Genomic DNA, 72089 nt, shown 5'->3' on the forward strand with positions numbered 1-72089 from the left:
GCACTTTGCTGCTGCCTTGTGCTGTATCTTCGTTTCTAGGTTTTTGTTTGTTTATTTGCTTGTTTGATTGTTTGTTTTCTGATGGTAGGCGGTTGGATACTGGAACCTGTGCTGTCACAAAGTACAGGTTGCATGTCATGATAGGATTCACAGTGCAGAGTGTTTTGAGCAGGTCTGTGAAACTAGGAGAGTAGGATATTAATTTTTCCTTGGTGGACATGAGCATGCCTGTGACTTCAGCTGTTATAGACACTGAATGAGACTAAACCTTCCCCTGACAATCTGAGAGGCTCTGTTTCTTCCATCCTCATCAAGGCTTTCACTAGTTGCTTGGACAATAGCAGTTTAAATTTACCCTGAGTGACTGAAGAACATTAAGGAGGTCAGCTTCTAGAATTATGAAGAAATATAATATTCTATGAGAATTTAGACACTTCTCATCTTTATATATCTTTATAGATCTTGTGTAACAAAAGCTAGAAAAGATACTAGAAGATAAAAGTTTTTTGTTTTTTTTTTGGACACATAAATAAATGGGGACATTATTTTGCAAAACATAGAAATAAGAAAGAAGATCAGGACTACATTTACTCAGCCTCAAATATAAAAAATGAATATGCTGGAACTAAGGAAATGTATCACTTATTTTATAAAGCTAATAATATAATTTGAATGTTATGTCACCTACAGATAGAAATGCACCTATTAACTTTGATAGCAGAGTTAATATAGTACATTCATTTTGATATATAAACATACCTAACAAGTTGTTTCCATAATTAAAGACAAGACAATTAAACAATTATGAGAAGCTTACAACCAAAAAGCAGTAGGATCTCATTTTTAATGAATACCCCAAAAGTGCACTTGGTGACATGTTCAAAAGGCACTCCTTTTCTCATCTATCACTGTGAAGGAGGGAGAGATTGTTGTTAGAAGACCTTTTGCATTCATTGAAATAGTGTTCCAGGCATGCTATGTTTTTGTAGTTTTGCAAGATGGCATCAGTCTGACCTTCCATGCTTTATTCAACAGGAAGTTATCTGGTAAACTGTTCTGCCTGCATCATTTTACATCATTTTCACAGATCAAAGGTTAATGAGCCTTTATGAGATTTTGATACAATCTTTTCTAGAAATCTGCCTTCTTTCTAGAGAATCTAGTGCAAACTCTTCCTTTCCTTGTCAGAAACAGGATTTCTAGAATTTGTGAATATTTTTACTTTAGATTGAGTTTGAAACTAGCTGTTTTATATGAAATATAACTTCTTAAAATTTAGAGCTTTGGAAAACCATGGCTAAGAATTTTAATTTTTTAAGGTTATCAGCTCCTGTGGGCCTTATATTTAATACAATTGTTCCAAGGCCAGAAATCATCAACTTTTAAGATCCCCAGCCGCATGGAAGACTTGCCAGTTCAGCTTAGCTTCCAACTATCCTTCAGCTTGCTGTCACTCCTCTTTTCCATCATCTCCATTAAGAATATCCTCCCCCCTCCAAAAGCAAGAGGTGCCCCTGAAGTGTAACCCAGAGTGCTGCCTGCAGTCTTAACACATTAGCAAAGCCGCAAGCCTGGCTGTTAAAGGGCAAGACAGTGTTTGACAAGGAAGGGTTTTGAATGAACTTATTCATGCCTTTTACTTTACAGAGCTTGCTACAACACTCTGTTGTTGCTTTGTTCCTCACAGCAACTACTTCTCCTGAGCTGGTAGGCATCAATGACAGGCAAAGAAGCCAGGGCATAAGGCTGCTGCAGCATTTTTGGAGTAGAGTGAGCAGAAAGTTTTATGAGACAAGTATGACTATGTAGCTGCACTGAGGCAAAAGTTTAAGGCCTGGAAGGCGTGATTTGTTTGTTTCTTCCTTTCTTTCTTCAGAGTTTTTGTTTGTTTCTTTGTTTCAGTGATGCTTAACAATGCTCCAGATGTAATTCTCAGTGGTATACTTTGTTTGTAGTGAGAAACATCAGTGAGAGTGTAGGAGTCTGAATTTTTACCTAAGAATTGTTACCAGCAAAACAATATCTTCTAATCTTTAAGCAGAAAAGTTTGAAAATATATGTATTTTTTAATTTGAATATCTGCTTATGCAATATTTCCTCTTCAGCACAGCCAGTATGTCATAATGTCACAACTGAGAAGAAAGATATCAGGATTCGAAGGGATCATTAACAAACTTCTTTTTGTCCTATGCATTTTGAATGTATAATTAATATTTCCTGGAGACGATTCCACTCACTCCCACCCCACACCAAGCATTATCCATCCTTTATAAAAGAGCATAACGCAGAATTCCCAAGCTAAGCCAGAATGGGCTGACTTTGAACTGTGCACTTCAGCACAGAAACAGAGGTAATAAGCCTGAATTGCCTTATAATGTGGCCACTACTTTGAGACCTCACCAAGGCTACACTGTACAAAGCACACATGCCAGCTTATTCTGGGATAATTTGAGGATCTCTAATACAGTGTCACTTGTGTCATCAAGACGTGGCCTTAGACACCTAAATGTACCTGACTTTCAGATATAATAACAGAAACATTTTACAGAGATTACTCCCTGAATCATACATGCCCATTCTCAGTTCTACTTTTTACAAGAAAAATACAGAAAATCACTGTGACTCCATTACTACTGCGGTCATGACTCCACATATGTCCACTGGAATCTGGGGCTTGAAGGAGGGGACAGCTATGCACCATGATTTATAAGGCTAAGTCCTATCGTAACTGTAATAAAATGCTTATGTTAACCAAAACTTGCTAATTAACTATATATCTCAAGCACAGAATCAGCATGGTACGTGAGGACTTCAATGCCTCGTGAAAGTCAGCTACTGCTTCATTCTGCATTGACTGAACTATTCTGCTCAAGTAACCCTAGAGCTCCTCCATGCCTGCATTTAGATCAGAATAACATCATCTCTTGTACACTTAGATTAGGATCCTCGATGTTGGTAAGTATGAAAGACAAGTGCAACTCATTGATCCGCCTGCATCCAATGCCAGAAGAAATTACTGAAACATGTCGTATGAAATGCACAATTGGTTTTCAGGAAATTTCCAGTTAAGCACAGATGACATTTTAAGGCGTGCTCAGAGTCACAATACCTACTAGAGCAATCTCCTTCCTAAAATTTATCATCAGAAGATAACCAGCTCCTCTAGCAGTTTAAAAGGATCAGTCCTTAGCACCTTAGTCACGTTTGTCCGCAGGGTACTTTCACGTCCTCCTTTACCTCTTCTGGGGCAGCAATTTTTAAATTCAGTGAGGACTCAACATTTTTCAGTTTCATTTTGCCCCCCCCATTACCAAACTGTCTTAACCATATAGAAAAGATTTATTATTCAGTGGTTAAGGGCAGACAATTGGCTATATAGTGAAACAGTAGGTCAGGTTTTTTGCTATGTAAGTGGAAACAACACAAGCAAAGAAAATATAAGCCAGAACCCTAATCTAGTTTCCCCATTGTATTCATTGCTAGCTGCCTAGCGTTTGCTGTCTTGTGCCTATGTATATCTCAACCAACACATTTCTCTGTGCAGTTATATCTGCTGAATACTTCTCTCAACATTCACTGAGTAATGCTGATTTTTAAAGCAGTCTCAGCACGAAGGGCTGGTGACACATCCCTTGGGCTCTCTTTCCTCACCTCTTCATCTGTAGCATGTAGCAGCTTTGAAGCCTGATGACCTCATTTTCAAGGCAATCATCCCATACAAAATCTCTGTTTTAAGTATAGTTCCCTCTCTGTCATTCTCTCCACTTTGGTTTCCCTCTTGTTAGCTAATGGAAATTCAGATGATTTTGTCAGACCATGAGTTTCTTAGAGACGTGGGCTATCACCCTTCTTATCTACTCCCACCCCAGGCAGAACATTTAGCACAAACCACGAGTCGCCGCTGATCTACCAGTACTGCAGAAGAATACAAAACATCAATTATTCATACCTTAAGCATGTTCATGATCCTTGTTATGTTACTTAACCTTCCCATATCTGTGATACGTTACCCAGACAGGTGACAGATTTTGTGACAAAAGAGTTCATCCAACCAGTTTATTCTCAACAGTTTGTATAACTGTATTAAGGACCCTAATGTTGCAGTATAACACCCAGGAAGTAGGATTGCAAGGCCCCAGAACATTGCATCATTTTGGAGAGAGGTTAGTTTCGCTCTCCTTCTTTTTTTTTTTTTTCCTTTTTCTTTTTTCTAGCTTAGCTTTTAGTGTAAGTAATAGAGATCTCTGTCTACAGCTCTCTTGTTCATTGTATTCCTAATCACTAACACAACACAGTAGGAAATCCCCTCTAAAGTCTACTAATGGCCTTGTAGCAATAAAGGATTAAGCTTAGGAAAGTGCTTCTTCCATCCCTCTTGCAAAAATGTTTTATATACATTTGCTCTCTCTCCTTTATGATGGTCGGCACAGTTACATCTGCTGGTGGGAGATGGGATCCCTCCAATAGGGATCTCCAATACACCTCTAGCCTTAGGAAACTGGAGAATGGATTGTTTAATTTTCCTTCAATTCAGCTATTTAGTCTGTGCTGGCACCAGAATTTTACTATGATAGATGGAAAACTATTTTTATTAAAATAAGCACAGTGAATAGCATTGATAGTAGCTGAATGTCTTTGCAGAAGTAGCTGGAAAAGAAATTTATAATAATAGCTAAGCCCAAAAGACCTCTTAGAAATTTACCGTCAATTAAACTGAAAAAGTTTTATCTTGTATTTTAAAGTTGTTAAACTTTCAATTGATTATCTTTAAACAGTTCCATTTTTTTATATATATAGTATTAAGATTGTATTCATAACTTTATATATTCATTACTTTTCTCTTTTAAGCAGCACATTTTTGAACTTTACAGTGTCAAGCAAGGTCATTAGAATGAATTTTATAATAACACCTTGTACATGAGAACAAAATAATAAGCTGATTTTTTTTTTCATTTATCTAACGATCTAAAGATTTTTTGAAAAATAACAACAAAAAAAAGCCTAGAAAGTTGCTCAGAGGACGTTTGTAACAAATACTCTTCAAAGTAATCTAAATCAATGTTCAAAACAGTTGAAAAAGTAGCACACAAAATTATCAGGAAAGCAACAGAAAATAAATGAAACAAATTACACCGTTTCACTCTAAGCCCACAATGTGCCAGCATTTTAAATACCATTATACAGTTATAATTCCGCTGTTCTCCAAGAAGATTTAACATACAGTGAAGGCACAAAAAGGCAGATAGGAGCGAGAAGGATACAAAATGGTTTACATTCAAGGACCAATTAATAGATGAGGTCTCTTTAGCCTGGAACAGAGAAAACTGACTGGAAATACCATCAAAGTTATAAAACCATATGTGGCCTGGAGTGGCTGGCTGAGGAAGGTTTACTCCCTGTTTTTTCCAGTGCAGGAATTAGAATGAGACTAGAGGTGCACAGTTCAAACAAATAAGAGGAGGCATTTCATTACACAGCAACACTGAGATTATGCATCAGCTTTCCATAGGATGCTTTGGGTATAAACATTTTGCATGAGTTCAAAAGGTTACTAGATGAAATCATATAGAAAAATGCAACCTCTGGCTTGGGCTGCTTCTGCGCTGCAGAAAGCAGTCCCAAGGCTGGGAAAATGCACTGATGTAGAAATCATTGGAAGCCTGTCTTAGTCTTACACTTCCTTCTTCCCACGTATCATTGTTGATCCTTGTCAGAAATGGGACATGGACCTAGAGATTTTAGTTTGATTTGGCAAAATCATTTTCATATTTGTATTCATGCGTTTAACAATACTGATAATTACTAGATATAAACTACTAAATACAGCAGAGATTTTTAATATATGCTTTCTTAAAGTATGGGTAAAGTATGCTAAGAACTTTGCATATAATATTTTCCCCATTCGCCCTGATGGCTAAGACTTTAGCAATTGGGTATTACTTTTTAAACGTCTTTTTTTTTTTTTTTTAAGTGCAATGTGAGGTGCACTTTTTTTCTCTCTCTTCTTTTACCTCAATAATTTCCACTGATTTTTGAATGATATATACTCTGCAAAGTAAAATTACATTGAAATGTTAAATATTCTACCCTTTAGTATTTCTCATTGAAACTGCATCATCTTATTTCCTGGAGTCAAACAAAATAATAAAAACAAATAGTTGAGAATCCAGTTTTCCAGGAAAGTCTACTTTGTTTTCTTTTCTTCATTGTCATAGTTTGTGAATAGCAGTTCAGTACCCAGATGGTTAGAGAATAAAAAATAATGAATACAATCTGTCTCTGAATATACTTAAATTACCACATGTCAAAATATTTACGAGGCAAAAAAGCAAAAAAATCCACTTATGTTCATGTTCATTTGCTTATGTGTGTAGTCTGAAGTATTTACACAAGAAAGAAAAAAAAAATCATTTAAGTCTTTACAGGACCATGCTGTGTATATCATAGTGCATACTATTCCAGAAACATTTTTGAAATAACATGCACACACACACACACACACACACACACACACACGCACACACAAAGACACATATAGACACATATATACATATATATACATACACACACATATATACATATGCACACACACACACACACACACACACACACACACACACGCGCACAGAGTAATACAGTTTCATCCAATAATATATGAACTTTGTAAGAAATTGATATGACGAAAGAAGAAAATAAGTATGGTATAGTTTAAAAAAAAATACACATAATCATTCACTTTTCAGATCCTATTTCTGCTTACCTGAATGTACAGATGCAAATTTGAAAAGGAAGCAAAATATTTGGTAAAGAAATCAGATAGAAATGGGAAAAACTAAAAGTATCTCTTCAGGCTGTCGTTTCAGGCTGTCGTGACAGAAAATAGAATGAAAAGAACAGAAAATTACATATTGGAATTTGAAAATCAAATGAATAATCAAGCTCAATCAGCTTTAGCTCCACTCCGACCACAGTGTTATTTATATATTTGTTTTTCCTGAAGGACCAAGCACTGGGCAGCTGTACAATATGAAAGCATAACAAGAATGTTCAACAATAACACATCTGAATCTGTCTGACAATATACAGTAGGATGCTAGCTAATGAATATTTTTTTTGTTAGTATGGTTAATTGATTTTATTTGGAGTTATCCACATATAATCCAGTAAGAAAGTATAACAAATGAAATAATTCCATTCAGATACTTAAAATCTCCATATATGGTAGACAGATATATCCATCCATACATATATATTTATGTGTATACACATATGCATGCATATACATGCATAATAGGTATCATAGTCTCATCAGAAAATTATAAATTTTAAATCTTCTAATACTCTTTTGGCAGAAATAAATGTCTCAGTGGACTCATCACTTCCATAGAAGTGTGTTCCTGGCTTCCTCAGAAGAAGACTCATTTTACTGTAAATTTTTTCTTGGGGATATGTTTTCAGTTCATTTTTCCTTTTTTCACAAAGAATATCACCAATCCATCACTGAATTTAACTATTTTAAATCACAAACATTGGCAGTGCTGAAAATAGTGTGGTGAAGTTAATTCATTAAAAACAGGAAAAAAGAGGGGGGAGGAAAGGCTGTGGAAGGAGAATTCTAGGCCTTAAAACCACATTTATAAACTTAAAATTCCCTTGATGGACTCTAATTGTTCCTTGGCTGACCCTCGCTTTCTTTTAACTCAGCATCCTTGTATTCTAGGTAGTTCTGCATGTTTACTGTTCTACAGGTGAAAAGGCATTTTTTAATGTTTTACCTACATTGTTTTTCTTTCATTTCCCGCTTACACTCACTGAGCCTGTCATCTGAAATTATCTGGAAATGGTTATTTTGCTGTTATTAACCACTCCATTTAACAATGTGAGCTTTTTAATATGATCTTCATCTTTTCAAGCCATCTTTTCTTTTTTAAGAGTGTGCAGGAAATGACTTAAAATCTTTACAATCACCATTTTACAATCACCATTTTCTGCAAGGCATGTTACTATGGAATTTTTCTCTTATCAGCACAGCACAAACAGTATAGAATAGCTCCTTGCACAATACACGAGAGTGTAAAAATACTGTGATGATAAATCAATCTATCTGGTTAATCAGGGATATAATTAACATGGTTTCAGATATTAAAGCACTCATCACTAACAGGAAGTCAATGAAACAAAGAGGTCTTCTGATTAGTTGGAATTCTTTTATCCTTATTGCTGTTATTTCAATTAATGATTCAACAAATAACAGATTTCAATCACTAACATAAATCATTATGAAGATAAAAACTTTTCTTCAAAAAAAAAAAAAAGGGAAAAGCAAAGCATTTTAAATCAGAGTAGGTTTTCTGTTTTTCTTTTTATGGTTAGAAGGCACCTGATACTATTTAGATGCCAAGAATAAAATGATTGTACAAATGGACTTCAGTTTGTAAAGATTAAGAGAAGAAAAAACAAAACCACAGGAGATTTGAAGAAAAAATAAAGAATAGTTGAAGCTCAGTTGCTTCAGCTGATTTTCTTTTCCTGATGAAGAATAATTATGAAATGAAGAGATGAAGACTCTCAGAAGTAGCTGGAGACTGAGAACAGCTAAGCTATTGCCAATGGGTTACTATGGATGGGCAGAAGCTGAGGGAGCGTGAAATGTCAGCTATTATCAGCAAAGAGTGTTTAAAAGATGGCAATTCATGTGGATTGGGACAGGTCAGGATTAAATAGAAAAGTCTGAAACTAGTGAAAGGGGAGGAATGACAAAATCAAAATTTATTGAAACCATGTTCAACAGAGCAGTAGTTTAAGTTATATTCCTCCCTGTAGGCCTGTATGGTGGAGGAATATGGAGCTTAACATAAGTGCTAGAAGGCAAAGGCAAACAGATTTTTGTCAGACTAGATACAATGTTTTCTGAATGTTCTTGTTTTTCATAGGGAGTTAAAACTGCACAGCCATGTAAATTTCTAGATGGTAGAAACTTCAGGATGCTTTTTTAGGAGGAAAAAAAAGAAGCCTGGGACTCACAAAGGCAAGGACTGCACTGTTACTTTCTTTTGAAGTGGGCAGTTGTTGTGAAAGAGCCACATGGGCATGCACAGCACAAGATCTACAGGAGTGCCTGGACTTCTTCAAAAGGAGCCATGGAGTGGGAAGGACACATCACCCTATTTCCAAAAGTTCGTCATGCCGACGTGTCAACAACCGACTCAAGCCCTAGCCAAGACAATCACACAAAATCTCTCTGTTCAATAGCCTTACAAATGCAGAAGTTCCTGTAACTCACTGGCTGACTATCTATTTCTCTTGATGTACTTCTAATTGCCTAGAGCTTTGTATGCAATCTGAATACAAAGTTAATTAAAGTGAAATTACTTCCATATCAGTTATAGAGGTGGGATCCAGATCTAGCTGGACATTAAAAAGTTATTCATTTGCATGCAGATGTTTACATGTGTGCTGGGTGTCTGAACTCCCACTGTAGCTAATCAGGTTAGCAACACTAATCTAAATTCAGTTGCCTTAACAGAACAAAAGGTCATTGAAGCACCATAGGGCATCCAGGAAGATAAATGATGCACATATTTACTTGAACTGTGGCCCTACCCTACACAGTCAGTGTCAGTGGGTCCTACAGAGCTATCTGTACTGTGGTGACTGATTCATACTTGAGCATCGTTGTCGGTTAAATTTTGGACAAATGAATTCCATTCTTCCATTTTTTACTGGGTGTAAGATCAATACATCTTATTATAGCCTTTAATAATTTACAGTCAGGTAGGGAAAGACATCTGATTTCAAACTTAACATATGCAGAATCATTACTACATTCAACTATTTTTGGTTGTATGCCTGGCTTTTTTAGTACAAAGAATAAAGCACTACAAGCCACGATCATAATGAAATTTTGAAGGGCATCAAGGGTAAGACTGGAAGGAAGCTCCTATGGGTAAGTCTAGTTTACTTTTATCATTTGTCAGCATATTACATTATGTCATTCATAAAATTGTCAAGATCCCTTCTCTTACTGAAGCATAAACCATCAGTACCAACTACCTCGTTCTTCTCTTTCTTCTTCTTTGTTTTCAGATAACATAAGCATGGTAGAATAGAGTATTATTCCCTCAGGATATGCATTGCCATATCACTACATACAAATATACAACAAACATGTTCTGATGCGACAGAATCATATGAAAGGTAGAAGGATTTTTGAAGGCTTTACCTTCTTTCATTCATACAGGTTTTAACTGCTGTTTACTATATTTAGCTATTACCATTATGGAAAAATGGTGAATAATATCATTAGGATAAGGAGATAAAATGTAGTTCTAAGTGACTCAAATAAGTAACTGCATACTAAGCTGTAGATGCCTGGCTTTGAGTGTTTTGAAATATGGTTTTGCTTTTGGAGGGCAAGATAATGATAAACCATTGACATTAAATCAAATGCATATAAATTATATTTTGTACATTTTGTACATTTTTTGTGCTTTATCATCCTCGCACTGCTTTCTGTTATTTACTTTTTCTGAATTTTCAAATTTCATTTTATAGTATCGGATGGTGGGCAATATGGTCGGAAAGCACAGGGCACAGTCGTCAGCATGTCTCTATTGTAGGTCTTTTCACCAAGAGAGAGTCAAGTAAGCATGTGTAGCACTGTTTAAAACTGTTGAGAATATTTTTAAATTAAAAATTAAGTTTTACTTTCTGGACACACTATACTCTATGATGTATGAAGCATCAATTTCCTCTGTACATTTTGCAAAATTATCATAATGAATTGTGAAATAATGTTAAATGCCATTGGAACTAGAAATACAGGTGCAATTCCTGTATTCATGATTTTAATCATGATAACTGTCAAATTCAAATGCAAATTAGGACTAATTTACAAAAATAACAACAACAGAAATCTCTAATGTGTTTCAAACTATGAAAGCAATCCATCCACAAAAATATTAAAGGGAGGGAAAGGATAGAAGGAAGGAAAAGAAGGGAAGGCAAGACAAAGCAAGGCAAGACAAAGTAAGGCAAGGCAAAGCAAGATAAGGGGAATGACCGTTTAATAAAACCTGCTGGCCACATAATTCCGATTTTATGAAATTCGTATGATATCTAAGCCCTAAACAGTTTCTTCAAGGGTCAGATTCTAAATATCTTTACAAGGAATCAAAGGGTAGTCTAATGGAGGGGGGGAACATCTTGTTTTAATGATTCAATTGTTCTCATGATTTAGTGTGTGCTGGTTTCTAGGTTACATAATGGTTATTGCCTGAATTGCCTCATTTGGCAAGGGACCCTGAAATGTTCAGTGGGAAAGTTTTGCAACTGATGAATTACTTAAATGATTAGATTTGTTAAATTTTTTTTAGATGCATAATTTTACTTTATCTCATCTAATTGGATTTGTAGTGATGTTACATTAATTTTGAACATAAAGCAAAATAAGACCTAATACGTACTCAATAACAATTTAAAAGTTGTTCAAAATAAATAACATCCTTAGTTTATTCCATATCTATTCATTGGCTACTTAATGTTTATTTGTTTATTCAGCCTCTAGATAGATTTAGAAGCTGAATGTCACTTCAGACAACAAACCTTACCGTTTGTTTAACTATGACGCTCTGTTGATTAAAAGTAAATATTGTTTTTATTAAATATTCTTATCAAAATGAAAAATAGTGAAGTTAAGGGGAAGGAGAAAATAAAGGTTGAAAAGAGTGGCAAAACTAAGAGGAATAAAAGGCCAAAATCTCTGGGAAAGTAATATAGGTATTATCACAGCAGTTGAGATCATAAAATTAAGTCACTTACATAGTTCAGTCCTTGACAATGACTAATATTAGATAGTGGAAAGAGACTGGCCCATGTACAATATTACATCATGGATAGTTTATTATACTTTTATATTTATAGTATATAGTCATAGAGGGAGTCTGCTGGTAAGAGTTGGTTTATTTGTCAGATTTGAATCTTAATTCTAAATATTCAGTGTCACAGAATCAAAGAATCACAGAATGGTTGAGGTTGGAAGGGACCTCTGGAGATCATCTAGTCCAACCTCCCTGCTCAAGCAGGGACCTCTAGAGCATATTGCCCAGGATCACATCCAGATGGGTTTTGAATATCTCCAGCAAAGGAGACTCCACGGCCTCTCCAGGCAACCTGGTCCAGGGCTCTGTCTCCCTCACAGCAAAGAAGTTTTTCCTCATGTTCAGGTGGAACTTCCTGTGGTTCCGTTTGTGCCCGTTGCCTCTTGTCCTGTCACTCGGCACCACGGAGAAGAGACTGGCCCCATCCTCTTGACACCCTCCCTTCAGATACTTGTACACGTTGATCAGATCACCTCTCAGCCTTCTCTTCTGCAGGCTGAACAGGCCCAGCTCTCAGCCTTTCCTCATATGACAGATGCTCCAGTCCCCTAAGCATCTTCGTAGCCCTCTGCTGGACTCTCTCCAGGAGTGCCATGTCTCTCTTGTCCTGGGGAGCCCAGAATTGGACCCAGCACTCCAGGTGTGGCCTCCCCAGGGCTGAGGCGAGGGGCAGGATCACCTCCCTCCACCTGCTGGCAACACTCTGCCTCATGCACCCCAGGATCCCATTGGCCTTCTTGGCCTCAAGGGCACACTGCTGCCTCATGCTGAACTTGTTGTCCACCAGCACTCCCAGGGCCTTCTCTGCAGAGCTGCTTTCCAGCAGGTCAACCCCCAGCCTGTCCTCGTGCAGGGGGTTATTCCTGCCTAGGTGCAGGACCTTGCACTTGCCTTTGTTGAACTTCAGGCGGTTCCTCTCCGCCCACCTCTCCAGCCTGTCCAGGTCCCTCTGAATGGCAGCACAGCCTTCTGGTGTGTCAGACACTCCCCCCAGTTTAGCAGCACCAGCAAACTTGCTGAGGGTGCACTCTGTCCCTTCATCCAGGTCACTGATGGATACACTGAACAAGACTGGACCCAGGATTGGCCCCTTGGGGACACCACTAGCTACAGGCCTCCAACTTGACTCTGCACCACTGACCACAACCCTCTCAGCTCGGCCATCCAGCTAGTTCTCAAGCCACCTCACCGTCCACTCATCTAGCCCACTCTTCCTGAGCTTACCTCGGAGGATGTGATGGGAGACAGTGTCCGAAGCCTTCCTGAAGACACTATGTTGTCCATAGACAACATCCACTGCTCTCCCCTCATCTACCCAGCTAGTCATTCCAACAGAGAAGGCTATCAGATTGGTCTTATAAGTGTATATATGTATTTCTCCCATAGTGTTGAATGTGGAAATTGAATATAGAAAAATTTCAGTTGGGGAAAGGGGTTGTGTATTTTGAATACTTCTACTGTTATACCTAAAAAGAAGAAGAAATGATGGACTTTTTACCAAACTCAGTACCAAATTTAGTACTCAATAACAAAATTACCATACAATTATTTGGATCTAGGACTTACCTATTAAGTACTTCCTTACTAAACAAAAAAAAAAGAGATCCATCTGAGCTAACTTTAGATAAAATCTGAGAGTGTCGATTACGATTTTTTATTTATTATATAAATATGACTGTTTTGTTTTGTTTTGTTTTGACCACATTACTTCTGCGGCCAGGCTTGGAACACTCCTCTTAAGCAAACGCATCATCACAGCTATGCACAGCTATTTTACACAGCTATGCTATCAACACAGTTAGGTGCTGACATATGTAGGAGCAGGCAGAGGCAAGCCAAGAAAGGACGGGACTCAGTTTTTCCAACAGAGAAAAATACTTATGGAATTATATCCTGCCATTGTGGAAATATGTAATCACCTTGTGACTTCAGTTATACCCTGGAGTAATTCAGGTGGATTGCAATGATATTGCATCTGAAATAGGTACTACTCAGCATGAACCCAAGAAAGGTAGACACAAAGCAACAAACGACAGCTGTTCTATCTTGTAGCTTTTTTCCTAATATTACTTTATTTTCAGGATATTATAAATGAAGAATTTTCATGGTTTTCTGCATGTATACAGCATGCACTAAGTTGCTGACTTAGCAAAAAAAAAAAAAAATCTGTACTCATCACTGAGGAGAAGAACTCTTAAACCATTTAGGGATATAGTGCCACTCTGATCTAAGTCAAAGGTAATAGAGTGAAAATTCAATACTGACCTCATTTGTTTAAAAGCTAGGTTAGTTTTCACTGAAAGGGCCTGAAATCTAGAGAATGTTTTCATTTTAATGTTATTGCAAAGTTGACAGTATAAGGAATTCTTTGTTTATTTAAATAGCTATATACTAATTGATAGGGTGTTTTAAAAATCCCTCCAGCTGAAAATTTTTTTATAGGAACGGTTCCATAAGAGCGAGATTATGTTTTACTGTGAAGCTTAAGAGGACTCCAACACATAAAATGTTAAAATACTGTGAAGAAATATGCAATCCTCTTCAGCTGAAAGGTGATATTACTTTTACTGTACACAAAGATCAGTTATAACTTGGAGTTTAACTGAGCATTATTTGTCATTTCCAGATGTTTGGCAGCTGTCTTTCAGGGAATTTATTACTGATTACCTGTTTATCACCCAACCTGAACTAATAATATCTAAACTGTTCCATAAACAGTGTCTGTAATATATCTTATGTGACAAGCAGGCTTGTACTGAGGAGAGAAAATAAAATTTATAAAGCGTTATCTGAATCACTTATTTGAGTGGATCAACGCAACAGCAAATTAATTGCTTCAGACAACAACAGGATGTTGACCTACCAGTAATATATTGTCTGAGGGCTGCTGTTCTCTGCGATGTAAAATATGGCAGTGTGCATTAGCACATTTTAAGGGGGATGATCAGTTCTTAGTTCTAGACCTCTGAACGCTCCTGAACATCTGCAACAGAATAATCAACTGCGTACATATTATATTTTCTACCAGCAAAAAAATGCTTAATGAAAGTAGAGAATTATACTTTAACAGGCTTTGGCATAAACGAGTTGGAAACAGCTGGGTCATAAAGAGGTTCAAGTTGCACGATGCCAATTAGTTAGAATTCAGACACTGAAGGTAGGTTGTATCTCACCTAACCTTGGACATCGACAATATGGATGTCTACATCTGAGACAGTCAGGTATCTTCATAGGTAATGGATGCATATAGGCATTTTTAGATTCAATATGTCTTGTCTATTTTAGGCAGTTATTTCAGGAAAGATAAGTTTTATCCTAAAAAATATTTTTGTCCATTAACTATAAAAAGAGATTACATGTATGTAGGAACTTACTTAAAGAGAGAGAGATGAGCCAGACAAATCCCAGCCAGGATTTTTTTTTTTTAATGACTTCCGTGTGTGCATTAGGTTGTGCCGCAAGGGCTCAGAAGCACTCCCTGCTCCTCCAGTAGCCTATAGAAATCCTCAGGTCTTGACTTTGTCAGTACCCCATAGGCACCTCCAGCACTCACATCAACATGAACGACACAGATGGCCAGATCCTGTTCCCCCTCTCCAGCACATCGAGATTGGAGTCTGCTAGTAGAAAATGCAGATGTGCACAATATGGGTCTCTCCTATAGCTGATTTTAGACACCCAGTATCTCTGGTAGCTAGCCCCAAGCCTCAGTCTCCTTGCTGTTGCTAGCACCCAGAAAAAAAAGCCCCTCAGGCCCGCAGTTCCTTTCTGCAGTGGCTGGAGAAGCCTCCTATAACCACCTCTTGGATAGTCTGACTTGAAGTTTGCTCGTGTTCACAGATACAGGTTCAGAATAACGAGCACACACATAGAAGATAGTTAGGAACAGATTAGACAAGTATATAACATAGACTACCATGACCAAGCACTGGTCTCAATCATATAAATACACCAAACAGCTCCTGTTTAAGTGTAGCCAGTCCCCTTTTAATTATTTTCATCTATTTTCCCTTGCTTGTTCCTCCCTGATCCACCTTGATCCCTCCCTTTCCCTGCCTTTGGTTTTTCTCATAAATTCTCATAGAAAATTTTGCATATTTCCACAATCTGGGCCCTTAAAAAACTCTGTAATGAGTTTGGTATAAACCCCAAATGCTATCTAGTGTATCCCAAAATTTTCTCCCTACATCTCACACCCTTTAGGCAATAACACTCCTTTAGACAATAACCCCCATAGTCTGCATGACATTCAGGGAAGAGATTTTCTTTCGCTAGGTCATCCTGGTGAGTTTTGCACCAAGGACCATGGTCTGGTCATTCTCCTTGGATGGGTTTGGGAGTAGCCAGGCCGGCATTGTTTTCTCACTGGGAAGGTTCATGGGGTTCCTCCACCTGTCCCTGGTCCTCTGACGCTTGCCAGGCCTTTGTTAAGTGTAATTAGGCTTTTATCAGACAATCTAACAGCGCTATGGAATACTTATTCATTTTAAGTGAGACACAGTTGTGCAAATAGTGACAAAATCGGTGATATTCATACTTAAGGAATTGGTATTAGAAAAATGCGTTAAGTAGAATTCAGAGCTTATAACTGTGACCTTTTGCCACTGCTGGGAAGGAGAGGAGAAGGGAGGGCATAGGAAGGGGAAAAGGATGAAGGGATGCAAAATACTTATATAAATAAATACACTAAAAAGTTAATATATGGACTGTTGTGCACGTGGAGGAGTCTTGGATTAGAAACATAGTAAGTCCTTTATCTCTTGAAAGATAGTAGGGACCAAAACAAAAAACACAGTATTTAAAGATTTTGCAGTACATTTTAAGGCCGAAATATCCTAAGGATCACAGGTTTATGCTTTTAGGGTAGTTTCTTTGTCCCTGTAGCAGGAGGTAAAGAGGTGCTAAATAATTTAATGTTCCACTGAATCACTGCATGAGCAGGAATATTCTCTGATTAATGAACAAGAAAGGGGAGAGAAACGTTCTTTTTTATTAAGTAGATCATCAGAAGAACTAAACAAATATATAAATATCTCGTAACACTGGAATATGACAAATTGCACAGAGATTCATCTTAAAGAAAAAGGGCATAATTTGGATGTTTATGTTATATGTGTATTATTTAATATTAAAACATTTCACGGTATAGGCTTTTGTTTCCTTTACTTTCTCCCCTCAAATGACAGGTTGCATTCTATTCTTCTCTCAAAGATGCTTAGATTATCTCAGTGATGATCATAGTAAAAGTAAAGTGAAATAAATGGTCTTGGACTAGAGTACACTAAAATAGGAGTGCTGCCTGGGGGTATAACAGCTTGTATTATTATCTTTTTTTTATTATTATTATTATTATTGTTTTCTTCCTTTCTTTCTGTTCTGTCACGCAAGTAGCACTTAAATGAAGTAATAAAGATTTGTAAAAACCTTATTAACTATCCATGCAACTATATTAGTGTTTATGACTTTTACTGAGGAAATTCCACCAAAATTAATTTACACTCTCTTTAAAAGAGGAAGGAGGTGCGTGTGAAAAGCAAAAATATTTTAACTCAGAAACAATAAATAGAATTTACAGACTGATAAATCTAATTCATAAACAATATTCCTACATTTTTCAAATTTTGCTGAAAACAAGTTAATGTGATACTATAACTCTCCCTTTATTTTTGGAAATGTTCATCTAATGAAAAATACACATGCGATAAAGGACACAGGCTGTTTGATGTGTAGGACATTCAGATGCAAGAATTAATAATCTGTGCTGTAAAAAAGGAAATTTTTTTATGAGTAATACAGAATGATTTGGAATAAAAAGAAGCATTTCTTTCTAGCAGTAAATTTCTTCTAATAGGCATCAAATGAAACAAAAGAAAAGAAAAAAGCATTTTCTTTTAGGAGTTCTGCCACTTAAAAGAAAATTTCAAAGATCATCTTGTATTTCAGAACAATGGCACAATATAGACCATAGGCAGGTTGAATTATTCTTATCTGTTCAGTATCATAGTTGTTGATAGCGGTTAATGCTACGTTATTAATACAGCATTACTTATGCTATTAATTATGCTATTATATATTAATATACATTAACAATAATGTATATTATTAATATACATTATGTATATACATACATAATGCTACAATATTTTAAGTAAAAAGTGGAAATTATGCACAAACATTATTGCTAGGTACAGGAAATCAATATTCGTTAAATGCTGAATTTTCAGAGTAATACCTTGTATATACTGTTGTAACTTTCTATAAGAAAGTCTACTAAAGTTATGAATGCTAAATTAAAAATAGTTTTGCTCAAGAAAGTTTGAAAATAATGTAACCCATCAAAATGCTTATTTCAAGGTCCCAAGTCAAAGGCTGAGATGAGAAGTACCTTATTTTCTTACTCATAATCTTAGTATGCCTATGTTTTCAGGTGTTAGCAAGTAAAAAGGTTGTCATATTGGGAAACCTAAAATTCTGTTGTATAACTCAAAGACACAATAATTTCAGCCCAGATCCTTGATTTTGATTTAGGCAGCTAGGGAAGTCAGAAGGCTAGAGATAATCTGAATCACAAAATAACACTGAAAAAATAAATGAAACCCGTACCTTGCAATATCCTATTCTCTTGATTTCACACTAGCACATCACATTTGTTGAGGTGGTGATTTTATAGGGACATTCCCATTCACCAGATTTCAGCATCACATGTGTTTTGAAAACTCATAAAGATTTGGATATAATTATTGTCCCAAAATACTAAAAACCCTCAGCCAGATGAGAATGGCTCACTTGTGCCACTACATCAGCCTTACAGAGTAGCAGTACTGAACTAATAACTTTACAGAAGCCTATGCCAAAGTATCAGCCCAGCACCTCTCCATATGTAGCTAGTAAAGTTGGATAAAGATACTCAGCAGTTACCCAGACCTAGAAATGGTGAACCTATATCACAGCTATGCAGAGGCAGAAAGTAACATTTTCTTCCTGTCAAGCAACAAGTAATCATTCATAATACAAAGACAAGTAGCCAATAAATGGCTGGTTAGCATATTTAATATTATCTAAATCAGAGAGTCAAAAAAAAGGGGGGGGGGGGTAGGGATTTAGCACTGACCAAGAGAAAAATATGAGAATGTAGTTTCTCTCGTTAGTTAAAAGATTAATTTTTTTCAAGAGTAAAAGAATCTCAGCTCCAGATAGTTCTTTTCTCTTTTACTCGTGTTGCTGTTGAAGGGAGAACACATCTTGCATAAGAGTGTGAAACCTGGAAAGTCTTTGGAAGGCATTCCCCATCCCTTCGTGAAGCAGCAGGAACCCCAAACTTTCCAAGAAGAGATTTTTTGCTTCTTTTCAAGCATTTTCATTCTTTTGTCGTTTAATAGAGGTGGGAAAGGTAATTTCTCTCCTTTGAGAGTGAAAAAAGAAGACATTATCTGCATAAAAAACTGCATATCTTCTGCATACAACATACCCAGCTTCACAGTCTGCAACATAATCCAATCTAGTTTCTACAACCTATTGCTCAGACTCCTGCCTTTATCTTACAGATAATGTTTTCCATTACTCAATCTTGGCTTCTTAATTGTCCTGTGTAGTTCTTTCCCTAAATACATTATCTGCCTTATTGCAATTCTTATAAGTATTTGCATATTTTTTCTTCTGATTGACCTCCTCTTCTCTCATATTCTTATTCAAACTTTGTGCTAATGAATTTCTTTCTCCTATAAGTAAGTAAAAGTAACTATAGATGTCATAAGACAAGTCTCTCTTATCTTTTCACCCTCAACTTCTCAACATTTCTGGTATTAATAGTGTTAGCCTTGATTCCAAAGGCTAGGACAGAACCAAACACCTATCCTGAAAGCCTCACTGAGGTCACACACCTGCAGATTCCCTCTCAGCATCAGTTCTTGAGTCACTTGCTGCACTTCACTGTATCATCTTATTTGTGTTCTTTTCCTCTCTTAGAAAATCCACAGAAGAATACCTAAATCTTCATTATTTTGAGCACTTTCACATATGTACTATCACTGTTCTTTATCCTTTCAGTTGAAAAATCTAACAATTTGTCCCCAAATGAAGGATTATTTTACTACTTCTATCACAATTCTTTTCAATTTCAGGTTCACATTCTCATGCTTGAGGTTTCTTGCCCATTCTTCTTTTCTTCCTAGCTAGCCAGTTAATTTTTCTTTATAGTAAATCTCCATTCTCATAGCCTTTTTCTGCTTTTGATATAACTCTTTAACACAGGGCATTTATTCTTTGTTTATTTGTTTTTGTTCTTCTCCCTTTCTCTTACTTGTCTATGGAACTTCTCACTCCCCCCCCCTTTTTTTCAAAATCTTCCATATATTATCCTCCTTTATTTAGCACCTACCATTTCCAAAAAACCCTCTTTACTTCATGCAAGGAAAGCTTTCACCTTCTTCCTTGTCATTCTTTTTGCTTCTCTCTCTCTCTCTCTCTCTCTTTTTTATTTTATTTTATTTATTTATTTATTTATTTATTTATTGTAGTTGTGCTTCTGGGAATTATCTTGCTTATTTAGAGCTCTATATTCCAGATCCTTCTAAGCAAAAGGAACCTTCAGATATTGATTTTCCTATAAAGACTTACCTCTTTTCACTTCCCTGATATCTTTGTTTTCCTATCTAAATCTTACCATTGTTTCCATTGTATTTCATAGTCTCAGATTTTCTCTTCTCTGTATTCTGCTGAAAAAATAAAGGTATATTCTATATTCTATATTCATCAAAGGAATATGTTTCTCCAGGACTCTTTGGATATTTATATGAATAGATATTTATATGAAAGAAAGGGGCTCCAAAAACTGTGCAGCTCTAAAGACGCTTGTCAATTGTGGGGCTTATGAGATCTTCACAAGAGGAAGCCTTGTGAGAGCCCTTTCCCACTTTGCAAATATGATTTAAATTTCTAACATTTTTGGTTTCTGTACTTTCACATTAACATAGTACATGATTCTACAAAAATATATTGATTTTTCTTTTCAGTTATAAAAGAAATATTGCTTTTGTAGACCTAGAGAGAGTGACAAAATAAAAAAGGGAAAGGAAAGAGGAGAGGAGAGGAGAGGAGAGGAGAGGAGAGGAGAGGAGAGGAGAGGAGAGGAGAGGAGAGGAGAGGAGAGGAGAGGAGAGGAGAGGAGAGGAGAGGAGAGGAGAGGAGAGGAGAGGAGAGGAGAGGAGAAAAAATGTGTAAGAAAGAAAAGTGTAAGCTGATGAGTTTCTCTGCTTTCATGTCTCTGCCTCTTCAGAGCCGTCACTAATCAAGTTCTTCAGCACATCATCATTTCTGCCTTTTATGTCCCTCTAGGCACACTAATTATCATCTGTTACAAATGTAAATCAAGATTATAGCACTGGAGTATACTTAACATGTTGCATATACATGAATTGCAACATTTTATCAAGGACGTTCTCTCCCAAAAATAATCTGTATGTAGCATTTCAGATCTGTTCTTGGCATTTTAAGGACTTATTTCAATAAATTCAGCAAACCCAATGGGGAAATGGAGCCAGTGGAGAAAAAAAGAAAGCCCCTTCACTCTTTTTTATCAGAATATGCAGAATATTATTGCCTCCCTCCGTAGCAAGATGCTGTGTTGAGAGCTGGAAGAGTCTGTGTAGCAACATTAAGCCCTTTTGCTTCTTCACATGAAGCTTAAAACAAACAATAAACAAAAAACCCTGTAAGCTTTCTCAGGCTTTTGATAAACAAGCAATTAACTTGTATTTTTATAATCCAAAGCACAAAGCCTTCCATGTCATAGATTCAACAGAATTCTCTCAGCTTTCAGGGGCATAAAATACATCTCTTGCCATTACTGCAGAGGTTCTACTATCTTGCCTACTGATTTCAAAGATTTGGAAAACAGTCAGGTATGTTTAGTTAGGGTTTAGTATTTTATTTCACTGCTATTCTAAAAGATATTTAATTATATCTTGAATAAATAAAAAAAATTGCCTAAGATTGCCTAATTTAATAATATTAGTTAAAAAACAACTTTGAAAAGTGTGACACATTCTGTTAAATAGCTTTGTAACACTATTTTGATATTTTGACATTAGTGGATCCAGTTTTATTCTGTTTTCTATTTTTAGTTTAACACAACTGTTTACTATGATTTACTGAGTGTCTGTCCTTTCACAGTCCAAAATCTTTGAAATATGTATGCTCAAATTATTAAAGGATCCCTCTATTTTGACAAACAAAGGAGAATGTATTTATGAGGATTCATATCTACTGAAAGGAAAGGTGATTCTAAGACCTGGTTTTGTTATATAGCCCAGATTTTCGGTATGACCTTCAACAAATCCGTTGTGGCTTGGAGAACTCCAGGGCAGTGCCAGTTAGAGTAACAAATACACGCAGTTCAGACTCGCTGTCATTTTAAAGACAGTTTTCATTTCTCAGGGTAGTCTTTCATGATTATACAGACTAAACTTTGGCTTTTTGACACCATCTAGTCAGTCACTCACATTGGCATCAGTGAAGTCGGCATTAGATTGTCTGCACGTGCAGTACAGACAAGCTCACGGTGTCTCTGATCAAAATTCAGCAGAATATAAAACCTTTTATAGTGCTAAATTAAAGATTAGCTGATCCAGTGGTTAGCAGACTAGTGCTTAGGCAGGAACTTAAGAAACATGGCTGATACAAGGAGTTTTCCTGGCATATTCTCAAATCTTCTGGTTACCTGAAGTTCCAGGATACTGTCTCCTCACTTTTTTAAACTATCATGGTGTTTGGAAGGTTAATTTACAAATCAGAAAATCTAGGAATTTGACCTTTCTTATCTAAGCAGATTTCAAAGCTGCAATACTTGCTTTCTGAAAGAAAATCATAAAATGCTGTCTGAAGGGAACTGGGATCAGTGGGGTGCCCTGGTTCTGCTGTGCAGGTGTCTGTGCAGAAGGCTCAGGTGGGGAGGCACAGCAAAAGCTTCACTCCACATAGCCTAGAAGCAGAAACGTGCTTCTTTGTGCAGTGGTGGGGGATAAGAGAGGTTTTTAGGTATCCATCCCTGGTACTGTTTATACATTTGGCCCAAGCATTCATAAAGTGAAACGCATAAAGAGACTATGGAGAAGAATAAGAGGAGTATTGTGCTCTTTGACTCAATATTTTGTCCATAAAAAATAAAAAACAATAAAACTTTCTTGTATGACACAACACTGATAAATCCTGATTTCATTAAAACTCTGCTTCTTTTTCAGTGCTGGGTTCTCAGTTGCTGACAGACTTTCCTCAAGTACTCACCATATATAATGTGGATGTAAACCTTGAGAAGAATAGACAGCTCTATTAATTAAAATTCTATACTGCAGAGACACTTACTTTTAAAACCCTTAGAAAATTATGCAGTTGTTTCATGCCCACAGATTTCTAAGAACTTTTTTGTTATATAGTTACGACAGTTTTTATTTCCATTCAGTGATTGCTTTCACAATAAACTCTAGCTTTTTAAGGCAGTTTGGTAAAAATGTAAGATGTAAAATGACTGTAGCCCTCATAAAAAGGCAGTAATAATAAAGAAAATTGCTGTGAATGATGTTCTGTCATGCAGGTGATAAAAAGGAATTAAAAACAAGTACCGAGTCGATTGTTAACACTATTCCAAATCACCACTACGCACTCTGGAAATAGGTAGAAGTAAATATTTGACAATCTCGTTGTATCTGCACCATTATACAATTAGTATTTTCGCATCTTTAAATATGAAGCAAACTAATAATCAGAACTTTAATTTAAGGAATTAAGAAGCAAAAACCTAATGATGGGGAAGGGTTATAGAACAAAACTTGACATACTGTATGATGAATGTATTTTCAATCTTACAGGGGTTTTACTTTACTGCATAGTGATGACCAGGACCCCTTTCCCTCCCCTTGAACATCTGTGAGCCTTGGAGTGTCTCGTGAAAGGAATTTGCTACATCTGTATTATCACATCTAGGGTAGCTTTGAGCTCCTAAGTTCAGATGAGTATCCATTTTTGATTTTTTATTAATGTGACAGTCAGCCGTAGAGTCACCGTGCCTCCCAGACCTGGTGCCAGAGAAAAACAGTCTAGGTGGGCAGGCCACATTAAAGTCCTGGCAGCTTACAGTCAAGGTCTGAGATTGGGCAAAACGCCTCAGCAAGCTCAGAACAGCACCTGCAGCTGACTTGCCAGGTGTGTTATATCAGCTTACTTGCCTCCTGGCTTATTTCCTCATGAGAGCAATATAATCCTCCAGGAAGCTGTGAAGCAACTAACTGAGAAAAATAGAAACATTTACATGTAATTTAAAGCTGGTCTAGCAAAATTACTGGGAAATATATCAAAATAATTCTGCATTTACAAAAGGTTGGTGAAGACTCTATAACCTCTAGGGTTCTGTGAAATGGGATTAAAATTGACAATATTATCCTCCCTAACCAGTAAAAATAACTATATTCTCCCATGTTGTGTACTAAAGATATACCTCAGTAAACAACATCACCCAGAGGGCATATTTTAAATTACATCTAAAATTTGATTTTTTTTTTTTTTTTCGTAAGGGAACATACTCAATTTTCTGTGTATGCTAAGAATTTTGCAAACCTTCCCTTCTGGAATATCCATGGTAATCTACTCAGTATCATAACTAAGAACATTATTGCACAATGTTTTCAGGTTTAAAGCATCTGAAAATGCAGTAGAATATTAAAAAAAAAAAAAAAAAGAGAGAGAGAAAGAGAGAGAGAGAAAGAGAGAGAGAGAGAGAGAGAGAGAGAGAGAGAGAGAGGGAGAGAGGGAGAGAGAGGAGAGAGAGAGAGAGAGAGAGAGAGAGAGAGAGAGAGAGAGAGAGAGAGAGAGAGAGAGAGAGAGAGAGAGAGAGAGAGAGAGAGAGAGAGAGAGAGAGAGAGAGAGAGAGAGAGAGGGAGGGGTTAGGTTTTCTTAATATAGTTTATTTTATAAATGAGCATCCACATAACCAATCAGTTATTATTGATATTTGTCTCATACCAGATAAATTACGATCAGTAAAACAGCTCTCATTATACTGAGATGAAACCACATCCATTGCTTATTTATCGACTGAAGTATGTATCTTACTGACAGGGCGTATGGAATGTAACAGTCAGAATCTCTCTAGCTATGTACTCACAAAAATGACTGTATTATATTTTACCCCTTTAAAAAATGAAATTTTTCTTACTATTATCAATTTTTCTGGTTGTTTAAACTAAGTTGTATTAAGAAAAAATCTAATTCCCTCTCCCTTTTCATTTGCCTTGTAAATGACATAACAAAGCATAAAGACTTATTTCAGGTGAAGTTAATGGTTACTGTTGGTACTAAGTTAAGCACTACCAGAAACATTGCTTTTTTTTTTTTTTTTTTCTTAAGGTATGTGATGCCCCTCTTGAGTAGCTGTGTTAGAAGGCCGAGAGCCAAAAGGTTAACCTTTCTTGAGGAAAATGGATTATTATTACTTTGTCAAACCTCAGGCATTTCTGTCTTTGCCTGAGACATTATAAGCCTCAAAAATATACTACTCAATAAATGTGTAAAACTTCATTAATTTTGTATACCATATGTGACTATTTGACAAGAAAGTGTGAATATAATGAAGAAAGATTCATAATCTTAGAAATAACCATCATTTTGATTCTGAAAGATAAAACAACAAGTTTTCAGAACAGGCCAAATAGCTTCACAGTATGGAGGATTTATAAGCGTAATGGATTGTTCAGCAGCTGAGCATGCCACTGACTACCTTAAAATCATCCTTAACAATCCTATGATAATGGGATAATCACTCTGTGGCAAAAAACCTGTTTCAAATTTACTTTAAAAAGATTTTTTTTTAAAATGACTACAGTAAAATTCTACTATTTATACAGCAACAGCATGAACAGCTCTGATTAAAATCATTTGAAAAAGAGTCTGGAATTTGAATTTAATTTTGACTCTACAAATCAAACCAAGCTTTAAAAGCAAAAGCTACTGTGTCCTTCTGTTAAACCAAACTTAGCTTACTAGGTGTTAAGAAAAACAACAAATTTCCCTCTTTCTCACCCCTCATTTTCGGTGTTTGTTGATATGAACATATCAACATGATATATATTATGGAAAATATTATATTTATACATTTACATAGTATAGTATAGTTTAATATAATGTAATACAATATAATATGGTATATCTCTCCTTGAATATGTGATAGCACTCTCTCTGCCTTTGACAAGAGAAAATAAGTTTCTTTCTTTCTTCTGTGCATTCTGGGTAGAAATAGATACAATATTGACCTCAATAGTTTCTAAATAGAAGGTTACTTTCGTAACAACTCAACTAGTACAGTTTGGTAACAGGAAGCTAGGTTATTCTGAAAGCTCACTGGGGAGGTTCTCATCTGTGCGTCATTTGTTTCAAGCTCAGTTTAGGATGGACATTGACTAAAATTTAACCGTCCATTACTAGTAACCGTCCATTTTTAATGGCAGGATAGTCACACCCTAATAAGCATTAATTGAAAACATATTGACAATCTGAATGTATACAGCGGTCAAATTTACTACCCATCATCAATGTCTTTATTCCAGGCTGAAAAAGTAGACAGTGGTAATGTAAGTGCATAAATCCACAACTGCAGTGGTTATATTTCTTGCTATTTGGTTAAAAATAAATGGTATATAGCAGTGGAAAATATGAAAGGTCTATTGCAGAGATGCTAAAATTTCCCTTACAAAGACAAGCATTGAACAATATCATACTCCTTTCCTAGCACAACATAGTTGTTTTTGAGGGAGAATTGTATCAGTTTCATTAACTTAATCACTCTTTGCGTAAAAAACTTGTTTAGGGATTCTTTGCAAACATCAGTGAGGAAATTAAGACTCTACTAGAGCACTTGGTACTGTCAGAGGGAGAAGGCTAGTCTTCACTTTTGGTCCCCAAGTCCCAAACTGCTATTCTTAAAATGTGGCCTGGTGAATGAGGGAAATTTTTATGTTTGTTTGTTTTTGTATTACAGTTCTCTATATATAGAAGTTATTTTTCTGTGCTAATAACTGGATCCTCACAGTACTAAATACCTATATTATATATGAAATGTGAATTTAATAAAGCGCCATTGGCATAGGTCTACTGCAGATTCCTTACTACTGGTATACTTATGAAAGACAACGATATCGTCAAGGTGAGGAAGTAAGACCTGCCTCTTATAGACACTATAAACTGGTAGATAGGACAGTCCTCTGAAAAGATTGAATAACTGAAATAACTATTTTCTGAAACAACTTGAATTATTTCAGAAAAAAGAGAGGAAGGAACTTGGAATATGCCCAAGCAGAAAAGCTCAAGCCAGATGTTGATCTTTGTGTGCATAGGAAATGGATCAACACTATTCCACATCTTTTCTCCTTAAAAGATTTATTCTAAAACTATTCAGGGCTATGTTGCTGAAGTGAAATAAAATACAGCTTTTTTTTCAGATAGTGATTTTACTTGGAATGCGCCCTGTTCTGAGATGTCTAACCCTTTCCTTGATGACATATTTAATTCAGAGCTGTAGATGTACTTCAGAAATCCAGTAGGTAGGTGCTTTATCAACATGACCTTGCTCGTTTAGTCATGTTACCTTTTGTCACATTTATTTCTCTTTATGAAAAAATATATTATGAAAAATTGCATCATATCAAATATTTTGTGGTTCTAAGAAGTGCATATATAAATATACTTTTCGTCTCTTTATGCCCACAGCATCCATTAATAGGAATATTATCAGCTCCAGCTGCCTAAAGCCAGATTGTAAAGGAATACATTTGTAAAGCAATCTGGTGCCTAAAATGTGTAGATTTTTATATGCTGCATCGTATCATATGCCTTCAGTTTCATTTTAAATTCATTTGCCAATCAGTATGGATAACGTAAATTGAAAATACTTCTTATAGACATATTCTCTACCAGTCCAATTTTTGCAACACTCTAAGTGCACAATCTCGTGCAGCATGCAAGGTAATGAGTAAATATTGGCATAGAAGTATATGGTTTGTTTTGGATAAATATATATGTATTTTTTTAATGTTTCCATCCTGTAAGCAAGGATTTTACATAAAAAGACTGTTTCAGTCAGGAAATCTTTGATTTTGAAAAGATGAAAGCAAATTCAGCAGGGGAGGGAACTAGCTGATATGCTGGATGTGAATGCTGCCATTTAGAGGGGCCTAGGCAGGCTGGAGGAATGGGCCAGAAGGAACCTCAGGAGATTTAACAAGGAATAATGCAAAGTTCTGCCCCTGGGAAGAAAAAATCCTATGCAGTGATGCAGGCTGGGGACTAATGGGTTGGGGAGCTGGTCTTTGGAAAAGGCTCTGGAGACCCTGACAGAAAGCAAGCTGAATACGAACTTGTCCTTCTTGCCCTGGCAGCAAAGACAACCAACAGCACCCAGGGCTGTGTTGATAGTAGCACAGGCAGTAGGTGCAGGGAAGTGATTATCTCCCTCTCTTCTGCACTCATTAGACCACACCAACAATACTGCATCCAGTTTTGGGCCTTTCAGTACAGGAAAGACATCAATAAATTGGGGTGAGTTCAGCAGAGGGACACCAGGATGGTTGGGGCTGGAGCACTTGCCCACTGAGGAGAGGTTGAGGGAGCAGGACTAGTCCAGCCTTGAGAAGGGATGGCTGCAAGGTGACCTCACAGCAGCCCTCAGTACCTACAGAGAGGTCAGTAAGGAGCTGGAACCAGGCTTATCATAGTAGGGCACTGTAGGAGGACAAGAGGAAATGGGCATAAATAGAAAAAAAAGAGGTTCAAAGTGGGGGTACAAGGAGAAACTTCTTCCCTGTGAAGATGGTCAGGCAGTGAAGCAGGTTGTCCAGAGAGGTTATACAGCCTCCTTCCTAAAAGTTTTCCAAGACCTGCTTGGATAAAGCCCTGAACAGCCTGGTGTGACCTCAGAGCTGTCCCTTCTCTGAGCAGGAGGCTGGACTAGATACCTTCCAAAGTCCTTTCCTATCTGAATTTTTCTGTGTCCCTGTGAAATACAGTCTGATTTTGAAAAAAGACATCAGAAATGCATTTTCTAAGGTATCTTTGCTCACAGATCCAGGGGAACAATATTTGTAAGACTGTATATGACAATCATGGTATTAGCCTAGTCCCATGAAGCATTCATGGTAAGTTTCAGTTTTGATTTTAATTTTGTTGATAGATGCTAACTATTTTGATTAAACATGAACGGATTATTTTATTATTACCAACATAAAAAGTTGAAAACAGGAAGAATCTTATGTTGATATCCAAGTTTTTAGCGTTATTTTGACAATTCCCTGAAATTAACCCTGTATTGCAATAGTAATTGAGATGGTGACTGATATGATTAGTGTAATTGCAGCAACCTAGATAGGCTAGGCAAATCCGGTGACTTAAGTAATCTGACCAATGTGCCTTAGGTAATCAAACAAGGCATCGTATTGCATTGTGTTGCATAAGAAACAGAGCAGTACAGAAAACTCTGCTTTTCTCTCCTTGGCACACACATACAGCTCTGTACATTCAGGATCTGTTCTAAAAGAAACAAAAAGCCTTGATGCAAAAAGAAGTCTGGAACAACTGGCATATACCCCTTTCAGATTTATCCAAGGGAAAAGTTAGCTGTCATGCATGCCTTGTCTCTTTTAATAATTTCCTAGCTGCATTAAATCGCTCAGATAAGGTGAGCATTCTGAATTGGGTATCATCTACACGTCAAGAATTGTGTTTTATACCACACCATACCACTTCACTAACCTTCTTAATGGTGTTGTATGCTTTTTGAGCAGGAAGAGTGACAGAACTACATTTTGCGAAATCGCATGGGAGCACGTGCTGCACACCAACTCAGCATAATCCTTTGAAATCCCTTAGAATGAAGGAATAAAAACAAAAAAAAAAAAAGCCAAAAGGAATGACTCGATGCTTTTCCACATCCAAGCCTCTGCAGTCAGCAAATGCATTAACTCTTTCATGGCTGAGTTCGTAACGACATAAGACAAAAAAAAAAGCAAGATATTAAATCCATTCTCAATAAAAATAAGTAAACTAACTAGCATAGCCTTTGGTAAAAACAAAGGCCTCAAGAGAACTATTTTGTTACAGCTTGACCTAACTATTGTATATCCTACTGGTCATGATCCACCATACTTTCTCCAGTAGAAGTCCCTAAAAAAAGAAGTTGTAGAGAGGGATAAAATGAGATAAATGTTCATCCTCATGAAATAATTTATGTTAAAACTATAAAGCTAGCGATTTCTTAATCATCCTCCACTCCTATGGAGGAAAAGAAAAAATAAAAGAAATAAAAAAAAAAAATTCTTTGCTTAATTTAAGGAGGAATGAAAAAACAGTGCAGAGAGTATATTATTTTCCTTCTAAATGAAGACTGGAGAGAGAAGAGCCCTTGTCAGAAATTCCTTCAATCCATTGTCCATAAAACCCTTAGAATTAAAATAATAACTGACAGTATTTTTATCTTAAGCATAGACTGGGAGGAGAAGCTCGATCCTACTTCACCATTCCTGCTCGGTTAACTGGTTAGCTGGGATTTCTCCTTGTCCTGCATCCAGCCAGGATGTTTTCTTCATAGTCACTTCACTCAAATTTCTGCTTAAGATTGAGTAAGGCAGAAAACAATCCCTGTTAATTAAAGTCAAAAGAAGCTTACTACAGGAAGAAGATCAAAGTCTTATAATTACTCATAAGCAATTAACAAGCCAGTATTTGACACAGAGTTATTTCAGACGTCAAAAAAAGAAAAAGAAAAAAAAAAGAAAAAAGAAAAAAAGTAGGATTAAGTCTTCTAAGGATTAAGTCTTCTAAATAGAGGAAAAGTAAAAGTCTTTTCCAGAAAAATTCATTTATCTCCATAGAAAATTCCTATAGGGATCCCTGAGACAAAAATGTGATGTAAGGAATGAACTTTTATTTAAAGGCTTAAGTGACTTAAGACACTCTAAATGTTAATCAAAATGCACAATGCTTAAGAATAGGGGTTGTTATTGTTTAGGTTCTGATCTTTTTTTGAGGCAATCTTGGTTAGTAGGACTGAAAAAAAAAGTCCTATTGTATTTCTGCTATCAGGAAGAGAACAGAAATATGCACATGAGTTCATATTTTGTTATTATAAAGTTTGAAGGTATCTGTTTCTAAGGAAAGGTCTCTCTGGTTGACATGGGCTGAGTAATTATTCACCTTTCTGATGAACTATGAACTCCTTAGAACAGTGAAATTTCCCCAGAGGAAGAAAGAAATCCTGGAGAGAGATTAAGCTCTGAATCATGAAAACATTTGAAGATATGAGAAAGATCTGAGATCTGTGAAAAAGATCTGAGGAGTAACAATTTCATTCAGGGATCATCAATTTTGGAGACGAGATAGTTATCAATCACTTGGATGTGTTTGGTTCCCGTTAATCCTGTTTATGTTCCATCTTTTTAACATGACACTTCCTAAATGAACTAATTATTTACCCACACTGATTAAAAAAAAAAAAAAACAGTAGGTATAGAGTTGATGATTTCTAATGGCTGCTTCAAGATCATATAGCTACCATGAGAACAAAAGGTAGGGTAAATGGCAATAATGAGATTAAGGTAAGAATTTATGACAATATTCTGAAGCTGAAACATTAATGAATTATTTTACAGGTAACTTACTTATTCCTTCTTGAGCCATAATTACACATTAGATCTTGTCAAGTGCCATAAAAGATTTGACAAAGGAAAAAATAATAAATAAATAGTTTTATTCTATTTTATAAAATAGTAGTTCTTTGAAGGCATAAGACATTAGATTATAAATTGATGCTATAGATTTTAAATTAAATGCATAACAAATATTTATTCATCAGTTTTCTTGGCTTCAACGTTTTTCTATAATTTTTCTAGAAATTTTGTTCCGATTTTAATAGCATCGTAGATCTCAAGTACATACCCTAACTTCAGTTGTGAAAGCCAAACATTTCTGAATTCCATGTTATTTTATTTATAAAAGTAAGTGATGTTAATTTACTGAATTCTTTTTGAAAATGAGCTGTTTATCATATGAGAATTCAAAATACCTGAAAATTATCCTGATGAGTTTACCTTTTATGTTCTGTTGCCTACAAAATACATACATTATCCTAAAACTCTGATGAGTTTTCCGAGTTCTTATCAAAATCAACAGCAATTCTGGATGATTGTGTACTGCAATTCTGCATACTAATATAGATTGAAGTGAAATTTCAGATAAAAGAGAATGATAGACCTTATTTTCCATTAAAATGACTTCAGATATGGAAGAACTGAGATAATTGTTTTACAGCTAAACTTCTGAAATCTGCTGGACATTCAGAGACATAGCAAAAGATGTCTTCAAGGTTTTTTAATTATTTATGAAGGATTTGCTGAGTATTCTTTCTCATTAAAACTACCCTGATTTGTTCTATACATGACAGAAGAATCAACTTGTCATAATATCACATTTTGTGTTTCATTGATCTTTGATTATAAATATTGGATCAAGGTATAATATATTTTTAAATAATAAGTAATGTAATGCTCTGTATATTGATCTTACTGGTCTCTGTATAATTTTTTCAATACTACCCTTTATTACACAATTGAAAATATAGGAGTAATGTTTAAAACTTTTAAACTAATTGCTCACCTTATTTAAGGTACAGTAGTTGTGGTGCTATAGAATTTTGGTCTGTTATATGTTAATATATTTCATCTCATGTGATACTTTTCTGTTATAGCTCCATATTAAAGATTAAGCCAAACTCTGAAAGCAGAAAGAAGACAATTTGCTTTGAGTACAAGAATTCCTAAGCTACAAAAAAGAAAGTATAGATGCATACTCTATAGTTGTAGTTACAACATGCTAAAAGGTCTTTAGTTCAGTAGGTGGATACCAAACTTGGACTGCAAAACTCTAGCTATGCCCAGACTTACAACAGGCTTTTAAAGTGATTTAGACAAATTATTTAAAAACTTTAGAGTTTACCTTCCCATACATTAAGTGAGAAAAGTAAGCTTTCTACTTTTTGCAAAATGAATATACTATTTTTGCCAAGTAAGTATGTTCAGTGTATTTAGAGGCATTCTGGTATTGTCTGAGAAATCCCTACAAATGAATTAACTTCTCTTAATACAATAACTCATTTGTGTACAGCAACACTTTCTGTCACAAATTTACAAATATATTTCAATCAAAACTTCTGTTTTGCAGTTTAAAAGTACTTAGTAAAAATACAATTTTTATTTTATTTTTTCAGTAGAAGAAAAGTTATTTTGGCTGGCATTTCATAAACAAGTTGGAAATGGAATATAAATTATATCTCACCATAAAACTTTTATTCATTCTAGGGAATGTTCCATCTAATTCAGTGTTTCATATATAGCCATGTTCAGCACCTCATGCAAAACACAAAGATACAAAAAAGAAATTCTTTAAGGACAGTTACAGGTGAAACAAATGATCGTAATTAACTAATGTTTACGTCTCAGCCTCAGTCTAGAGAGTCTTATTTTTTACCTGATCGAAGCAATTTAAAATACCTTAACCAAAAATTCATGAATTTCACCTATTTTTTCATACTGAAAAGCAGAAATATAGAAAATGGTAACCATCTATTTTTCATACACTCAAAAGAAAACAGAGGTGTTTATTTTGATATGACTGCAAGAGATCTCACTATCCATTTAAAGATGTTTATAGCCATAAATTGACAATAAAATTAATAACTGAAATAGTTAAATGTTGACTAATATTTCAGAACAGGAAATGTAGGAAAATATTCCAGTGCTTTTTGATTTGAAAAGGATCATGTACTATATCTTTTAAATAAAGGTAAAGATGACTGGGATGAAGAATAGATATCGTTATATTATTTAATATTTTTGTGTATGTGATTATGTGTACTTCATAAACTGGATTCCCTCTATTTCTTCTCTGCAAATAATTTTATATATAATGCAAATATATATTCTGTGTAATTTATGTATAAACTGTGTTGTTGTTTTAGATAGATAGCGATTGTAGAATCCCAAACAAGCAAAACAAAAATTATTGTTACGAATATAATGATTTGCACACAGAAAAATGCAAAGCATCTGCAAAAGAATAGGATAGAACACCTTGCAAATGACAGGATGAATACTGGATTTTTGCCAAAAGTTTGGGTTCCTTCAGAGTTACATTTGTGTATGAAAAAGTGATTTGAATGAATTTTTAAACTATTTTTGCTGTTTTCCTCAAAGAAGACGACAAACTAACAAAATCTATAAGTAATAAAGATTTCTTCTATTTATTTTTAACCAGTATCTATCTCAAGCTTCTCTTACAATAATAAAATGAATTAAATTCATTATAGTGCTGTTAGTTGACCAGCTTGTGACTGCCATAAATATTGTGTATGCTAAAAATGGTCTTTTGGTTAAAAGCAACTTAGATGACCTTTTGTCAGAAAAACATTTAATTAACTTCCATCTAGCTATCTATCTACTTAGTTATTTTCCTTCCCCTACACTTCTTTAAAAAAATTCTGAAAACAACTTTGGTGAAGTTCATTATAATTTCACATTCACTGATGATCATTCAAATTCACTTAATTTAAAATCATTTTGTAATATTGAAGTAGAAAATGAGAAGATAAAATTTGCAGGACCTAGGAAATGGAACATTTTTTCTCTCTAGGCTCCTATGACTGTTATTCATCGGGAAGACAGCTTTGCATTTACACTAAGGAGCATACATAGTATTTTGCTTCCAAACGTGAGGGATTAATTAGGCCCTATTTGTAAACCCTGCTAAACTCTACAGAAACCCTGTAAGATGTTCATCTCACCCCACAGTAGATATCTCAAATGCAGAAGCTGTCTCAGAACTTGTTAGCCTAGGTTCTATCTTTAGTCAACGGAATGAAATAGGCAATTTTGGAGTGGTATTCTTCTGAACTATTTCTGATACTAGAAATTGTAGGCAAGAAGATAATAATCCAATATCCAAAAGATGTGCAAATTTATTTTGTTTTCTGTTCTTATTTAAATCTGCGTGTAGCATGCCTGATAGTTGTTCCAGTCCAGAAATTCTGATGCTAGATATATATTCTTTCTAGCTGATTACAGAGTGTAGTAGAGTTGCTGAGGGATACATGCGGAAGTGTGGTACATGTTTGCTAGAGTCAGAAATCAATCCCAGGTCTGCTTGCGTACATCAGCCTAGATGTTCAAGAGATTCGGTAATGAATGAAATCAAGGTTCAGAGGTAGGGAGATATGCAGTTAGCAAGACTCCGGAGCATTAAAGGCACTTAGGTAAACAAATGGGTCAATCTAGAAGGAAGCAATGTCAGCATGAGAAAATGGTGTGAAGACTTCTGGAAGCATCATCAGTAATCTGCATCAGTAAGATGCAGTGTGAAATATGCACAAACAGAATTTCGGTTTTCTTTTTCATCCTGTTGCAGTTGTCCCTGGACAGGCTGAACTAGTGACAGGAACTCCCACAGAAATGACAGAGGCAAGAATTTAAAGAGTTTGCAGTTAGTTTGAAAATTAAGACTGAAAACAGGGTTCACAAAGGGACATAACTGAACAGCTGGGAAAGATACAAATAGGAGAAAGAGGAAACACAGTGAACAGATGGAGAGAGAGATACAATTCAGAAAGAATTTTTATGTATTTACATTCCAGGACCAGTGTTTAAAAGGGATATGTGAAGAATTCAGAACTACGTAACTGAATGAAGATTGCTGGGGGAAAGTAAGCAGACTGGAAAGGGTAACCAGTGGAGGAAGTATGTATTTAAAGCATATTTCTAAATGTATCACAGGAAAGACCAGAAAGAAGGTTCAACTAAACAGCTATGGAATACATAAAAGTTTAGGTGAAATACTCATGCTTATATCCATATTCACGTTATTTATATCTATTTAGATATTTTATACACATATAATCTATATATTTTATGCACATATAAACAAAATAAATACCTTCTGGGCTGTGTATTTATAGATATTTAAAACTGTCAGTGCTGCAAACAAGTCCTTAAGCTGCTGAGTAGGCTCTGTCTAACTGGGATGTGGAAAACTGCTGGACGTGTCATGAGGAACTGCTGGCCGTGACAGATAACAATGTGAGAAGCTGACAGAAGTTGCTAATAATGCTGTGAGAGATGACTGGATCACACAGGTGGTTCAAGCATGCTAGGTGAGAAATGATGAATGTCCACAGACAGCCAAAGGGGAGCGTAGGGGACTTTTGAGGAGCAGAGTCCTGCAAGGGCAATGGTGTCTCGGTAACTCTGTTGGTGACATGGCTGAGATAGCCTAGCTAAGGGTATCAGAACTACTAAATTTGGATACAAATGTAGCAAAACTGGGATCAGTGGAGAAAAAGCAATTGTGGCAACTTATTTATTCAGAAGAGGATTGCAGTAGAGAAAGGGGGGAACAAGGATGACAAAAGGTAGGGTCAAGAAACATGAAAAGGGATAATAAATCATGCACACCAAGTGACTGGGGCTGTTTGGGGGTCCCAGTCAGCCAGCCCTGTCTTTTATTGAACCATGAACAAATGATTTGAGCAGATGTTATAAACAAATGACACTGAGGATGAAACTCCTCCCACCTAACTCTGGACATCAGACTTGCATCTGATGACAAAATAATGCCTATCTCTTCCCACTGTAGGCAGATTAGATTACGTCGAGTGACAGTTTCCTAGATCCCTAATTTTTTTGTGCAGTAAGGGAAAGTAAATGATCACGGCAAGAGCACTGTCAGGATAGAGAAACCTGAGACACAAGTTCAGCATATTTAAACCCATATGCGACATAAAAAATGTGATTACTCAATAAGAACTAGGGAGGTGGCAGGGTTAATTTGGTGTAATGGAATTTATGAAGAAAGAAATGCTTTCAAATGCTGCTTAATAAATCCTTAAGGGGTTATGAAACCTACAGAGACTCAGTTCTTACTTCATCAGATTTATCTGGGGATACAAGAAGAATTTCACTAACTAAAAGTTGGTGCACCTTTTGGTCCCCAGAAGGGAACTATATTAGTCAGTTCGAACTGCAATAAGTTCTTCAAAGCCTCAGTAAAAGCCAGGAGCACAAAAGAGCAGGGAAGGATTCTCAGGATTACTCGTGCTTATTGGCATATGTGCTGGCAGTTTGCATTTTGATTGTGGGCATTGATTGTACTCTTTTCTGATCGCAGTCAGTTTGCAGTCATAACTGTTAACAAATATAGATGAAGAAAGCACAAAGTTGCTACGTGGTGGGCTTTCCTTGATATACCTAAAAATGTGAAAAACTTGATGTTGTTCATGCAAGTTTCAATTATGACAGCCTAACAGAACATGCTGTTCCAATGATTATGTGTAAAATCAAAGCCATTTTAAAAGGAGAACTATACATATTCTAGCACAAAAAGTAGAAAGGGAATATTGGTGGTTATCAGAAATTATCTTTCCTTTTTTTTTCAAAATATCATAGAAAATCAAGATTATTCATATTTCGTATTTGTTCACATTGCATTTGTTGCTGGAAAGCAATTTCATCAAAGTTTACTACCATTTTATTTGTAAATGACCCAATTTATCCAAGAGAGGAAAATTCTAATTCTTTATTTGTAATGCAATTATCTGTTACCTGAGGTGAAGGATTTAGGATGCATTGAGGAAAATAGAGTATTTAAAAAGAAAAATAACTATTTAAGTCAAATATTTATGATAATTTGATAAGTTGTCAGGGAAAATTATGAAAAGCAAGGGTATTCAAGACTATTTTGCTTTTAGTTTCAAAATTTGCAAGTACTTTTCAAGTGTAAAAGTCATCCTTTGGAGAATACTTAATATCTGGACATATTTAATGGACCATTTAGGAAAATTCATTACTACTTTTAAGTAAATTATCTGGCAGTATAAATTATTACATTTATTGTTAATGATGTTGCTAGTTATGCAGCCCAAGCCACAGTCTAAAAGTTCTAACTGGTTTTTGACCTGCTTTGGAGACTAGAACTATCTATTCATCTTTTAGTACTGTAAAACTTACAAACTTTCCTGCATTTTTTTTTTCTTATGGACATCAGGAAGTGGAAATACAGACTGATTATTTTATCTTTAGAATAAATTTTAAAAAAATGATTTTTTTTGGTGCTTTGGTACTTCTAACCCAGAACTCAGAAGATAACATTTTGGAGGCAAAAAGGGAAGCTAGTCCGTCAAATATTAATGCTTTAACACTAAATTATATAAATACTGAAAGTTTGATTCTGAAAGGGGATAACTCCTCAGTGTTTCTCGGCATAAGCCTACCAAGGTATACGAAGCATATACTTTCTCCTCCCCAACCATAATATCCCAAGGCAGATGAAGGAAATAATATTCTATTTTTTTTAACATTCTATATTCTAAGGTGGACGCTTAATAGGGAAACGAAGAATGCGTGTATTTCTTTGTTATTGACTACAAGCTGCTTACTTCCCTAATTACTAACTAATAGCAACTAGCTTATTTTCCATGTAGCTTGTTTCTTTCCAGTAATGAAGTATCTCATAGGTTACAGGATGAAATTCAATGCTCAGAGGATCTGTATGTTGATTGGACTTTCTTTTCTGAAAGAAATGTGAATGGATAGATCCTTTTATTCTGATAAAAAAGGAATCACCAAGATAAAGAACTGCTGATACAATGATTTTTTCATTTGATGCAATAAATCAATTCCAGAAGGAATTGGTTCTTTCTAATACAAGCACAGCAATCCGAACACCTCCTGGGCATAACCATACTGTATTAATGCATCTCATCAAAGTTCAAAGACAATAAAGCTAGACAGGAAGACACAAGCAGGGAACAAGGCATGGATTTAACAGCCCAGAGCAATAAACTCAATGGAGCAATGTCTACTTACATCAGTGGAGAGGCTCTCCCCAAACCTCCATTAGGGTCATGATTTTATTACCTCTAACAAACTCTAATTTATGCATTTGTTCTCATTTAATTCTGTGATATATGAAATTTAAAATATGTGTATTACATTTATAAATCATAATATGAACATCATACACCTGAAAGGAAATGTTTCAATAGACAAATATGTATTTCAAAATAATAAGCATTGAACAATAGGGAAATAACTGAAAACCTTTGGGGATGCAAAGTATGAGAAAACTATGTATGAAAGGCTTTGGCATATATGCCGTCAGCAAAATAGCACAAAATAAAACAGATCAATACCCTCAGTTAGTTAATATATAATTTAATCAAAGCAAGTCTATTATGGTTTATGAACTTTCCAGAACAAATAAAGAGAAAAGTGAGGTAGTGGGTATAGATGAAAGGAAGAATTTATAGTGGAAGTGGCAAAAATAACCATCATGGTGAAAGGTTGTTAACATAATGAAAAATTCAAATAGAATAGTTCATTTCAAGACTGATACATAAGCAAATGATGATACCAGGGCAGGTTTTTGACAAGCTAACCTCTCAAAGGTTTGCTCTGTTATTCTACGTTTTATGTCCCACTTAAAAAAAGATTGTGTCTATAAGATAGACTGGCAAAACGACAAGAGATATCTGGTAACACATCATTGAAAAAAGGATCAAGGAAAAAATTAGTACATTAATTCTCAGACAATACTCCCAGCCAGTTTTTAGCAGCTTCAAGTGGAAAATCTGATATTTCTCTTGACACTTTAAATTAATCATTACATGGGCTTCTTTTTTGAAAAACGTGAACATCTAGGGACAAAGAGGTGATAGTATACACCTAAGGAAAAAAGGTGACGGGTAGAAAATTAGAGAACTCTACTTGTAATAGTTTTTGTATAATCCAAAACATCCTTAAACTGCTAGAAACTGTACACAAACAAGCATACAAACACATATAATACCATAAGCAAATATAAATTCATCCTATGAACACAAAATTTTTATAGGTCTTTACTTCAAATGAAAGAGGCACTTCATTAAGATAAACTGAGTATGACTAGTTGCACTGAAGAATAAAAAAATGCAGAAATGCAGTAATCTTTCAGCTAAAGGCAGAAAGATTATGTGACAGTTTTTCTTGTTTGTTTTCTTTGCTTTCATTTCTAAGAGCTATATACTATTTGAATTCAAGCATATATGATTACATTTATGCATAGTATCTTTTCTCTCTCCTTCTCCCATCCTCCCACAGATGTACACATACAAGCCATAGTATAGAAAATATATAAAAAGTAAAATACACATAAAATGGCCAAAACTAATAATATCAGTGTTCCGTAAGCTAATATGAAATGAACTTCCACCTCTGATTTCTGGATCTCGGATCCAGGACTCTTTACAGGAAATCATCCATCATTTCATATGGTCACAATGCAGATAAAAAAATAATCTAGTTTACTGAGAACAGCAACAGAAATTAAACATGATTGCTTTGAGGCACAACTAATATATGTAGAAAATAGACTAAAAGTGACAGACTGGCTTTGCAGATCAGTCTTTTTGCTTATGTTATTATGTTAGAAAGGAGAACAAAGACTTTCAAAGAAATTATGCAAAGGAAGTATATCTCTTGGAGGTGGGAGTGAGAGCGGCTCTGGTGGAACTGATCAATCACCTCTTTACGAACCTGGTTAAAGGAACAAAAGTTCTTCCCACATCTCAGACATAACGTAAAGACTCATCATACAAACTAAGGTCCTAAAGGAGGCTTGTGCTTCGTTTTTCTTTGAGGTAGTGCTTGATATCTCATGGTCCATACGCAGGTGAGAATCACGGGAAAATGGCAGTTATTAGTATAATAAAAAGAGAGACCTAAATATATATTAATATAACAAATAAGAATAGACAGACTCAAAAAAATTAAAAGAAAAAATTGTCTTTATATTTAGTGATAAATTTCCAGTTGCAATTCATGTTCAAAATATTTTTTCTTAAGTATAGATTTCTCAACAAGAAATATAGCCCAGTAGACTGTTCTATCTTATGTTCAAGACATAATTTTCAGTGAAATAGTTTTTCTATTAGATAAGATAGTCTAACTCAAATGGAAATACAGAAAATGCCATTTTTACTTGGAAATTATCCTAGGCTTCCTATTTAGGCTTCCTATTTAGGCTTTCTATTTCATGAAGATAACAATACACTGCTAATATAAGAAAATCATGATATATAAAATTGATGCAGTAGAGCCATTTTTTTATAATATGTTTACAACTGAATCTATCACTACATTATAAAACTAGTTGACTATTTATTTTGCGTATTCTCTTCTATCTAATATTTCATATATTATAGTATTTCTACATGGATGTATCATATGAGTGGATACAGATTTTAGATTATTTCTTTCTGTAAAAAATCTCTAAATTTTGACATATCACTTTCAGATGAAAACAATTTGGAGTTCCCATAGTTTTCAGAGGAATATAAAATCCTACTCCTATTTGAATGTGTCTAACACTGCATAATCTTTTTCTTACAAAGGGCTACTGAGAGTAGATAAATAAAAACATCCATTCATTCCCTGAGTATGTATTTTCTATTTGAATTCATCCCTGAAATAAACATATAAACCTGCCTAGATTTTGGAGTGCCAAACAAGCTTATGTTTCTCAAAAACACAGAAAGGGGGGGAAAAGCTACTATTCTGTGAACATTTTCATCAGTTATACTTTGCTATTTCTTCTTTGCTTATTGGAACTTTTATTGCAGAGGATACTGGGAACTCCTTCACTTGTGAGAATGAGGAAAGGAGGGAATTTTTAAGTAGCTAAATAAGGGAGAAAGGGATGCAGGAGGCAAAAACAGGGCTACAAAACAATAACTGAGAGTTAACCAAAGCTTAGCTGCACTATTGTTTTTCCTCCAGATGTTGAAGAAATTATCTTTACTTAGCTCCCAATGTCAAAAATTCGTAGGCGCGTGAATGATTAAATCTCAGTTAACAGCATGAAGATGTTAAAATATGAATAACTGCAGTGTGTATTTCATTTTTGTGTCACACATTGTAATGTAAACAAAATAACAAGTTTATGCAACTTATGGTTAAGTGCTGACACAGCTTTGCAAGCACTCCTACTGAATAAAACGACAAACTATTCACCTTTGCTGTTACTGTTGGCTACTTAATTTAAAATTATCTATCTAAAAGAATAAAACTCTAAGAAAGATCAGTTTTAATTTTATACTTCTATAGTGACCAAGTGAAATTCAAATATATTTTAATAATACTATATTAGGTTTAATGATAGAATTAAATTATTTAAAATCATTTATTTTTCTTTCTATTAGATATATGTTCTTTATAGTGATTGATTAGCTTAGGGAAGACCTAGGCACCTGTCCAAAGTAGTCTTAAGGATTCTAATTATATGTTTTTCAGCAATTGTCTCATTGATTGTAAATTTTGAAACAAAACAATCACCCCCCAAAAAAGGACTAGATCATCGATATTTACTGCATTAATTCTTCCTTTGATATCTGCACAAGGTTTGGGCTGTGGGCTGTACCTGAAATTTCATGAAAAGAGTGGAGAATGGTCCCCTACTGTAGTACAATGATTGAAAAGGATAGTGAACTTAGCCACTGGAACCACTGTTAAGAGATTTTTAAAATTCATTGAATCAGCAATGATTTATATCAATAGTAAATATATCCTAATCTTTTTAAACATTGATTGATATAAAATGATTATTTGTTTATCACAGTCTTGGCTTACACGGCCACAAATATTATAAGGAGTAATAAAATTATCAGGCACTTTTTAAATCTGACGTTTTATTTGTCTCCAGCTTTACACAGCAAAAGTGTTGACAGGCTACCAACTCACAGCTTTCAAAAAAGATTATGTATTCCCCTTTTATTCAATTTTCTTATACATTATGTTATAAAAAGGGATGAGGGGGAAGAAATTCATTGCTTTTTTTTTTTAATCATTGTACCATGGCAGAACTCCACAGCTTGAAATGAATGGAAAATTCTTTTTTTTTTCTTGAAAAGAAAAGAGGCAGTATATGTTTTCTGTCAAATATTTCATGCAAATTGTTTCAATATGATGGAAGGTATGCTGTCAGTCTATGTGAATAATTGAAGAAGTGGCTGAAAAATGAACTCAATATGCTATATTATCAAAAAATGTGCCATAATATGTCCTTTAAAAATCCACTACCAGATGTGGCAGATGGAAAGAGGCAACTATGATAAAACACAGGTGCTGAAACAAAATGTAAACAGACATGTAAATTATCTGCCTTACGTTATACACCTCCCCATTGTTGAGAATATCGTCAAAGCAGCAGTAATCTCAGTACATATTTTTTTTTAAATATGTAGTCATTTAAGTAACTTCAAAAGGTGCTTTAGTTACTTTAAAAAAATTGGCTTTTCCTGCCCACATTGTGGACACTGTAATTGTGCTACTCACTGACCTGTCAAAACAGCAATATCAAGTTACAAACACTGCACTCACATTTTGACTTTTCAACAGTTTCTATATTCTTATCGCTGAATATCTGAAAGTTTCCTCTGACCATTGGTAACTTTGCTACGTTATTTTGCCTACGAGTACTGTGATCTTTCAGGAGATAAATTACTGTGAACAGTTTCTTGCAGGTAACATATACATAGGTCCAGTTCATTCTCCCATTTTGTGTATACTAACATCTTGGAAACATAATGATCACATATGATCCCGATCTTTGACTTTCTGACTTGGCTTAGGCCTGCTTCCCTAGCATGGATTTCAGGTGATCACCGGGCACCCAGAAGACCCTGGTCCCTGTCCCTACGCCTATCCCCACCAGGCACCAAGGGACTGACTGCATCCATCAGCAGGTCGCTGTCTGACCAGTCTCGCTACCTCCCTCAGCTCCTGGCTCCCTGCCCCAGTGGGGCAGGCCAGCCTTGCACTTCTTGACAGCATCCCACTATGTCGCTTTTCCAGACAATGCCATGGAGAATTAAAGTCCCTCGGCAGAGCCAGGATCTGGGATGCAGAGACTTCTCCCTTGAAAGAAGACCTTGTCCACGTCCTTGCCCTGATCAGGCGGCAAACGTTTGCCACAATGTCACCTTCCCTGGCCTGGTCTCTGATCCTGAGCTACCAGAGCCAAAAACAGCCTGTCATCCCTCTTATACAAAAGCACTGTACATCCAGGCCACTCCTTCACACAGGGGCCAGGCATGCTCCTCCTTGTCTTCCTTGAAGAGCTTGTACCCACATCCATTGCAGCACTCCAGCCGTGCGAGCTGTCCCACCACTTCTCAGCTATTCCAGCATCGCTGCAGCTCTGTGACCACATGTGGCACTCCGGTTCCTCCTGCTCATTTCCCAGGTGATGTGCATGTCTGTACGTACGCTTGAGGAAGGCCTTGTTCTGCCCCGTTTTATCATTCCTGAGGTCTCTTGTTCCCATCAGCCTGCACCCTTTGATTTCCGCCCACGCCCACCGTTTCCTCATACACCTGTGATCTCCCTCCTCTATTGCTCCTAGTTTAAAGCTCTCCTCACCAGGTTGGCCAGCCTGTGGGCAAAGATATTCCTTCCCCACTTACTCCTCAGCAGTCCCTGATCCTCAAAGAGGGTCCCAGGGTCCTAAAAGCTGAATGTCTGTCGAGACCAGCAGCTGTTCAGGTGTTGACCTGCAGGCTCCATTTTCTCCTCCCCAGGCCTTTCTCCTTCACTAGCAGAGTTGAGGAGACACTGCCTGGCCTCCGGGTTTCCTACTGGTTTCCTTCTGTTCGCAGTTCTACATCAAACTCCAACATAAGCAATGCTTTAAAAAGTCTTTCTATCCCCCTGAATGCCACAGACAAGAACAAGACTGCAGTGTGCCAGAGCAGCAGTATAGATCCTTTTTTTGTTTGTCTCTTTCCTCTGTTCATCAACCACCAGTTTCCTTCCTGCACCTCCATGCAATATTGATATGGTTAACACAAAAGGAAACCTTTTGGCAGCTCCAGTTATCTGGAACACTTTCTCTGTACCTTTCTGCCTCAGTGACCTTTCAATTCATTTCAAATGCTCATGCAATGTATCTTTCTATTTAGGGAACTTCAAAATTTTTCCTCTCTCTGCTATTGTTTTCTCTGTAATTGTATTGTTCATCTGTGGAACACAGCGAAACTCGGTGTGAAATACATGATGATATATAATACAAAGTGCTGCATTAACATGGGCTGCCTAGGATTGAATGGCTGCAAAGGGGGAAAAAAAAAATCTTTTGGAGGTAACATTTTCAGAGCTTCATTTTCAGCTCCTAGTGCTTTATCTCTGAAGTTGGAAACTGAAAACAACAAAAAAATTCACATTCAAAATAATGGTAGTAAAAGTTCCATAGCAATATTAGTTGTGTAACACCATATGTTTATCAGTGAAAATACTATAATCTGACAATTGCCTTTGATTTTATTGGTTCTCCATTGATTTGCAATTTACTATTGTACCTATGAGATTTTCAGAGTCACTTCTCGAAGCAGTATCCAGCATCTTGTATGTGTCTTACATTCTTTGTTACATAGGCTATATTGATATATGTTCTCTATTTGCACCCAGTGTACCAAAGTGACAATAGTATATCTGGATAAGCAAAATGTTTTATACTACAAATCATCCCTTCAGTATACATATAATCTGAAACTCAATGTTTCTTGCAAAATCATAGCCTGAAAAATAATTTTAAAGTTAGGTCTCCAGAGCAATTGTACAGAAGGAATTACACTGAGTATGCATTTTCCAGCAGAGTTCTTCACGGATCATTAACTAGTCTATTCTGTTTAATATTTTAATTTGTATAATGTAAGCTGTATTGATTTTGTGTTCTTCCATTTTTTTTAAGTCAAATTATTGTGAGGAAATGTTTCTAGTGTTTTACAGAAGTTTATTATACTAGCATCATTATTTTCCTTAAACATACTGTTAATCCAATGAAAAATGACACCACGTTAGTGTGACAAGATCTATTTACTATAAATCCTTATTGATTGGCACCAAATTTGCCTCTAGTACTTAATTATTTTTTTTATTAACAAGTTCTTTTTCAGAACTCCATTTTTTCCAAGAATCAATACTAATTTGACAAACCTAATTGCTTGGATCATCCTATTTATGCTTTTAAAACATCAGCACAAAAGGATTTTCTATCATGCTTTTCCTGTTCCCGTTCTTATTCCCCTCCTCCTCTGCCTCCAGAGCTTTCAGAAGTTTTAAGAACAAATAAGCAATGAGCATTTATCATTCAGAAAACTCATTACCTGCTGCTTTAAGAAGCCCTTAATTTCTTAAGGAACTAGTAATTCCAAAAAAAAAAAGAAATCTAATTTCCTTATCTATTTTTTAACATACTACTCAGGTATTATAATAATGCATGGACTTCTAACATATAATCTGGCATTTCTTTAGAGATATAACTGTTATTGATCACTTTTCCTTTATTACCTCTTTAGTATCACATATATCATTTATAACTAATGGACCAATTTAAATAAACTATATAAAAATATGTTTCAATAGCACTAAGACCCAGCACATAATTTTCAGTTATCTTTATTTTTCATTATTCAGTGAGCAAACTTGGCTTACCTAATGTAGCAAGATACAGATATTTTGGGATATTAGTTGAACGATTCTGCATCAATGTTTTCTAATTGTAATACTACTTTCCCCACGAGTTAAAAATGATATTATTAGTGCAAACTTCTGTCTCATGGAAATGTAAAACCATTATTTCATTTATCTGTTCTAATCAGGGAGCTGAGAGCGGTGGTGAGTAGAGCGGCATTAACCCACTGAGAGGTGCTGTCCCTCGGTGCCCAGCAGGAAGAGCAGGGATGGGACAGGGCTCAGCAGAGAAAGTCCATGGTGAGGATGCTGGTGGGAAGCCAAGTAGGGAAGTCCTACCGTGGGTCGGGATCCAGCTGTGTGAGGCAGGAGGCCTGGCAGAGGCACAGCCGCTGCTGGGCTCGGGTGGCACGAGTGGACAACCACCCGTGGGAGGGAGTGTGCTCAGGCTTCCTGGCATTGCCTGTTTTTGGAAGGAAGGTAGCATTTCAGGTTAGCAAGCTTTTCTAGAATATTACATTGTACAGTGTAATGCAACGTGACACACCTACATGACACAATACTAGCTCCCTGCCAGAACATATTCAACACGAATCTGTGTGCAGCTCAGGAAAGTTGCTATCAATTCATACATTCAAACTAAAGGTATCATGGGAGCCTTACTGGTATACAAATTTCTTGCACCTGTTCTTTCAGTGGATACAGATGAGAACAGTAGGATGCTGGCTCTTTAATGCTGAGGCATTTACCTTACACTGTGCAAATAACAAACTACAAGATTTGGCTCTACAAACTTGAACATTTAGTGCAAGATTTAGCAAAATCCTTACTGTACTATAAAGTAAGTTTCCTTTAAATAAGAAATTTCTCTTTGGCCCATGAATGCTCTTTCATTTCTTTATTTTCCTAAGAGCATAGTCTACCACCTGTCATATCCTGATATTAAGGAGTGATTTACCGAAGCCTATATATCTCTCACTGTAGGGCACACCACACACATACATGCGTGGGATGCAGGAAACTGCATATACAAAAACAGCAAAATACATGTCAGGAGTAAAAATGGGAACAGAATTATTGTTTCCCATATTTGTATTACTCTTTACAGATTATATTTACACTTAAGTATTTATATTATTGTGGATTTATTACGTACCATCTTGGAAAAAGAAAAGCCATTTGTTCTTGACATACATTTTGGAAAGGCTCAAGGAGTTCTTAGGTGTTGCGTTCTTTTTCTATTTTTTTTGTGAATCAGAAGAGGTTGCAAAGACAGTCAAAATGAAAATCAAATTAATCTAACAGATTTAATACTGAAGAAATCACGTTATGGTGGAAGATACGGCTCTGTGTGGTTCTCTAAACCTGAAAATGGGAGGTTTTTTAGAATTGGAACAGAATTGCATTCCAGATGATGAATGTGTTATTATTGTTGTTATTTTTCTCCAGTAGAGCCAGTAGGTAATAGCAGAGGAAGATTAGGAAATTTAGAAGGATGGATGAGGTAGAATAAAGAAAGAGTATGGTTCTCAGGTACCATAATGTAAAGCACATCTGAAAGCACTATTCAGGTAAGTGAAACCTAAACTGCAACTGCCCAACATTAACTGACTCAATTAATCCAGCTTGAAAACGAAGCAGTAAAGATACCTTTGTTATGTTACTGTTGTCAAGCTCACACCCGTGTTACACATTTGGAGTAGGAGCAAGAGTAATGCCAGTAACAACCATTCGCTTGCCCTAGGCATGCAGAAAGTCAAAAATGTTGCAAGGTTTATGCCAACAATCTAATACAGAAAGCGATAAATAGTGAAGACAATAGCCCCTTCCAGCAGGAACTGCATACATGGATTTTTGACCCCTTGTCAAAAGCACAAGGTGGAACAGCAACATGCAAGAGTGGGACACCAGGCAGGACCGGGACAGGTTGCATGGTCCAACTGAGTGTCCTCCTCTCCCAGGTCTGCAGTGCAGGTCTGAAATGGAGGGACAGGAGAGGTGATGTGTTTGTAGTGCGTGCACGTGCGTGTATATTAGAATAGAAATCTTAGACTGGAAATCATTATCCACTCTTCTCATCATGCTTAGTAATTAAATGTCATTGTTTTTGCAGCCACACCCACAATCTCCCCATGACATTAAGTATGCTTTTGAAGGTCTGTTAAGATCTGAAGCTTTCAGGGTAGTATTCAAAGCATAACAGACTTGAATGGTGTGTCATAGCAGGGAGAAGTACGATAAGAGCAAAAATATTCCATTAAACTCCTTTCCTTTATCCTTCACCATTCATTATTATACATACTAAATCTTTTGGTCAAACAGTTTATTTCACTCTTCTACGGAATAAGAGAAAATAAATATCCTGAAAAAAAATTCTTGGTCAGTTAAAGGAAGAGGTACAGACGGAAGAGAGAACAAATGAAAGAAGAGGAGAAATTAGTCTAATGAAATTAAAATAGACAAACCACGAACAGCATTAGGAACTGCAATATCAATCACATATAATAATGACAAAGGAATGAAGGAAACAACAACAAAATTATTTCTAATTCAGGAAGAGAAATTAAGTTGTGGGAAGAAAATAATCACAGAACTTAATTAGAGCTTCCTGGTGACTAGGAAGGATGACCGAATTCTTATTATTTCTATGTGCTGAGACCTGTTTGGCTCTTGAGATTGAGTCAGTTTAAGATTTTACATAATTTTTGTAATAAAATTCAAAGTAAAGTAAGAGATCATGCTACAACTTTCATTTGATATATCACAATCATAAGAGAAACAGATGATAAATTAATAACTTGAATCCAGCTACAGATAAAAGGATATATGAAAACAGGAATAATTTGCAGCACACATTTCTAAATAGGAAATGTTATTTTGAAATGTAGGTAAAAAATAGATTTTTGATTTTGAAGGAAAATATTTCATTTACATACTTACCTGGTATGTGATATTTTAATAAAATGTTTCTATTTACATAGAATCACAGAATCATAGAATGGCTGAGGTTAGAAGGGACCTCTGGGAATCATCTAGTCCAACCTCCCTGCTCAAGCAGGGTCACCTACAACACGTTGCACAGGATTGCGTCCACACGGGTTTTGAATATCTCCAGCAAAGGAGGCTCCACAACCTCTCTGGGCAACCTGTTCCAGTGCTCTGTCACCCTCACAGGAAAGAAGTTTTTCCTCATGTTCAGATGGAACTTCCTGTGGTTCAGTTTGTGCCCATTGCCTCTTGTCCTGTCACTGGGCACCACGGAGAAGAGTCTGGCCCCATCCTCTTGACACCCTCCCTTCACATACTTGGACACACTGATGAGATCGCCTCTCAGCCTTCTCTTCTCCAGGCTGAACAGGCCCAGCTCTCGCAGCCTTTCCTCATAGGAGAGATACTCCGGTCCCCTCATCATCTTTGTAGCCCTCTGCTGGACTTGCTCCAGGAGCTGCATGTGTGTCTTGCACTGGGGAGCCCAGCACTGGACCCAGCACTGCAGGTGTGGCCTCCCCAGGGCTGAGTAGAGGGGCAGGATCACCTCCCTCCACCTGCTGCCAACACTCTGCCTAATGCAGCATTGGCCCTTCTGGCCACGATGGCACATTGCTGCCTCATGCTTGACTTTAAGCATATCCACCAGGACTCCCACGGCCTTCTCCGCAGAGCTGCTTTCCAGCAGGTCAACCCCCAGCCTGTCCTGGTGCATGGTTTTATGTATGAAAAATGCAGAGTCTGTCTCTTTCAAAATCTAGCTAGAGGTTTCTCTTCAAGACAGGTAGCTGTATAATGTATGCAAGGGAGGAAGTATTATAAGAAGCACAGAATTTTGTTTTGAAGCTCCCTAAGCAAACTAATTAGAATCTAATTTGATATTAAATGATTATGCATGTCATTCTTCATTCAAGATGGAAGCAGCTAAATAACTAATTCTCATTACAAACTTGTTACAGAAGAAAATGCTGATTCATCATGATGATGGACAAGCCACATTGAGAGCTTTGACAGAAGCCTGCTCTGGCAGAAGGTTTCTCAGCAGGGAAACATGGGCATATTGGAAGAGGAAAGTCTGCTCCAGCTGGTCACGGTCCAGATTTGTGTCATTCCAGCCTAATAAGAACCATCCCCAGCTCCCCTGAGGTGGTGACCAATTAGAGCTGGTCATTTATTCAGATGTATGCATGATCTCTTGGTAAACATAACTAATTAGTAGGCTGACTCAGTAAGTATCTGCTCTTCGACAGTACAGACAAATGCAACATTTTCTCTTTGTTCAGTAAAAGTTAAGTCATGTCTTTCTACTCTAAATGCTCCTTCCTCATTACCATTTTTCCTGTAGGAAACCATAGGAACCATTTAGTTGTTATCCAAAACATGCTCCAATCTTTTAAATAGACCACTCTAAGTGAACTATATCCAATATATATAACCATATATGCAACTACATCCACATATCCAACTTTTTGAAACAAATATGCAAAAAGATATTTTCAGCTATCAAAGGAAAGTGTAGAAACTCTGTCCAGACCAGACCATATTTGTTTTCTGTTGTTGCAGCTATCTATATCAATCACTTGAAGGCCATTGTGTTACTTAACTTGCCTGTATTTTGTGTTGGTCCACTCCTGTAATCACTTAAGTGAGCAAATACATTTATGACATGAGTAATTTCAAGAAAGGCTATGGGATTACTGGAATCAGTGTTTTCAGACGGGTAAAATATATTGACTTGTCAGATGTGAATGTACATTATCAAGAAGGTCCTTTCCTTCTTGCTGTCTACTACCTTTGAAGTTTAGTTGTTTGGGTACACTGTCTTTCTCTGCCCTATCTTCTCATTATCATATTGCCTGTCCCCAAAATATCCCCAAGCTGAATTCTAGAATTTAGAATGGTTTATTTATAAGACAAAAGGCCCATAACTTTGCAATGATTCAGTTTAGCATTTCGTGTTTGTAGGTGGATGCAAGCCTAACATTGGCTCCCACTCCATAGTTAATACATTTGAATCTCTGTTTAACTCTGCCTTGTGCCTACTTCTCATTTACTCTCATGATCCTAATCTATATATGGCACATTTTTATATCAAAGTATTTTAATAAGCATACTGATTTAATTACAATTTAAACAAAAAAGCAAATGCATTATTGAATTATCAATGATGCATTAAGAAAATGCATGACTAAGAAATTGCATTTCAGAGCACAAGTTTATTTCACATTATTAAAAAGGAATACTAATGAAAAACTAGATAAATTTAAAGAAAAAATATGTTGAGAATACTACTGAGTGATTATGAGAACACAGTGTGATGCGTAGTGTATGGAAATGTAAGTCTATAGCTAGGAATCCTGTTTCATATGTTGTACTTAGAAGGGGTTTGAGGGTCTTTGAAAAATACTTTAAGGTAAATTAAGCTGAATAACCTTTTAACAAATAATTTGTGTATTAACTACCTCTGTCTACCACCTACTCAACAGGAATTTTTCAAATCTTCGTGATTTAAGAGATCTACTTCACGCATCTGACTCACAAACAAAATAAGAATTAGGGTTAACTTCAAATATTTGTATGGAAATCAACTAGCTATGCTAATTGAGGAGTAGATTCATTAAAGGATTTTTGATTACCTCACAGATGGTCTGCAATGTACAAGATCAACAACTTCATTTTCTAAAGCTGCACTTAGCTCTTGTCTAAAGTGTAGCTCTACAGAAATGTTGATGCCTAACTTTCTATCAGTCAGCAACATTCCAAGATATCTGGATGCCTGCTTCTGAACATACTTAACTAAACACCATAAATCTTCACCAGTTAGAAGTCTAATCCTCACATCTAAATAAAGCTGGGATCCAAAAGCTCAGTTTTCCTTCATTTGTGACTGTGACTTTTTTTTCCCCAATCATCTATTCTATCCCCTCAAAACAACAATTACACTTAGTTCTGGTGTCAAAAAATCTTTCCTTAGCAGTGACGATGTGGACAGGTGGAATAAGAGAGAAATAGGTTAGAACTTTTTTCTTGTGGGCTGAAGGTATGAGACTATACTGCCTTTTCTCAGAGCTACCTGAAATGTTTCAATTATTTGGCATGTAAAATCTTCTTAACACACAAAAACACACACAAAAAGGAACAAATGGCAAAACATAGAAGAACTTTTTTACTTGGAAGGTATACCTACTAGCCACCGAACAATCTATGTAGCTATGGTACAAGTGGTAGAATTACACTCTCGATCCATCAAAAAATACATATTATTCAGAAAAAAATGTTGAAATGTCTTTCAAAATAAAATGCAGTGCTAACTTAATATATATCACCTGAAAATGTTATTAATGGCATTGTAATTTCCTGTATTATTTCAAGGCATTGCTTCACTTTTGTTGATGAGGTTAGTATTATATGACTAGTAAGCACTGATAGAATTTCCCATAGTACTTTAGATTTTATATGCAATGCTTCCATCCATTTCCCAGACAGTACTTGATCTTGCTTAAGGTGTGTGACAAACGAAAAACGTCTTGAAACAGTATCACAGCAGACGTACAAGCGGAAGTACTACTACCCAGGAGAAGGCTGAAAAGAACAATTGGCTCTTAATTAAAGCTACTAGTACTTATTATTAAATTTCAACAGGTTCCACCCATAGACTGTGCTAAGCAACAAAGAAAGATAATGTGAAAGATGGTTCTTGCCTCCAAAATATTTCATTTTTTTCACCTCCTAGTCTCATAAAAAATAACCTGAAATAGTGGCAGTACAAGAATAGAATTAAGAATAAAGTTATCATTTAAAATTCATTTTTTTTTCCAAAGACTATGAGCGTCTGGTTTGAAAGCAGTACCATAGAAAAAATAGGACAATTATTTTAGCATAATTAACCTCATTATGTAAGAAGAAATACACAGAGGTACAAAGCAAGTTCCCCTGACCAGTTACACTCAAAGAGAAGTCAGTGAGAAATCAAGATTATGAACACAGCTATGCCCTTTTCAGTCTTCTGAACATCGTAAGAAGCTGTCCACCAAAGCCAAAATGGGAAGAGATTCAAAGACAAGAAGCTGCCTTTCCCCCTCCTCTTCCCTCGCATCACAATCCTATGCTCTGCCCTTAAGTCCGCTTTCAGTGGGAAAGGCAGATATCTGTATCTTCTCATTTTATAACCTGCTTAAAAGCAAACCCAATACAAATTTTCTTTCTGGTAACTTTAGGTACATTTTCAATCTTTCTGAATAATTTTATTCATATTTAATCATTATGCATATTCTTTCTTTCAATTCATATATCTATCATACCCTGGCTTATTAAAGGATTTATTCTTGAAGCTTTATTTCTGGTTTATTATTAACATTCCTCCTATGAGGAGGAAGCAGGGCAATAAGCAAGATCGCAACCAGAGACTTCAGCAGAGCAGACTTTGGCCTCTTCAGGGACCTTCTTGGAAGAATCGCGTGAGATAGGGCCCTGCACGGAAAAGGGCTCAAGAGAGCTGGTTAATATTTGAGCACCACTTCCTCCAGGCTCACAAATGGTGCATCCCTACGAGCAAGAAGTCGAGCCAAGCAGGCAGGAGACCTGCATGGATGAACAGGGAGGTCCTGGCAAGGCTCAAACATGAGCAGGAGGGGTACAGGAGGTGGAAGCAGGGACAAGCCACTTGGGAGGACTGTAGGGATGTTGTCAGAGTATGCAGGGATGCACCAAGGAAGGCCAAGCCCCGTTTGGAGTTAAAAGTGGCAAGGGATGTCAAGGACAACGAGAAGGGCTTCTTCAAATACATCAGCAACAAAAGGAAGCCTAGGGAAAAAGCGGGCCTGCTACTGAACGGGGCAGGGGCCCTGGCGACAGAGGACGCAGAGAAGGCAGAGATCCTGGATGCTGCCTTTGCTTCAGCCTTCACTGCTAAGGCCAGCCGTCGGGAATCCCAGACCCGAGAGACCAGGGAGAAAGTCGGGACAAAGGAAGACTTTCCCTTGGTCGAGGAGGATTGGGTTAGGGATCACTTAAGCAAATGGGACATCCACAAGTCCATGGGCCCCGATGAGATGAACCCACGAGTGCTGATGGAGCTGGCAGATACCATTGCTAGGCCATACTCAATCATCTCTGAAAGGCCATGGCGATCAGGAGAGGTGCCTGAGGACTGGAAGGAAGCCAATGTCACGCCAGTCTTCAGAAAGGGCAAGGAGGAGGACGGAGGGAACTACAGGCCTGTCAGCCTCCCCTCCATCCCTGGAAAGGTGATGGAACAGCTCCTCCTGGAGGTCATCACTAAGCATGTGGACGACGACAAGGCGATCAGGAGTAGTCAGCATGGATTCAGCAAAGGGAAATCATGCTTGGCCAATCTGATAGCCTTCTCAGATGGAATGACCGGCTGGGTAGATGAGGGCAGAGCAGTGGATGTTGTCTATGTGGACTTCAGGAAGGCTTCCGACACTGTCTCCCATCCCATCCTCATAGGCAAGCTCAGGAAGAGTGGGCTAGATGAGTGGATGGTGAGGTGGCTTGAGAACTGGCTGGATGGCCGAGCTCAGAGGGTTGTGGTGAATGGCGCAGAGTCAAGTTGGAGGCCTGTGGCTAGTGGTGTCCCCCAGGGGTCAGGCCTGGGTCCAGTCTCGTTCAAGATATTCATCAATGACCTGGAGGAAGGCACAGAGTGCACCCTCAGCCAGTTGGCTGATGAGACTAAACTGGGAGGAGAGGCTAACACACCAGAAGACTGTGCTGCCCTTCAGAGGGACCTGGACAGGCTGGAGAGCTGGGCGGAGAGGAACCTCCTGAAGTTCAACAAAGGCAAGTGCAAGGTCCTGCACCTAGGCAGGAATAATCCCATGCACCAGGACAGGCTGGGGGCTGAGCTGCTGGAAAGTAGCTCTGCCGAGAAGGACCTGGGAGTGCTGGTGGACAACAAGTGAAGCACGAGCCAGCAGCGTGCCCTTGTGGCCAAGAAGGCCAATGGTCTCCTGGGGTGCGTTAGGCAGAGTGTTGCCAGCAGGTGGAGGGAGGTGATCCTGCCCCTCTCCTCAGCCCTGGGGAGGCCTCACCTGGAGGACTGTGTCCAGTGCTGGGCTCCCCAGGACAAGAGAGACATGGCACTCCTGGAGAGAGTCCAGCGGAGGGCTACCAAGATGATTAGAGGGCTGGAGCACCTCTCCTAGGAAGAAAGACTGCAAGAGCTGGGCCTGTTCAGCCTGGAGAAGGGAAGGTTGAGAGGCGATCTCATCAACGTGTACAAGTATCTGAAGGGGGAGTGTCAAGAGGATGAGGCCAGCCTCTTCTCCGTGGTGCCCCGCAACAGGACAAGAGGCAATGGGCACAAACTGAACCACAGGAAGTTCCACCTGAACCTGAGAAAAAACTTCTTCACTGTGAGGGTGACTGAGCATTGGAACAGGTTGCCCAGAGAGGTAGTGGAGTCTCCTTCCCTGGAGATATTCAAAACCCGTCTGGATGTGATCCTGGGCAACATGCTCTAGGTGACCCTGCTTGACCAGGGAGGTTGGACTAGATGATCTCCAGAGGTCCCTTCCAACCTAAACGATTCTGTGATTCTGTGAACACCAACAACACCTACCCACAACACCACTCCCGCCACATTTGCTACTCCCTTCTCCCCCTCCCCCTACACTCAAACCTCCTCCCTTTCGGCACTCCTTCCAACATACTCTCCACAACCTCCCGCACCCAAGCAAGCACACAACTCTTGCACAGCTACCTGGCAACAGTTCTCCTGACTCCTATCTCCTAACAAACCCCAGGCACCCTTCCCACTCTCCTACCTTCATCCACCCTCTCCACTTACCTACCAGCCACACGGCCGCCTCCCAACATACCTCCTTCTAGTCCCAAAGCAGAGGGCAACGCTCCTGACAAAAAGCACAAGCCGCCACTGTAAACCTCGCCGGGCTTTCAGGCTGGCCCGGGACATACCCTGAGGCGCGGGAAGCTTTCAGTGCAGAGCACCTTTAGCAGCTCTCGTGACCTTCAGCCAAACAAAGCACATCGAGTACACAGCATGCTTTTTGCTTTTTTTTTTTTTTTTTATTTCTTTATTTTTCAGTCCAAACGGCCTTGTCACACAGGCTAGGCTACGTTCTGGGTCATCGGAAGATACTTTGTAGTCACTTCTTAAGAACCTCTCGGGCAACAGCGTGCAATCAGTAACAACCAGCCAAGCTGCTTATCACTTGCTCATGGAGAAGTCTTGGCTGTTGGAAAAATCTGACTTGGCGACATCAAAACACTTCCCGCTCCAGGTCCAACATCCCCTCCTGCACCTTGCACGCTTTCAACAACATCTACGCTGGCATGCCCACAGAAAACGAGCCCCGTCCTTTTGCAGGCTCTCAAACCTTCTTCACATCACAAGTGCCATCACGGAAGGGCACGAAAACAACAACTACTCATGCTCTGTGCCCCGGGCCCCATTTCTCACCCCACACCTCCGACCCCCTGCCCCCCCGCCACCCCCCACACCTTTGTGTTGTCACAACGGGCCAGCGGCCACACGGCCTGCCGTGCCCCCCTCCCCGACCACTGCAGCCGGCAGCCTGCTCCGTGCAAGCACACCCGCTGCGACTCTCACACCCACCTTGTGGTGTTCGCTGCCCATATGGCAGGTTTCCAGGACACGTCCAGCTGGTGTCCTCCCCTCTCTGGGACTTGCCCAGAACCTCTTCCGACAGCGCCGCTCCCCGGGGCTTTGAACTGCTACAACCTTTTTCATCCGGCCGTCTCACGGATCCTCATGACCATTCTCCTTCAGCTGGCAGCAACCAACTTCAAGAAGCAGCAGCAGAGGAGCAACTTGCCGTTCCAAGTTATGGCAGACATCGAGGCAGAGCTTCCAGCCTTCAGCCCTGCCCACTGGACTCTCCTCTTCACCAGACTCGCTCTGCTGCTCCTCAGCGCTGCCAAGGAGAACCTTCCCACCTTCCTCTCCCACCTCTCTGCCTGCGACACGTTCAGAGCCCTGTGAGTATACAAGGCCGCCGGCGCCTTTGCTCTGGCCAAAATACAAAGCGCGGTGCTTAGGAAGCGGCCAAGCCACCTGCAGCGCTCCCTTGTGCTCAGCAGCAGCCTCGCAACACACTACTATTTACAGACGTGCTCCAGCAGGCACCTACGGTCACATCTTCAGTCCCTTCACGCAAACTACGGCCAAGCACAGCAACACGGTTCCTAACACGCTAGCCTCACTTAGCGTCTCTGCCAAACACAACACGGTCCACCTCGGCCGACAACGCTGCCGCCACCACCAGCAACAGGAAAACCTAGCAGCAGCAGAGCACAGCACGTAGGGGGCCTCATCAACTCCATTCAGCTGTACAACACACTCCAAAGGGCAGCGCTGCAACCAACCCGCACACACACTCCCCTCTGCCCCACGCACGGCAGTGAACAATACGCCGCCAACAACCCTCCTGCTTTGCACCAACCCACGAAAGCACGAGCAAAACGCACAGCAGCCTTGGGCCCACAAACAACACTCCCAAGCTCGACCCAGCTTCCCCCCTTGCCCACACTTTCATGCCCGCGTGCGGCCATGGCACAGCTCGCCTTCTGCCACCTGCACCCCACCGCTCTTGCTCTGACAAACGCTTCCCACCCCGCCGCTTCTGCTGCCTACTCAGAAAGCTGCCCACTTGGCATTTGGCAGCACCGCCTCGCCAGCGCCTAATTACCCACTGCCTAGCCTCTCCAGAGCCTTCAGTCACTCAGCAAGCACAAGACTCCAGCACTAGGGCACTTGCACCACCACCATCTCTCAGCACTTCTAACACCACCCTAGAGAAACCTCTGCCGACAGATAACCCTGCCACAGCGCCTGCCCTGCCCTCACCTCTCCAAAGCCCTTGCCAGCCCGCCCTTTCCCATGCAAAGCACACCCCACTTGTAAGAAATGCAAGCACTCGCCCACTTCCGAGCAAGCAGGCCTTCCCGTCCTTCTCCGCTGCCCTCTCTGCGCCCCTCTTCTCCCTGACAAAGCAGCCCTCCCACCCCTAGCACTACCGCCACCACCTCAACAGCAAGAATTACCTCTTTCCCATGTCACTTCCCTCCCCAGCGTGTCCTCCGTGAGCCAGGCATACGTAGCCCTCTTGCCCGGGGAGCTGCAAGGCATCTCTAGCGCTGTCTTCACCTTCCTCCAAAGCCAATGCACCGACGCAGGTAAGACGGACCTAACCCTCCCACAGCCCACTCGGTGGCCCTCCTCGCCTTTCTAGCCAGCCGCAAGGAAAGGCCACCGCCTCACTCTTGGCCTCTCTTCTGCCCCAGCCTCTCCGTCTCCTTTGGACCACGGAACATGCCTCCACTGGCTGCAAGACAACTTGGGTGCATTCGCAGCTATTGCTCGCTATGAAGATCTCCTCACCTTAGTGGCAGATTTCAGTGGGGTTAGTGTGCCTCCACGCTCAGAAAGGACCGAGACCGCTGCGCTCGCACAGCCTTACCAGCCTGCTCTACCACCGCCCTTGCCATGCACGAGGCCGACGCCTCTCCTGCCTGCTCCAATTCAAGGAGGACACAGCCCCCCTGCCTCAGCCCCAGCCCCAGCCCACCTCATCCTCCCAAGGCCCGCAATTCCGCCCACTCCGGGGGGCTTAGCTCTCCCTTTGTCAGCAACCTTTGGCTTCTCTCTCACGGGCTCCCTTTTCCTTTGCAGGTCGATGTCACCGACAACCTCACCGCCACCCAGCTAGCCCACCTAGTTTTTGGCCCCGGAGTCCTGCAGGACATCTGCGTGCTTGAAACCCTCTTGCTCTCCCTGGAGACACGCACACCTTTGCGCCTCTCTGCCTTCCTGGACGAGGTTCTTGCTCTTGCTTCTCAGGTGAGACGCTCACCCCCAGGCGCCTGTGGCCGGCAAACACCACGCTTTCTGCCCATCTTCTTTTAGCCGGAAAACCAAGACTTCCTTTGCACAGACTGCTGCTCGCCCTTAGCCCAGACCACTCGCTGAACGGCTTCCCAGAGCCCGTTGCCCTCGCCCACCTCCAGCACGCCCACACCCACATACTTGCTAGGCCAAGACTGCGCAAACAGCTGCTGCCCGCACCTCACTCGCCGCCTTACCTGCTTTTCTTTTGCAGCAAGGCTTTGCAGCCCTGGCGAGCGCACACGCCAGAGACACCGTGCTTGCGACAACCCTCCCCAGGCTCCGAGGCCGCTTCACTCTTCCTGGCCTCCAACAGCACTGGACGACAAGCAAGACACAGCAAGAGCACATACTTGGTTTCGCGTGCTCCGCTCACAACATTCTCGCCAACCACCCGTCTACCAGCACAAAACAGCTCTCCTTCATTAAATTTATTCCCAGCAAATGCTGAGCACTCTTGCTTGCGTGAAACCCTGTCCACAGCACACGTCATGTTCCCGGGACGCCAACGGTCACGTGCACCCACCCACACAGCCGACAAGGCGCCGCGCAGGGAGCCCGAATGCTCTCCCTCCCTCCCCACGCCTCCCTCTCTGCTCCGCCTTCTGCACCATGACTCCCTAGACCTTTTCTCAGCCGACACACTGGCCCACCTCTCGCTTCACAGCCACGCCACCTACAACCCCTCCGACACACACACCGGCCTCCGGCCGATTGCCAACAAGCAACAGCCTCTCCGCTACCTCCGCCCCTTCCTCCACCACTCCAACACCTTTGCCCTGAACGCAAGCAACCTCAGCCACAGCGTGAACCAACCCCCTCTCCTTGGCACCCAAACACCTCACGGCGCAACTTTCACCCTTACAACTCGGCCACCCGCTCGAGCACTCCGCCTCACACCTCAAGCACATCTGCCACAGCACCCAGAAAGCACTTCCTCCCGCCCCACTAGCACACCACCCCACTCTCACCCCAATCCTTCCCACACTCCCACCCCACTTCCCTACCTCCAGTCTCTTCCACACTAAGCACTGCCTCCACAAACACCTCACCACCTGCCTGCCTAGCACTCCTGCCTCCGCCCTGCCCGCCATCCCAAAGAACATACCTCCCCCGCTACACCCCACTCGCCTCCAACACTCCTTTACCCTCCGCCTCTTCTACCACAGGCCCCGCCGCAAAGGCGCACAGGGCACAAGCAGCTCCTCCGGCATCCCCCTTTCTTCCCCTTTTCACACCCAACACCTCCACTCTCTCACACCTCCTGCTTCCGGCAAGCGCTGGCTCCTCTCCGCCCAACCACTACTTTCGCCTAACAGCGCTCGCTTCACAACGCCAACCCACCTCCACAAACAACTCCCACTGCCACCCACAGCACAAAACACACCACACACCACAGCCTTCTCACCTAGGACCATTCCACAACCTGCCGGCCCGGGCGCTGAGGGGGGGCCACCGGGGGGGTTAGGGACACACACACACACACACACACACACACACACACACACACACACACACAAAAGGCGCAACTGGTATCCACAGCCTCCTCCCTTCCCTTCTCTCACACAACCACCCCCCGACGGGGCACCTTCCAACACAACCACCACCAATCACCACCCCCTTCCCTCTACTACTCACACCCTCACCACTACCCAGCAGGCAAACACATCCCCAAAGCACCTCCCGTGCCTACCAAAAGCGCACAAGGCAAGACTGCTCTCCCTTTTGCACCCAGGACCACCCTTGCTCTCCCCCTCAACCGCAAACAACACCTTCTCACAAGAAACAACACACAGGCCCACCTTTTGCAGCGCCATCTCCTAGCCCACAATCTGCCCTCACCTCAGCCTCACTCCTCCAAACGCCGCACCTAGCCTCCACGCCACGGCCACACTGCCTCTCGCTCACTGCACTCCAAACCAGCAGCACGCCTGCTCCACACACCGCGCTCCCCGGCGCTCTACCCAATCTCCTTGCAAGCCACTTCACACAGCCCTTTCCCCCCTGCCCTTGACACGCCCCAACACTACTAACACACTCCCAAACGCCCTTACTGGAACACAACCGGCACCGACAACACCTATTCCCTCCCCACCCTCCAACCCATCTTTCCACACCCACCTTCACAACTCAGCAGCCACTTCACCTTCACACTTCAGCACCTCCTGCACCCGCAACACTTCTCTGAGTAAGCGGTCGAGCAAAGCGGGCAGGAGACCTGCATGGAGGAGCAAGGAACTCCTGGCAAAACTCCAACAGAAGAAGGAAGTGTACAGAATGTGGCAAAGGGGACAGGCCACTTGGGAGGAATACAGGGACGTTGTCCGAGTGTGCAGGGATGCGACGAGGAAGACTAAGGCCCAGTTGGAATTAAATCTGGCAAGGGATGTCAAGGACAACAAGAAGGGCTCCTTCAAATACATCAACAGCAAAAGGAAGACTAGGGAAAACGTGGGCCCGCTGCTGAATGGGGCGGGTGCCCTGGTGACGAAGGATACAGAGAAGGCAGAGTTATTGAATGCTGCCTTTGCTTCAGTCTTCACTGCTAAGGCCAGTCCTGAGGAATTCCAGACCTTGGAGACAAGAGAGGAAGGCTGGAGAAAGGAAGACTCTCCCTTGGTGGAGGAGGATCAGGTTAGAGATCTTTTGTCCAAACTTGACATCCGTAAATCCATGGGCCCCGATGGGATGCACCCACGAGTGCTGAGGGAGGTGGCGGATGTTATCGCTAGGCCACTCTCCATCATCTTGGAAAGGTCCTGGAGATCAGGAGAGGTGCCTGAGGACTGGAAGAAAGCCAGTGTCACCCCGGTCTTCCAAAAGGGCAAGAAGGAGGAGCCAGGGAACTACAGGCCTGCCAGCCTCACCTCCATCCCTGGAAAGGTGATGGAACAGCTCCTCCTGGAGGTCCTCACTAAGCCTGTGGAGGACAAGAAGGTGATCAGGAGTAGTCAGCACGGATTCACCAAAGGGAAATCATGCTTGACCAATCTGATAGCCTTCTCTGACGGAATGACTGGCTGGGGAGATGAGGGGAGAGCAGTGGATGTTGTCTCCCTGGACTTGAGCAAGGCTTTTGACACTGTCTCCCATCACATCCTCCGAGGTAAGCTCAGGAAGTGTGGGCTAGATGAGTGGACAGTGAGGTGGATTGAGAACTGGCTGGATGGCCGAGCTCAGAGGGTTGTGGTGAATGGCGCAGAGTCAAGTTGGAGGCCTGTGGCTAGTGGTGTCCCCCAGGGGTCAGGCCTGGGTCCAGTCTCGTTCAAGATATTCATCAATGACCTGGAGGAAGGCACAGAGTGCACCCTCAGCCAGTTGGCTGATGAGACTAAACTGGGAGGAGAGGCTAACACACCAGAAGACTGTGCTGCCCTTCAGAGGGACCTGGACAGGCTGGAGAGCTGGGCGGAGAGGAACCTCCTGAAGTTCAACAAAGGCAAGTGCAAGGTCCTGCACCTAGGCAGGAATAATCCCATGCACCAGGACAGGCTGGGGGCTGAGCTGCTGGAAAGTAGCTCTGCCGAGAAGGACCTGGGAGTGCTGGTGGACAACAAGTGAAGCACGAGCCAGCAGCGTGCCCTTGTGGCCAAGAAGGCCAATGGTCTCCTGGGGTGCGTTAGGCAGAGTGTTGCCAGCAGGTGGAGGGAGGTGATCCTGCCCCTCTCCTCAGCCCTGGGGAGGCCTCACCTGGAGGACTGTGTCCAGTGCTGGGCTCCCCAGGACAAGAGAGACATGGCACTCCTGGAGAGAGTCCAGCGGAGGGCTACCAAGATGATTAGAGGGCTGGAGCACCTCTCCTAGGAAGAAAGACTGCAAGAGCTGGGCCTGTTCAGCCTGGAGAAGGGAAGGTTGAGAGGCGATCTCATCAACGTGTACAAGTATCTGAAGGGGGAGTGTCAAGAGGATGAGGCCAGCCTCTTCTCCGTGGTGCCCCGCAACAGGACAAGAGGCAATGGGCACAAACTGAACCACAGGAAGTTCCATCTGAACCTGAGAAAAAACTTCTTCACTGTGAGGGTGACTGAGCATTGGAACAGGTTGCCCAGAGAGGTAGTGGAGTCTCCTTCCCTGGAGATATTCAAAACCCGTCTGGATGTGATCCTGGGCAACATGCTCTAGGTGACCCTGCTTGACCAGGGAGGTTGGACTAGATGATCTCCAGAGGTCCCTTCCAACCTAAACGATTCTGTGATTCTGTGAACACCAACAACACCTACCCACAACACCACTCCCGCCACATTTGCTACTCCCTTCTCCCCCTCCCCCTACACTCAAACCTCCTCCCTTTCGGCACTCCTTCCAACATACTCTCCACAACCTCCCGCACCCAAGCAAGCACACAACTCTTGCACAGCTACCTGGCAACAGTTCTCCTGACTCCTATCTCCTAACAAACCCCAGGCACCCTTCCCACTCTCCTACCTTCATCCACCCTCTCCACTTACCTACCAGCCACACGGCCGCCTCCCAACATACCTCCTTCTAGTCCCAAAGCAGAGGGCAACGCTCCTGACAAAAAGCACAAGCCGCCACTGTAAACCTCGCCGGGCTTTCAGGCTGGCCCGGGACATACCCTGAGGCGCGGGAAGCTTTCAGTGCAGAGCACCTTTAGCAGCTCTCGTGACCTTCAGCCAAACAAAGCACATCGAGTACACAGCATGCTTTTTGCTTTTTTTTTTTTTTTTTATTTCTTTATTTTTCAGTCCAAACGGCCTTGTCACACAGGCTAGGCTACGTTCTGGGTCATCGGAAGATACTTTGTAGTCACTTCTTAAGAACCTCTCGGGCAACAGCGTGCAATCAGTAACAACCAGCCAAGCTGCTTATCACTTGCTCATGGAGAAGTCTTGGCTGTTGGAAAAATCTGACTTGGCGACATCAAAACACTTCCCGCTCCAGGTCCAACATCCCCTCCTGCACCTTGCACGCTTTCAACAACATCTACGCTGGCATGCCCACAGAAAACGAGCCCCGTCCTTTTGCAGGCTCTCAAACCTTCTTCACATCACAAGTGCCATCACGGAAGGGCACGAAAACAACAACTACTCATGCTCTGTGCCCCGGGCCCCATTTCTCACCCCACACCTCCGACCCCCTGCCCCCCCGCCACCCCCCACACCTTTGTGTTGTCACAACGGGCCAGCGGCCACACGGCCTGCCGTGCCCCCCTCCCCGACCACTGCAGCCGGCAGCCTGCTCCGTGCAAGCACACCCGCTGCGACTCTCACACCCACCTTGTGGTGTTCGCTGCCCATATGGCAGGTTTCCAGGACACGTCCAGCTGGTGTCCTCCCCTCTCTGGGACTTGCCCAGAACCTCTTCCGACAGCGCCGTTCCCCGGGGCTTTGAACTGCTACAACCTTTTTCATCCGGCCGTCTCACGGATCCTCATGACCATTCTCCTTCAGCTGGCAGCAACCAACTTCAAGAAGCAGCAGCAGAGGAGCAACTTGCCGTTCCAAGTTATGGCAGACATCGAGGCAGAGCTTCCAGCCTTCAGCCCTGCCCACTGGACTCTCCTCTTCACCAGACTCGCTCTGCTGCTCCTCAGCGCTGCCAAGGAGAACCTTCCCACCTTCCTCTCCCACCTCTCTGCCTGCGACACGTTCAGAGCCCTGTGAGTATACAAGGCCGCCGGCGCCTTTGCTCTGGCCAAAATACAAAGCGCGGTGCTTAGGAAGCGGCCAAGCCACCTGCAGCGCTCCCTTGTGCTCAGCAGCAGCCTCGCAACACACTACTATTTACAGACGTGCTCCAGCAGGCACCTACGGTCACATCTTCAGTCCCTTCACGCAAACTACGGCCAAGCACAGCAACACGGTTCCTAACACGCTAGCCTCACTTAGCGTCTCTGCCAAACACAACACGGTCCACCTCGGCCGACAACGCTGCCGCCACCACCAGCAACAGGAAAACCTAGCAGCAGCAGAGCACAGCACGTAGGGGGCCTCATCAACTCCATTCAGCTGTACAACACACTCCAAAGGGCAGCGCTGCAACCAACCCGCACACACACTCCCCTCTGCCCCACGCACGGCAGTGAACAATACGCCGCCAACAACCCTCCTGCTTTGCACCAACCCACGAAAGCACGAGCAAAACGCACAGCAGCCTTGGGCCCACAAACAACACTCCCAAGCTCGACCCAGCTTCCCCCCTTGCCCACACTTTCATGCCCGCGTGCGGCCATGGCACAGCTCGCCTTCTGCCACCTGCACCCCACCGCTCTTGCTCTGACAAACGCTTCCCACCCCGCCGCTTCTGCTGCCTACTCAGAAAGCTGCCCACTTGGCATTTGGCAGCACCGCCTCGCCAGCGCCTAATTACCCACTGCCTAGCCTCTCCAGAGCCTTCAGTCACTCAGCAAGCACAAGACTCCAGCACTAGGGCACTTGCACCACCACCATCTCTCAGCACTTCTAACACCACCCTAGAGAAACCTCTGCCGACAGATAACCCTGCCACAGCGCCTGCCCTGCCCTCACCTCTCCAAAGCCCTTGCCAGCCCGCCCTTTCCCATGCAAAGCACACCCCACTTGTAAGAAATGCAAGCACTCGCCCACTTCCGAGCAAGCAGGCCTTCCCGTCCTTCTCCGCTGCCCTCTCTGCGCCCCTCTTCTCCCTGACAAAGCAGCCCTCCCACCCCTAGCACTACCGCCACCACCTCAACAGCAAGAATTACCTCTTTCCCATGTCACTTCCCTCCCCAGCGTGTCCTCCGTGAGCCAGGCATACGTAGCCCTCTTGCCCGGGGAGCTGCAAGGCATCTCTAGCGCTGTCTTCACCTTCCTCCAAAGCCAATGCACCGACGCAGGTAAGACGGACCTAACCCTCCCACAGCCCACTCGGTGGCCCTCCTCGCCTTTCTAGCCAGCCGCAAGGAAAGGCCACCGCCTCACTCTTGGCCTCTCTTCTGCCCCAGCCTCTCCGTCTCCTTTGGACCACGGAACATGCCTCCACTGGCTGCAAGACAACTTGGGTGCATTCGCAGCTATTGCTCGCTATGAAGATCTCCTCACCTTAGTGGCAGATTTCAGTGGGGTTAGTGTGCCTCCACGCTCAGAAAGGACCGAGACCGCTGCGCTCGCACAGCCTTACCAGCCTGCTCTACCACCGCCCTTGCCATGCACGAGGCCGACGCCTCTCCTGCCTGCTCCAATTCAAGGAGGACACAGCCCCCCTGCCTCAGCCCCAGCCCCAGCCCACCTCATCCTCCCAAGGCCCGCAATTCCGCCCACTCCGGGGGGCTTAGCTCTCCCTTTGTCAGCAACCTTTGGCTTCTCTCTCACGGGCTCCCTTTTCCTTTGCAGGTCGATGTCACCGACAACCTCACCGCCACCCAGCTAGCCCACCTAGTTTTTGGCCCCGGAGTCCTGCAGGACATCTGCGTGCTTGAAACCCTCTTGCTCTCCCTGGAGACACGCACACCTTTGCGCCTCTCTGCCTTCCTGGACGAGGTTCTTGCTCTTGCTTCTCAGGTGAGACGCTCACCCCCAGGCGCCTGTGGCCGGCAAACACCACGCTTTCTGCCCATCTTCTTTTAGCCGGAAAACCAAGACTTCCTTTGCACAGACTGCTGCTCGCCCTTAGCCCAGACCACTCGCTGAACGGCTTCCCAGAGCCCGTTGCCCTCGCCCACCTCCAGCACGCCCACACCCACATACTTGCTAGGCCAAGACTGCGCAAACAGCTGCTGCCCGCACCTCACTCGCCGCCTTACCTGCTTTTCTTTTGCAGCAAGGCTTTGCAGCCCTGGCGAGCGCACACGCCAGAGACACCGTGCTTGCGACAACCCTCCCCAGGCTCCGAGGCCGCTTCACTCTTCCTGGCCTCCAACAGCACTGGACGACAAGCAAGACACAGCAAGAGCACATACTTGGTTTCGCGTGCTCCGCTCACAACATTCTCGCCAACCACCCGTCTACCAGCACAAAACAGCTCTCCTTCATTAAATTTATTCCCAGCAAATGCTGAGCACTCTTGCTTGCGTGAAACCCTGTCCACAGCACACGTCATGTTCCCGGGACGCCAACGGTCACGTGCACCCACCCACACAGCCGACAAGGCGCCGCGCAGGGAGCCCGAATGCTCTCCCTCCCTCCCCACGCCTCCCTCTCTGCTCCGCCTTCTGCACCATGACTCCCTAGACCTTTTCTCAGCCGACACACTGGCCCACCTCTCGCTTCACAGCCACGCCACCTACAACCCCTCCGACACACACACCGGCCTCCGGCCGATTGCCAACAAGCAACAGCCTCTCCGCTACCTCCGCCCCTTCCTCCACCACTCCAACACCTTTGCCCTGAACGCAAGCAACCTCAGCCACAGCGTGAACCAACCCCCTCTCCTTGGCACCCAAACACCTCACGGCGCAACTTTCACCCTTACAACTCGGCCACCCGCTCGAGCACTCCGCCTCACACCTCAAGCACATCTGCCACAGCACCCAGAAAGCACTTCCTCCCGCCCCACTAGCACACCACCCCACTCTCACCCCAATCCTTCCCACACTCCCACCCCACTTCCCTACCTCCAGTCTCTTCCACACTAAGCACTGCCTCCACAAACACCTCACCACCTGCCTGCCTAGCACTCCTGCCTCCGCCCTGCCCGCCATCCCAAAGAACATACCTCCCCCGCTACACCCCACTCGCCTCCAACACTCCTTTACCCTCCGCCTCTTCTACCACAGGCCCCGCCGCAAAGGCGCACAGGGCACAAGCAGCTCCTCCGGCATCCCCCTTTCTTCCCCTTTTCACACCCAACACCTCCACTCTCTCACACCTCCTGCTTCCGGCAAGCGCTGGCTCCTCTCCGCCCAACCACTACTTTCGCCTAACAGCGCTCGCTTCACAACGCCAACCCACCTCCACAAACAACTCCCACTGCCACCCACAGCACAAAACACACCACACACCACAGCCTTCTCACCTAGGACCATTCCACAACCTGCCGGCCCGGGCGCTGAGGGGGGGCCACCGGGGGGCTTAGGGACACACACACACACACACACACACACACACACACACACACACACAAGGCGCAACTGGTATCCACAGCCTCCTCCCTTCCCTTCTCTCACACAACCACCCCCCGACGGGGCACCTTCCAACACAACCACCACCAATCACCACCCCCTTCCCTCTACTACTCACACCCTCACCACTACCCAGCAGGCAAACACATCCCCAAAGCACCTCCCGTGCCTACCAAAAGCGCACAAGGCAAGACTGCTCTCCCTTTTGCACCCAGGACCACCCTTGCTCTCCCCCTCAACCGCAAACAACACCTTCTCACAAGAAACAACACACAGGCCCACCTTTTGCAGCGCCATCTCCTAGCCCACAATCTGCCCTCACCTCAGCCTCACTCCTCCAAACGCCGCACCTAGCCTCCACGCCACGGCCACACTGCCTCTCGCTCACTGCACTCCAAACCAGCAGCACGCCTGCTCCACACACCGCGCTCCCCGGCGCTCTACCCAATCTCCTTGCAAGCCACTTCACACAGCCCTTTCCCCCCTGCCCTTGACACGCCCCAACACTACTAACACACTCCCAAACGCCCTTACCGGAACACAACCGGCACCGACAACACCTATTCCCTCCCCACCCTCCAACCCATCTTTCCACACCCACCTTCACAAGTCAGCAGCCACTTCACCTTCACACTTCAGCACCTCCTGCACCCGCAACACTTCTCTGAGTAAGCGGTCGAGCAAAGCGGGCAGGAGACCTGCATGGAGGAGCAAGGAACTCCTGGCAAAACTCCAACAGAAGAAGGAAGTGTACAGAATGTGGCAAAGGGGACAGGCCACTTGGGAGGAATACAGGGACGTTGTCAGAGTGTGCAGGGATGCGACAAGGAAGACTAAGGCCCAGTTGGAATTAAATCTGGCAAGGGATGTCAAGGACAACAAGAAGGGCTCCTTCAAATACATCAGTAGCAAAAGGAAGACTAGGGAAAACGTGGGCCCGCTGCTGAATGGGGCGGGTGCCCTGGTGACGAAGGATACAGAGAAGGCAGAGTTATTGAATGCTGCCTTTGCTTCAGTCTTCACTGCTAAGGCCAGTCCTGAGGAATTCCAGACCTTGGAGACAAGAGAGGAAGGCTGGAGAAAGGAAGACTCTCCCTTGGTGGAGGAGGATCAGGTTAGAGATCTTTTGTCCAAACTTGACATCCGTAAATCCATGGGCCCCGATGGGATGCACCCACGAGTGCTGAGGGAGGTGGCGGATGTTATCGCTAGGCCACTCTCCACCATCTTGGAAAGGTCCTGGAGATCAGGAGAGGTGCCTGAGGACTGTAAGAAAGCCAGTGTCACCCCGGTCTTCCAAAAGGGCAAGAAGGAGGAGCCAGGGAACTACAGGCCTGCCAGCCTCACCTCCATCCCTGGAAAGGTGATGGAACAGCTCCTCCTGGAGGTCCTCACTAAGCCTGTGGAGGACAAGAAGGTGATCAGGAGTAGTCAGCACGGATTCACCAAAGGGAAATCATGCTTGACCAATCTGATAGCCTTCTCTGACGGAATGACTGGCTGGGGAGATGAGGGGAGAGCAGTGGATGTTGTCTCCCTGGACTTGAGCAAGGCTTTTGACACTGTCTCCCATCACATCCTCCGAGGTAAGCTCAGGAAGTGTGGGCTAGATGAGTGGACAGTGAGGTGGATTGAGAACTGGCTGGATGGCCGAGCTCAGAGGGTTGTGGTGAATGGCGCAGAGTCAAGTTGGAGGCCTGTGGCTAGTGGTGTCCCCCAGGGGTCAGGCCTGGGTCCAGTCTCGTTCAAGATATTCATCAATGACCTGGAGGAAGGCACAGAGTGCACCCTCAGCCAGTTGGCTGATGAGACTAAACTGGGAGGAGAGGCTAACACACCAGAAGACTGTGCTGCCCTTCAGAGGGACCTGGACAGGCTGGAGAGCTGGGCGGAGAGGAACCTCCTGAAGTTCAACAAAGGCAAGTGCAAGGTCCTGCACCTAGGCAGGAATAATCCCATGCACCAGGACAGGCTGGGGGCTGAGCTGCTGGAAAGTAGCTCTGCCGAGAAGGACCTGGGAGTGCTGGTGGACAACAAGTGAAGCACGAGCCAGCAGCGTGCCCTTGTGGCCAAGAAGGCCAATGGTCTCCTGGGGTGCGTTAGGCAGAGTGTTGCCAGCAGGTGGAGGGAGGTGATCCTGCCCCTCTCCTCAGCCCTGGGGAGGCCTCACCTGGAGGACTGTGTCCAGTGCTGGGCTCCCCAGGACAAGAGAGACATGGCACTCCTGGAGAGAGTCCAGCGGAGGGCTACCAAGATGATTAGAGGGCTGGAGCACCTCTCCTAGGAAGAAAGACTGCAAGAGCTGGGCCTGTTCAGCCTGGAGAAGGGAAGGTTGAGAGGCGATCTCATCAACGTGTACAAGTATCTGAAGGGGGAGTGTCAAGAGGATGAGGCCAGCCTCTTCTCCGTGGTGCCCCGCAACAGGACAAGAGGCAATGGGCAGAAACTGAACCACAGGAAGTTCCACCTGAACCTGAGAAAAAACTTCTTCACTGTGAGGGTGACTGAGCATTGGAACAGGTTGCCCAGAGAGGTAGTGGAGTCTCCTTCCCTGGAGATATTCAAAACCCGTCTGGATGTGATCCTGGGCAACATGCTCTAGGTGACCCTGCTTGACCAGGGAGGTTGGACTAGATGATCTCCAGAGGTCCCTTCCAACCTAAACGATTCTGTGATTCTGTGAACACCAACAACACCTACCCACAACACCACTCCCGCCACATTTGCTACTCCCTTCTCCCCCTCCCCCTACACTCAAACCTCCTCCCTTTCGGCACTCCTTCCAACATACTCTCCACAACCTCCCGCACCCAAGCAAGCACACAACTCTTGCACAGCTACCTGGCAACAGTTCTCCTGACTCCTATCTCCTAACAAACCCCAGGCACCCTTCCCACTCTCCTACCTTCATCCACCCTCTCCACTTACCTACCAGCCACACGGCCGCCTCCCAACATACCTCCTTCTAGTCCCAAAGCAGAGGGCAACGCTCCTGACAAAAAGCACAAGCCGCCACTGTAAACCTCGCCGGGCTTTCAGGCTGGCCCGGGACATACCCTGAGGCGCGGGAAGCTTTCAGTGCAGAGCACCTTTAGCAGCTCTCGTGACCTTCAGCCAAACAAAGCACATCGAGTACACAGCATGCTTTTTGCTTTTTTTTTTTTTTTTTTATTTCTTTATTTTTCAGTCCAAACGGCCTTGTCACACAGGCTAGGCTACGTTCTGGGTCATCGGAAGATACTTTGTAGTCACTTCTTAAGAACCTCTCGGGCAACAGCGTGCAATCAGTAACAACCAGCCAAGCTGCTTATCACTTGCTCATGGAGAAGTCTTGGCTGTTGGAAAAATCTGACTTGGCGACATCAAAACACTTCCCGCTCCAGGTCCAACATCCCCTCCTGCACCTTGCACGCTTTCAACAACATCTACGCTGGCATGCCCACAGAAAACGAGCCCCGTCCTTTTGCAGGCTCTCAAACCTTCTTCACATCACAAGTGCCATCACGGAAGGGCACGAAAACAACAACTACTCATGCTCTGTGCCCCGGGCCCCATTTCTCACCCCACACCTCCGACCCCCTGCCCCCCCGCCACCCCCCACACCTTTGTGTTGTCACAACGGGCCAGCGGCCACACGGCCTGCCGTGCCCCCCTCCCCGACCACTGCAGCCGGCAGCCTGCTCCGTGCAAGCACACCCGCTGCGACTCTCACACCC

The 72089-nt window shown here is 41.4% G+C and overlaps 1 long non-coding RNA gene across 1 annotated transcript; it reads left to right on the plus strand.

Annotated features, from left to right (window-relative positions):
* Nucleotides 1–9859: 9859 nt before the first annotated feature.
* LOC138065815 (uncharacterized) lies at nucleotides 9860–29779 on the plus strand. Its single transcript, XR_011138883.1, has 3 exons — nucleotides 9860–9946; nucleotides 27362–27463; nucleotides 29696–29779. It is a non-coding gene; the product is annotated as an uncharacterized lncRNA (long non-coding RNA).
* The last annotated feature ends 42310 nt before the right edge of the window (nucleotides 29780–72089 follow it).

The sequence above is a fragment of the Struthio camelus genome, chromosome 1, assembly GCF_040807025.1.
Source record: "Struthio camelus isolate bStrCam1 chromosome 1, bStrCam1.hap1, whole genome shotgun sequence".
Taxonomy (NCBI): domain Eukaryota; kingdom Metazoa; phylum Chordata; class Aves; order Struthioniformes; family Struthionidae; genus Struthio; species Struthio camelus.